At 46.5% G+C, this 70,932-nt stretch overlaps 1 protein-coding gene across 2 annotated transcripts; it reads left to right on the forward strand.

Moving 5' to 3' along the window:
- Positions 1 to 11,689: 11,689 nt before the first annotated feature.
- Arid3b (AT-rich interaction domain 3B) lies at positions 11,690 to 57,869 on the forward strand. 2 transcript variants are annotated; one of them, XM_020165640.2, is made up of 9 exons: positions 11,690 to 11,795; positions 14,355 to 14,980; positions 37,643 to 37,714; positions 37,893 to 37,965; positions 50,060 to 50,243; positions 51,426 to 51,706; positions 51,817 to 52,071; positions 53,358 to 53,456; positions 55,529 to 57,869. In XM_020165640.2, exons 2-9 carry the CDS (start codon positions 14,432 to 14,434, stop codon positions 55,693 to 55,695), a joined length of 1,680 nt encoding a protein of 559 aa, XP_020021229.1. In that variant the 5' UTR covers positions 11,690 to 11,795; positions 14,355 to 14,431; the 3' UTR covers positions 55,696 to 57,869. The 2 variants fall into 2 exon arrangements, with proteins under 2 accessions (XP_020021229.1, XP_073917576.1); XM_074061475.1 differs by having other exon boundaries at positions 11,712 to 11,795; positions 14,312 to 14,980.
- The last annotated feature ends 13,063 nt before the right edge of the window (positions 57,870 to 70,932 follow it).

The raw sequence follows: 70,932 nt of genomic DNA on the forward strand, positions 1-70,932 counted from the left end.
GCTGAGGGAAAATCAGAGTCTGGGGAGAACAATGACAGGAGAGTTTTCCCTGAGAGCAAAGTCTGGTCTAATCTAGGAACTTCCTCCACTGCTAGGAAAGGGCATCTTCATGCTATATGTCTAGCAGGACTCCATAATTGCTTTGAGCACCATGGCTGTGGTTCTCCCTTTTCCAAATAGGCATTTTTATGGCTGTTTGATGAAGAGGCAGCAACTTGGCCCTAGTTCATGAATTGCTGGGTCTTCAGGAAATTCATGCAGACCAATTAGAGAAGACTGCATTCCAGATTTTGATATGAGTGCCGTCATTGAATGTTTTTGTTTTGTTTTTGTTCTCCCTTGGAGGAAGGTTATGATACTTGGTAGGCAGAAACCAAATTACAGGCATGAACACACGCACCTTATTTGTTAAGATGGGGTCTGCTAACTTTCTGTCTAGGCTGCCCTTGAACTATGATCCTTCTGATCTCCACCTCTGTGTAGCTGGGATTCCAGGTGTAAGCCACTACACCTGGCCCTTAAAAGTATAACACTTTCTCCTTCCTTCCTTTTTTCCTTCCTCCCTTCCTTCCTTCCTCTTCCTTCCTCTCTCTCTCCTCTCCAGTTCTAGAGTTTGAACTCAGGGCCTCATGCTTGCTAGGCAGAGGCCTTACCCCTTAAGACACATCTCCAAGCCTGTGGTTGTTGTTTTTAATTCACTAGTTTATTTTTTGCGTAGGGGATTGAACCTAGGGTCGCACACATGCTAAACACACACTCTATCTCTAGCCCCTGTTTTTTCTTTTTGAATAGCTTAAATGTTATTTAACCAGTTCCCTCCTCATGAACATCGTTTGTCACTGACCTTTTGTCAGTGACCTATGTTTTGTCCTATGTTCAAGTTCTTGGTACTCTGCAAATGCAAGGGACAGGTCAGCTGGACAATGTCCAGCATTGTCCAGTTGTACTTAGAACTTCCCTTTGCAAAGCTAACGTGTACTCTTACTGTTCCCTGTCGTCCACTATTGTAAAGTATTGAAAAACAAACTCAAGTGGTGGCCAGTCAAATATTAACTCTGATAGGAAGATTCAGGCATAGTAGCCTCACAGCCATAGCGAAATATCCCTGGTTTCAAACCCCAGCCCCACCACCTAGAATGTACTTGAGCCTCAAGCAAGTTACTCAGCTCCTACAAGTATTAGTTTTCTCACTTGCAATATGGAGACTATTGTGAGTATTGAATGATAATAAAGTGCTCAGCACAGAAAAAAATTCAGCTAAGTACTGTACTATAGTTTTTCCTTAGTATATCATTTTTTTGGCAGTATTGGAATTTGAACTCAGGGCCTCATGCTTGCTAGGCAGGTGCTCTACCACTTGAGACACTCCACTAGCACTTAATATATAATTTTTTCAATTACCAAAGAAAGAAAAAAAATTAACTGTTAGTCTAAAGAAAGACCATGAAGGGCTTAGGGTCTTGGCTTAAGTGGTAGAGCACTTGTTACACAAGTGCAAAGCCCTGAGTTCAAATTCCACCACCTCCGAAAAGAAGAAAAAAGTAAGGATAGGCCATGTATCATCAGTGTCTTTATTGTTGAGATGGAAAGTTCTTTTTCAAAAGATTAAATCATCATTTTTTTCCTTTTTGAAATGATTTTATTTTACATACTTCTCTCGATCTTGCAGGTTTCTTTTTCAGTTGTGCCTCTGATAGCGTTCCATGTCAGTAGCAATATATTGAATTTATTTATTTATTTTTTATTTATTCTTGGCAGCATTCAGGTTTGAACTCACACCCAGCTTTGACTACATCCTTTTTAATGGCTATAACTAATCTTTTGATAGCCATTTATTTATTTTTTTTAAGAAGGGAATTCCTCCAACTTTGTGATCTTCATTTGAGTTTTGTCATCAAACTATTAGGTTAGATTATATCAAGGTAGATCACATAATGCAGGTTCAGGAAATTCTTTCATTGTAGATTGCCCTAATTAATGTTAAAGTAAACAACCCAGAGGTTTCATCACTTTGGGGAGGGAGGAGGGAAGGAGTTATAGAAACATGCAAAAATACAAATACCATTCTCCCAGCTCTTGGATTCCAGAAGTGAAAGTGGAGGGCTGACCTGCTCATATTAGGAAATATCATATCTGGTTGGCTGACGACCGCACTATTAAGCTGAATAATTTGCCCCCCCCCCCTTTCTTTTTACTGGGGTGGAAGGAGGAGAAGGAATTAGTCAGAATTTTTATATCTTAATAACTTCCAAAAGAATCTCAGTAAAGTCATTTGTAAGTACTATAAAATCAAACTTGGGGTGAATATGATCAGGGTATATAAAAAATAAAATAAAAATAAAAATTTTACTTTAATTAGAGAAACTGAAAATTCAGTTCAATTTTTAAAGGTGAAGTTTCTGAATCAGATTCCCAAATGAGAGCTGGGCATGGTGGTGCACACCTATAATCTCAGCACTTGGGAGGCAGAGGCAGGAGGATCACGAATTGGAGGCCAGCCTGGGCTAAACAGCAAGACCCTGCCTCAAAAAAAAAAAAAAGATTCCTAAGTGAGGTCATCAGTTATTCCCTGAAATTGCTACAGAGTTTAACATCTGGACTGAGATTCATTTAAATCAATTTCACATTCAACATATGCTCTTCCCATAAAGCCGAGAGTAAAGATGTGAAGTACAGACAGCTTTTCAATCTCTCTGGCACTGAATACATTTCACCTTAATAAAATTTCAGGAACTCTAGTTGTACTACGCACAGCTTCCTTTAGCTAAGACTCAGGAATAATGTTAGTCTTGCAACAGGAACACAGTTGTACTGTCTGTGCTATGTCTGGCAATGGAGGCCTGATGAACCAGGAGTGTATGGACCTAACAAAAGCAAGTGCTTCCCCGCCCTGTGTTTGGGAAAGTCCTTCTCCAGAATGCCTGCATCCTCTGAGCTCAGGCTTCTACAATACCTGCCTTGGGCTGGGAGAGTGGTTCAAGTGGTAGAGTATCTGTCTATCAAGTGTGAGGCCCTGAGTTCAAACCCCAGTATTGCCAAAAAAATAAATAAATAGTATTTTTAAAAATACCTGCCTGTTGTCCTCCATGGAATCTCTACACTTTTCTTCTGCTGAAATGGACAGACTTTTCTTTTGAAGCCAGGAAGGAATCTGAGCTAATCTTAACAATAGAACATGTACGTTATTGTCATTTAGTGTTGGTCCTTGAAAATACAGTGTTTTGTTTTGGGCGGTACTGGGGTTGGAAATCAGGGCTTCATGCTTACTAGGCAGGTGCTCTACAACTTGACCCATTCCGTCAACCCAAAAATATAGTGTTTTGATGGCCCCCATGCCAGGGTAGATGTTGGTGGCCATGTTTACAGCAACTGGTTGTCCTCATGACTCTCACAGTCAGTCAGCCTCAGTGCCAAGCTGACTTGTCCACCCTCTCCTCTTAGACTTACCAACACTTGATAGTGTCTGGCTTATCACAGCTTTGTTGGATCGGGGGACCAGATGGCTCCCCAAGAGCCTGACCAGAGGCACAGGCCTGTGACAGATGTCTTGTTATAGCCCAGATGGCTTGAACAGCCTCCTGCTCTCTTTTTCTCTGACAGTCTGTGGGAGTGCTGAGTGCTGGGGCCATGACAGAAATCTGGATGGTGTTGTACACAGACAGCTGTCAACTCAATATCAAGAGGAGTGAAAGAATACAGTCTTCCAAGAAGATGAGTCACTTGGCTTTTTTCGTGTCTATTCCATGATGAAAGAAACAACAATGAAGTCAAGTCATCAGAATGTTGGCACATCACCATCGCAGGCTGGGGAAGGACCACTGGTTGCAGTGAGAGCAGGTTGAAAGAGAACAGGCAAGACAGCATGGGCAAACTCCCTAGGGCATGTTGATTGACCCACACCTGAACTCATCACTTTGAGGAAGTTCTTCACAGTGAACTTGGGGCCTCAGTAATAAGGCTTGTGGAGGTTGCCTGATCACATGCCCAACTCACCAGACACCAAATACTCACTATGTAGCTCAGGCTGGCCTTGAACTCCAGGTCCCCCTACCTAGCTCTCCCAGTACTAGGATTTCAGACATGTGCCACCTAGCTCAATTGTGTGATTTAAAAACCAGTTCTGTGAAAGAAGAGATGCAGGAGGTAGCCTGATTGGACTCCCAGTAGGAAGGATGAGCTCTGGAAGCCCAATCGGGCTGCCCTCCACCCCCCACAACCACACAGGGCCCCTGAGGAATGTGTTAACTTGATACACCTCCTTTGAGGGACCCCCCCCCCAACATTCTTTCTCCACACAGGGTTGGTTACTATTTATACCATTAACTCAGCAGAGGCTTCACAATGGTAACAGAGGCTCCAAGCTATGCCTTGATCTCTGGGCAAGAAGAAACCTTCATCCCCTGGGTATGATTAAAATTTTCTGGGACCAGGAAAGTTGCAGTGACTTCAGGACAGTCCTTTCCTCCCTTATCAGTACAATTAACTCTCAAAAAAATTCTTGTAGGGACAATTTAAGTTGAAAATGTGATGATCACTATTCATTTCAAAGGCAAAACATTTTATATATTTTTTAGGTCCCCAAATTGACACCACTCATATGTTAAAATATCAAGTCTCATTAAGACAGACACTATTGGTATCCCACCCCTGGATTCCCAGCTACTAGAGAGTAGGAGATAGGGAGGATTGCAGTTCCAGGCTGGGAAAAATAACCAAAGCAAAAAAGGGCTTGGGGGGTGTGAGTGGCTCACATAGCAAATGTGAGGTCTTGAGTTCAAACCTCAGTACTGCCAAAAGAAAAGAAAAAGAAAAAAGACAGACACTATTTCATCAATAATTAATTTTGGACCCGGCTTGGTGATGCAGTTCTATAATCCTAGCATTTGGGATGCTGAGGAAGGAGGATGTGAATTTGAGGCCAGCCTGGGCTATATATAGAGACACCATTTCTAAAAAAAAAAAAAAAAAAAGCCAGGGGTGGTGGTTCACACCCGGACTCCTAGCTATTTAGGAGGCAGAGATCTGGGAGGATTGAGGCCAACCTGGGGGGAGGGTGGGGCAGAATTTGAGACACCACATCTCAGCCAATAAAAAGCTGGGTGTGCTGGCATTAGGTGGGAAGCATAAATAGTAAGACTGTGGTCCTGGCCAGTCCAGGCATAAATGAGAAATCCTTTATGAAAAACACCTAAAGCAAAAAGGGCTGGAGGCATGACTCAAGTGGAAGAGCACCTGCCTAGCAAGTGCAAGGCCCCAAGTTCAAACTCTAGCACTGAAAAACAAAACAAAACAATTAATGTTGGATGTAAAGAGGCTGAAGCAGCAGGGTTATGAGTTCCAGGCTAGCCTTAGCTACATAGCAAGAGCCTGCCTCAAAAAAAAAAAGTTGGCTATCAGAAAAACAAACCAAAGGCATTTTCCCCTAAATTACATTAGCATTCTCTTCTTTTTTCTGAAAAAAGTTTATTGATGGTGTACTTTCAAAATATTTGGAACCTTCTCTAACTTATCAAAGTACCATTTATACCCATATTGAGCCTGTAAAAAACAAAGCTATCTTAGATCTAAACATGTAAAGTTCATTTTAGTTGTCTTTAAAATAAGATCTTTAAATTGTATCTGGAAAGATGTAATGAAAAGTCTTTTTTTTTTTTTTGGCAGTACTGGGGTTTGAACTCAGGGCCTCAAGTTTGCTAGGCAGACACTCTTACCACCACTTGACCATCCCATTCGCCCTTTTTTTGTGATGGATTTTTTGAGATAGGGTCTCATGAACTATTTGTGTGAGCTGGCTTGGAACTGTGATTCTCCTGACCTCTGCCTCCTGAGTAGCTAGGATTGCAGGTGTAAGCCACTGGTGCCTGTGAAAAGTATATTTTCATGTATGGCAGGAGGAAAAGAAAATGAGCAAAATGCTTTTGTTAAACAACTGTACAATTTTTTGACAGTACTAAGGTTTGAACTCGGGGCCTCATGCTTGCAAGTGCTCTACCACTTGAGCCGCACCTCAGTCCTGAATTAAGGGTTTTTAAAATAGTGGTAGTGTCCCACACCCCTTTATTCAACTTCTGGAAACCTATTCCCAAAAGAATATAAAATGGAGAAAAAACTCTGCACCAAGACCTTCTTTTCCAAATTACTTTTTTAAAAATTTTATCATTTTTACATTTACTCACATGTGTATCCATTGTTTGGGCCACCTTCCCCTCAGACCGCCCCCAAATTACTTTAACAAATGAAAAAAAAATGGAAGTACTCTCCAGTGTAGCTGCTTACTTTCTGTTTCTCAGCTTTTATGCACTGCACATTTAAGATGAAATTATTATAAAACATACATAAAAAATGGTGCCTGGAGCTGGGTGGTGCTTGCCTAGCATGTGCATGGCCCTGGGTTCAAGTCACCCCACATCAAAAAAAAGAAGAAAATGATACCCAACATTTATACAATTGAACCTTAAAAATTTTTTAATTTATTATTGTTATTTTTATTATTATAAGTTTTTTAAGAGAAGGTCTCAATATATGTCCAGACTGGCCTCAAATTCACTATGTAGCCCAAGCTGGCCTTGAAGTCACCATTTTTCTGCCTCAGCCTCCATAGAGCTGGGATTACAGCCATGCACCATCATGGCAGTCTAATCTTTTTTAAAAGAATACAGTAGTCCCCCTTATCCACAGCAGATACATTCCAGGACCTCCAGTGCATGTCTGAAATCACAGATAGTAGCAGACTCTATATATAGTGCCATGTTTTTTCCTACACATACATACCTGTGACAAAGTTTAATTTCTACATTAAACATAGCAAGAGGTTAATCTTAATAACTAATAAAATAGAATAATTATAACAATGTACTATAATAAAGAACATATGAATATGGTCTCTCTCAAAACATTTTATTGTACTTTTGTCTTTTCACTTAAAGGAAAGCACTTTATCAATTCTCTTTGTTATATCCAAATCACTAGCATCACAACTCTTGTGTTTTGGAGTCATTATTAAGTAAAATTATGGTTATTTGAACACAAGTACTGTGATAGTGCAACAGTTGATCTGATAACTGGGATGGCTACTGCCTAATAGGGAGGCAGCATATCCGGCATGCATATGCTGCTTTAGGGGATGATGATTTGGGATGGTGCAAGATTTCATCATGCTACTCAGAAGGGCAACTTAAAACTTCAGCATTATTTCAGAAGTTTCTCATTAACTTCAGACTGACATTGACCATGAGTAACTAAAACCACAAAAATGGAAACCACAGATGAAGGGGACATCTAATAAATCAGTGAAAACCATCAAAAGATATTCTTTACTGAAGAAGTTGAGGCTATCTGAAAAATAACTAAAGCAAAAAAGGGATGGGCATGTGGCACAAGTGGTAGATCACCTGGCAAGACCTTGAGTTCAAACCCTCATACTACAAAACAACAAACAAACAAGCACCCAGTTTACTGGCTTAACTATAGAACAGTAAACACTTAATGTTTTTCATCATTCTGTGGAATTGCTGGGGAGTTCTGATCTCAGCTCAGTTGGGATTGGATGCTCTAGAATGGTCTGGTTCACATGTCTGGTGATTGGCAGGTTAGTTGGTCTAAGGGACCACACTCATACTTCTGTAAATGCTTAGATGTCAGATGGGGTAATGACAATGTGTTATCCCTCAGGTTAGTGGGGATTATCTACATGGTGGTGGAAGAGTTCCCAGTAGCAAGACAGAGTTAGCCCTAGTTACAATAAGACTCTCCTATCACATCTGCTAATGTCCCATGTTTCTGTGATGGGGAAGGGAGCACTTTTCTGTTTCAGCTGTTGACATCATCTAGTGGGGTTGCTTTCTCAGGCCCTCTACTATACCCTGATAAAATCAAACAAGTCAGCAAGGAGGTAGATCTTCCTAGGGTCCTATAGGAATATAATTCTTAATCTCAAAAGCAATGGGAAGCCATAAAGTAGTTTAGAAGGAAAAAAGATCAGATCACTTGAGCTGCAGTAAGAATAGTCAGAAGCTTTGACAAAGCAGGGTGTGGTAGTTTGTGCCTGTAATCCTAGCATTTGTAAAGTGAAGGCAAAAGGATTGAGAGTTCCAGCCTGTCTTGAAAAAAATGAAAAAATATTTTCACAGCAAGGAGAATAGTGAGATAAGGCTTTAGTCATAGATCAAGAGATAGGCCATAATTATTATTATTATTATTAAGCAAAAAATGGGTACTATGGTTTAAATGCTTCCCCTGAAATTCATGTGTTGGAAACTAATCTTTAGCGCAACAGTATTGGGAGAGGTAGGAGGTGATTAGGTCATGAAGACCCTGTTTTTATGAACGGATTGATGGTACTGCAGAAGTTGGTTACTTATCTCAAGAATAGGCCACTTTGCCCTCTTATTCTTTTGCCCTTCTGCTTTCAGCCAAGGGATGATGCAGCATGAAAGCTTGCTCCAGATGGGGCCCCTCAAGGCTGGACTTCCCAACCTCCAGAATTATAAGTAAATTACCCAGTCTCAGGAATTCTGTTATAGCAATAAAAAACAGAATAAGAAGACTAGAGAAGGGCTCAAGTGGTAGAGCAGTTGCCTAGAAAGCCCAAAGCCCTGAGATCAATGCCAAGTACCAATAAAAAAGAAAAAGAAAAAAAAAAAAGACTAAGACAATGGGTGAGTCTAGAGTTTGCGTGAATTCTAACGGAAGGATCCAATATTCTAAGAGACTAAACGGAGATTCCTGAGAACTGAGAAAGGAAACCATATGAAGGTTTCATACAGGCTAGAACACACAATCCTCCTGCCTTCACCTTTCAAATGCTGGGATTATAGGTATGTACTATCATGCCAAGTTTTCTTTTTTTTTTTGAAAGGTTTGGTTTTAAGGGCTGGGGATGTAGCTCTGGGGTACAGCACTCACCTAGCATGAAAGAAGGCTCTGGGATTGATCCCTAGCACCAAAAAAAGTTTGGCTTTTAAGAAAAAAAAACTTCATACAATAAGATTGACTTTATTTTTGTCATATATAGTTTGATGAATTTTAACATATGTATAGATCCATGTAACTACCACCATAACCAGGATTCAGAAGAGTTCTATCACCCCCAAAACTTCCTTTTCACTATACTTTTATTAGTTACCCTTCTACCTTCTCCTTGCTGCTGTCAATCACTGACTTATGCTCCATTACTGCCCTTTTAATATGTTTAAGAATGTCATTTGAGACTGACTTGTTTCACTCAGCAAAATGCCTTTATTGTTATGTTATAATGCCTAATTTTAGCAGATATCAATTCTGCATTCCTTTTTCTTGCCAAATGACATTCCATTAGGAATCAAGTTCTGATAGCATTCCCCAGGTCAGTAAGCAATACCACTACTCTACCAGTTACTTGGGTCCAAAATCTTGGCATCCTTCTTGACTCTCTCCTCCGAATGATACAACCTGCCTTTCAGCAAATGTTGGTGTCTCCACTTTCAAAATACACCTGGAATCTGATCACTTCTTATCACCTGAATGGCCATCATCTAGTTCAGGCCACCATCATCTTCTTCCAGGATTAGTACGTCTACCTTAGCCCTCTACCCTTAGAGTCTACTCTCTGTTTCACAGCTTTTACAGACTTAAATCTGGTCATGTTACTCTTCTGCTGAAAACTACCCAGTAGTTTTAGAGATAATAAGCAGAGTTGCTATGGCCTACAAGGCCCCCCGTGATTCGGCCCCTGGGTACCTCTTTAATCTCATCTCCTACCACCCTATACCCCCCAAAATTCAGTCTGTGTCAGCCATAGGGCCTCCCTGCTATTCCAGTGACGTGTCAAGCATGTTCCTTCCTCAGAGCATTTAAATTTGCTGTCTCTCTGCTGGAACACTTTCTCTAGATATCCACATGGCTCACCCACATCAAGTCAATTCCAGTTTTTGCTTAAGAGCTCCTTATCAAAGGGTTTTTCTCTAATACCTAAAAATAGCAGCTACCTGATACCACTGCTTAATCCCTACCCTGCTTTGTCCTTCATAGCCAGTATCCCTGACACATATTTGTTTCTCTGTCCTCCAAACTAGTAAAGACACTTGAGGGCAGGAAATTAATTTTGTTACCACTCAATAAGCTGAGATGAGTGCCTGGCCTGGGATATACTGGGAGTTCAATGAATATTTTTTATTACATAATTCATAGAAAAGACAGGATGGACATTCTATATTTTCTGTTACTTATATGGTATAATAATTAGGGGAAGTGGTATAGGAGGTGTAGGATTAGCAATTTGCAGAGATCATGAAGAGCAAGTTAACTCGAATATAGTGACATTTCCAGTCACAAAGTCCATTTAAAGGGTGATAACTTACTGATACCAATGTGTTCAGCAGAACAATTTTGTTGTTTTTTGTTTGAGACAGGTCTTGCTATGTAGGTCAAGCTGGCCTCAAACTCACTGTGTAGCCCAAGGTGGCCTAGAACTCTCCATCCTCCTGCCTCAGCCTCTACAGTGCTGGGATTACAGGTGTACACCTGGCAGCAGGACAATTTTCTGTGGCAAGGTACAAGCATGGAGAAGTATGTAGGTCCATCCAGGATGGGGGTCTTATTTGGGGATAAGGAAGCGTTAGGTGGGGATTGAGATTAAGAGCGGGATTGTAACGATGTACCATTGACTCTAAAATGGCTAAAGAAGGGAGCAAAGAGTGGAAGAGGTCAATGTATATGAGACAAAGTAGAGGCTTTCAGGAGATTGGAGGTTTTGATAAAGTGAAAGAACACACGCTAAAATTCTTGAGCTGTCAAGCTGAGAGGATAGCAGGCTGTGGTTGGACAGGGGGATGTTCAAATTACGAATTTATGACGGCACTTTCTGGTGACAAGGTCCAGGTTTTGACTGGGATCGGGAGGCTGATGTGTAAGCGGTACTTAAGAGATGGAGCTCGAGTGGGTTGTCAACCTGGACTGAAATAGTCAAGGAAGATGGGCAGAGGGGACAAAGTGAAGACAAGGACTTGCGTGACAAATCGACAGATGTTCAGTACGGAGGTGGTTAAACGGACCGCAAAGGTTAAGAGGAAGCGTCGGAAAGTCAATGGCTTTTACAAGGGGCGCCGGTATTCCGCACGTAGGCCTCACTTTTGGAACCTGGGAATGAAAATACCCATCCGTGTGAGGGGGTTCCAGAGGCTGCAGCATCCTCAGGACACAGCCAGGTCCCAGTCAAAGAGCCGAAGAAGCTCTGAGAAAGCTGATCTAAAAGCGGCAATGCCTGAGAAACACCGGTTTGAAGACAGGAGACTGGGGAGGGGACCGAAGCAGCAGAAAACTCTTAACACTTCTTCAGCTTATTAACCACCCCTTCTCCTCCTCCCCGCCCACTTACTACCCGAAACACCTTAACGTCTGCAGTCGGCAAACAACAGTGCATCCAGCCCCGGCTCTTTTCAACTCCCCGCGGAAGCACGCCCACCGGAACTCTTCAGGTCTGCGCTTTCTCATTGGCTGAAGTCTCCACCAGCTTCAACTCACTTCCGCTTACGACTCAGGTGGGCGGAGCCGTCCCTAGGAGTCGCTTCCGCCTCGCCCCACCTCTTGTTTCCTTTTTAGCTGCTTCCGGCTCGAGACCCCGCCCCAGCTCAGGAGCCCCGCCCCTCTCCACCCCTCCCCCGCCCCGGGCTGGCAGGCCGGCCCCGCGGCGCCGCTTCCGGTGCGGGCCCCGCCCCGGCTGTGGCCCCCGGCTGCGGAGAAGTCGGAGACGCAGCTGCTGCGCCGGGGCCTGAGCCGCCGCCTCCTCCCTTCTAGCGAACCGGGAGCGCCCCGCACAGGTAAGCTGCGCGGATCTTGGCTCCCTCAGCCCCGGCGGGAGCAGGACTGTGGCAGGTGGAGGGGACCGACATGGGGAAGGAGGCAGGTGTGCAGGGGAGAAGCGAGGGCGCGGGCCGGCGGAGCGCCGGGGCCGCGGAGGAAAAGTGAGAGTGCTGGGAGGAGCCCTGGGCGCCCGGTGCCCACAGAGGTGATTTTAGATAAAGGGATGGGGAGGCTCCGGGGCCCCTGGAAACTGAAAGGGCCAGGATAGGTGGGGTTGGGGCGATCCGAGAAAAGCCAGCGGATTGGCCGGGAGGACTTGAGGGGTAAAAGTGCGTTGGGGTGCTAATAAAGAATGGGAGGGAGTGACCCGAGAGAGGCTCCAAGGGCCCCGGGGGTCCGGCAGCGAAGGTAAGGGGAGTGGTCACCACCACCGGGTTCAGACCTGCAAGCAGTCGCTTGCTCCGGGTTGGGTGGTCCGGGAACTTCAGGGGAAATGGGGAATGATGGGGTTTAGATTTCTGAGATGTAAGTTCTCTAAATGTAGTCAGACGGTATTGTTTGGATCACTGGCTATTTAAAGACTGGGGTAAGATGGGCTTTTTGGGGGAGAATGTGTGTATTGTGAGTTGTAGAACTGAGTCATCGCAGACCTACTAAAGAGGCTGCGGGACCTCTCCCCCACTGCTGGGGGCCTCTCCCCCACTGCTGGGGACCTCTCCCCCACTGCTGGGGGCCTCTCCCCCACTGCTGGGGACCTCTCCCCCACTGCTGGGGGCCTCTCCCCCACTGCTGGGGACCTCTCCCCCACTGCTGGGGACAGCCTGCAGAGAAGATGGTGCCACAAGACAAGAAGCAGTTGTTAGGTGACTGTCAGGACTTGGTTGAAAAATTACTTCTGATTGAGATTGATCCACTGCAATAATTATAATTTTTAAATGACCACTGAATTGTTTTATTCTATTGTTTAATTTTCTTTGACCCAAATTGTTTTTCACTTTAAATGGGCACTTTTGCCAGCAGAATTTAATGTCCCTGTTTTCGTGCCTTGTTAATCTCGAAGAAGAGCTAAGGCAGAATGGAAGTGTTGCTGCAGGCATAACTCATACTTTGTAAACTGCCAAGAGAGGAAGTAAAGTCAGTAAGAGGCAAATTGGAATTTGAATCACAGAATACAAAAGGCACAACCACGGCATCTAAAATAAACACAAAATGAGAGTTTAAATCTCTACTTTGTGTGTGTGTGTATGTGTGTAGCTTTAGAAATTGTTCTTTTTTTTTTTCTTTAACAGTAACGTATAAAAAAAATCCATAAATCCAAGCCGTTTTTGTTGCTAGGGATGTGATTACTTTGCCTCAAAATTTCGAAGGAGCTAAAAACATTTTGCTTTTTTCATCTTTCAACCCAATCCTAAAATCCTGTAACAATGCAGATATCAAGTCCTGACCTGTGCAATGCAGCTTCTTCTTTCAAGTGATAACAAAATTGCACACCGTGTTGCAAGTCTTGTTCACCCCTAAATTTGCCCTTGCATAGTAATCCATTCACTTAGGGAGACTTGCTGAGAAAACATAACTCAAGTGAAGTTTGTTGGGGGGTGGGAGCCTGGAGGGGAGGGGGCAAGGGTGTGAAAGGGATATGTGTTTGGAGACTGGTTGGTAAGAATGCAGATAAACCTGCCCCCAGAATACTTTTAGCCTGAAAACCTTTTCTTTTTGTATTCTTAATAGCATAACTATCATACTAGAAGTGAATCAGAATAAAAGGGGTTGTGAGATTTTTTTTTGGTTTTTAAAAAAGAGGCATTAGCTTGTTTAGACAATGTTGATACCTGTTTCAAATTAATTAACTTTAAAATCTCCAGAGGAATTCCTCTCCCCCCCCCCCCCCCCCCCCGTTTGTTTTTGAGCAAGGATTGCAATTTGAGACTCTTGACTCCTTGCTGTTTCTTTCTTTCATGTTGTTGAAATTGGATTCTTTTTGAGACTATAATGTCCAGTTAGCCTGCTTCAGTCCACTCAACAAACAGGCTGGCAATTTGATCTGAGAAATTCAAAAAGTTTAAGCCCGAGAGTAGTTTGCTTGGTCTTGCTTTTTCTGTAAGAGAAGTCATTCAGTCTGCCTGATAGTTCTGTGTCTAGCTTGGATGGTTATCTTTCTCCAGTGGGCCTGGGAATATAAGCAATATTCTCTCTTTCACAAGCGGGCCCTTCTTTTCCTTTATTATTGTGTTTTTCACAGTTACAGTTCAGTTACTTTTGGATAATGAGCAGATTACTGTTTGATAATGTGAGAGAGAGAGAGATCAGAACACAGATATTAGCAGAATAAATATCTGGATTTGCTTCCTTAAAATCCTTCTTTAAAATCCTCAATAGTCTACCAGTACTGAGATTCACCCCCTCTTATGTCCTGTTCCTCTTCTTCCTCACTCCTCAAGCCCCACCACTCCAGGTTTAAGAGCATGTGTTTATTGTTCAGAATTCTTAGCCCTTTACTGGAGAAAAGAAAGCCTTTTATACTTATTTTATGTAGTTTTTTCCCCCCTTCTTCCTTGTGGTTTGGCTAATCTCTTAAGGTATAGACCCAGTGTGCCTGCTGGGCCGTGCCCAGGTTCAGAGCCATGCCAATCTGTGGGTGAAGCTTGAGACAATAATGGAGCCACTGCAGCAGCAGCAGCAGCAACAACAACAACAACAGAAGCAACCACATCTGGCTCCTCTGCAGATGGATGCCAGAGAGAAGCAGGGACCACAGATGAGAGAAGCCCAGTTCCTGTATTCCCAAAAGCTAGCCACACAGCCGCCTCTTCTTTCTGCCACACCTGGGAGACCTTCTGGCAGCCCTGCCCTGGGTTCCTTAGCCAGAGTTCTACCTGCCACACCAGTGACCCGAGTGTTTGAACGTAGCAACATGAACTCAGAGCCTGAGGAAGAGGAAGGATTGGAAGATGAGGATGGGGATGATGATGTTGCAGAGGTGGCTGAAAAAGAGGCCCAGGCTGCTTCTAAATATTTTCACGTTCAGAAAGCAACTCGCCAAGAGCCCAGAGCAGCACCCATGTCTAGTCTGCTTCCAGCACCAGGGCTCCCAGCACAGGTACAACAAGCTAAAGAAGACCATACCAAAGATGCTTCCAAGGCTCCACCTTCTGTCTCCTCAGCTGGGCAGTCGAGCTGGAATCTGGATGAGCAGCTTAAGCAGGTCAGTCCTTCTGCTATGGGAAGCCACTGGGTCTTCCTGAAGGCTAGCTAGAGAGGGTACTGGACAGCTGGGGCAGGGGCTGTTCCAGTCTGGACCTTTTCACCCCACTTCACTGCCACACAGCCTAGATATGAGTATAATGAATTTTTTCTTATTTGTTTACTGGAGCGGGGGATGTATGTAGCTCAGTGGTAGTATGTGTGCTTAGTATGCTCAAGACCCTGGGTTCAATCCCCAGAACAAAAAAAAGAAAGAAAGAAAAGTTTGTTTTCTTGATTAAAGCAATGAAGTATCTTAAGTTACTCTTCATGTACTTTGTTTCAAGTTTAATGTGAAAGAATGTCAGTACGATCTGGTTTTTTTTTTTTTTAAAGGAAGGATGAGGTTGCAACAATGTTATGAAGACTGCCTAAAAATGAATTGCATGACTCTTAAGAGTTTTTCTAATAGTAATGTAAAATAACAATTTTATGCAACAGTGCCTTAGTGCCAGGCTAACCCAAGATCATGCTTTTAAGGACAATTTGTTTTTTGTAGCTGAATATAACTGATGAAGTACTTGTATTGTATGTATTTCCCAACAAAGATCCTTATAGACATGATTTCATTTCACCTTTACATCATCTGCTTAGATAGACCTCAAAAAATTCTCTGTTTAGTCAAGGAATACTGAAGTGACTTTAAACATGGCTGAATATCTGTGTTGGTAAGTTTTGTTCTGGTTTTTTTTTTTTCCTGTGGTGCTAGGGATCCAACCCATGGCCTCACATATGCTAGTAGGGAGCTTTCTAAAAAGTCAGTCTGTAGCCAGGCATGGTGGTGAAAGTCTGTAATCCCATCACTGAAGAGCTAGACACAGGAGTTTGAGGCAACCCTGAACTACAGAGTGAGACCATGTCTCAAAACAAACAAAAAGGCAGACTGCAGCATGAATTATCCTGGAGAGTGGAGCTTAGGGAATTTGTTCTCCACCAAGTCTTTAACTTTCCATTTCCTTCTCTTTGTGACCTATAGTGCAATTTTTCCTCACGAGAGTGATGATAGTTGTTCCAGGATGAGTGATTTATTGGTACTTTAGGCAGGGAATTCGTGATAAAAACCCTTAGTACTCTCCATGTGGCACAGTGGTGCTGTTTAGAACTCATTTCTGAAGAGCTGTGGGCTTACAAAGGGCAACCAAGAAGTCCTTTGGAAGCTGAAAGATCCTTTGGAGCTGAAAAATCAAACATTTTTGGATCAAGGAGCCCTGTGCAGTCGACATGAGTTTTTCAACAATGGTATTTGTAGTAAGTTGTAGACTGAAAAATTGGCTCAAATCCCATCTCTTCCATGTCTTACCCTTCTGATCTTTTGATAATCTCTAAATTGCTCTGAGTCTGTGCCTCCCATGAATGTTGTGAGGATTAGGGAGCTAGCCATGTGAACATCTGTCCAGTGCCAGGCACACAGTAGCTAGTATTACCGTAGGAGCTGTCTTGTGCAAACAGTGCCCACTTCTTCTGCATCCACAGTGACATACTTCTGAAGTAGGGAAGATTACTGAGATGCACAGTGTTCCCTGCCATCACACAGGGAGGCAGAGGCAGAGGAAGAGGAAGACCAGAATCAGAATCCCAGCTTCCACGACAGCAGCTCTCTGGCCAGCAGCCCAAACCCGCCTCTTGGCTGATTACTTTGGTTTAGTGAAACATCTGTGAGTTGCCGGCAGCCCTCACAACTGCTGTGTGGTTGGCACAGTTCCACGCTGGCCGCTGAGTCAGCTCATAGTGGGATCCCGCCCTGACAGCGCTGGGAAAGTTCAGGCCTGAGGCGCCTGGGCTGCCCCCGCCTTGGCAGCTGGCCAGCCTCTGTGTGTGTGCGGTCGTTCCTAGAAAGTGCAGCCGCGTGTGAGGAACAAGTGGAGCTCCAGAGCCTGTCTGTCTTCAGGAAGTGCAGCAGGTGTTGAGGTCAAGCCATTAGAGCTTTGAAAAAAGAGACTCTTCAGAACTGGCGTGTGCATGTGCACACGTGTGTGCCGTGGCAGGGCGCCCAGTCCTGAGTCCAGGATGGCAGCAGCCCCATGGTTACATCGCTCAGTGCTCTGGGGGCTGGCTTTTGGCAACCGAAACCCTTTGAGTTCATTTAAGTTTCTGAGGCATACTTGCTAATTATAGACTGCCTTGCAGAGCATCTGCCAAAATGGTTTCATAAATGGCAGCATATCTGAGGCCTAATCTCTCACCCTAAATTTACCTTCTCCCCTGAATTTGGACATCAGGAACTAAGCCAGGGAGGCGTTGGGTAACTGACTTAAAACCCTAAATATGCTTGGGGTTTAAGTAAGTGTAGGGTTTTTTGTTGTTGTTGCTGTTTGTTTGTTTTTAAACAAGTTTTGCTTTGGAAGGAGGACTAAACTCTCTTTTGGGGAGAAGTCATGAAGACCATGAGACTAGCTCTTACTGTTCCGTGTGTTTTCTTCCTTTTTGGAGTTGCTTCTGCAGAGTGAAAAAAAGAGCAGCCCTTGCTCTAGCAACAGTTCAGAGACCTTTACAGCTGACACATGATCTTACTGCTTTGGTGTAACTGTCCATTTTGTTTTAAATAACAGGCTTGGGCAGAATCCTCTTTATGCCAGGGCTATGCTCAGAGAAATAACGTGCCTCTCCCTCAAAGAGTGCCAGGTCTAGCAGTGGTGCCTTGGGAACCTCCAGGTGGGCTGGGCTGAAGCTGGGTTGCAGTAACTTCACTCTGTCCTGAGTCTGCTGAAGCCTAGCCCCCAATCTGCACTAAGGTGTAGATGTTTTAAAATAGGGTTTTGTTTCAAACATTCACATGCCAAAGTAAAACATTATTTTCTACAGTATAGCTTAGCTTGGCCAACCAATAAGAATACTCGATAAGAATTCCCCTAGATTTGGTGCGTGTGTTGGGAGGCAGACATCTGCAAACTGAAAAGTGAAACTAGGAAGTTTAAGGGTGCCACAGATTATCCTTTGTTTTGAAATCCCTTAGAACATGTTAAGTCAAAATTATTTTATGGATTCCCTTAGAAGAAACTCTCAGAAAATATTTGCTTCCCAAGGTCTGGGTCGTTAGAGTGTAGTACTCTCTGACACCAGAATGATGGGAAGATGGATAACACCATGGAGCCCAGTATTCTAAAACCAGTCAGATTTCAGTGGGCAGAGTAAATAATTGTAAAACAAGAAAACAAAGGACTGAGTGTCCTTTTTCTCAAAGGAGATCACACAGCCTTCTTCGGGGGTGGGGGGCGGGTTTCTCGCCTTTTAGGGGTGGTCTTCTGTCACCAGTAGAGGCAATACAGGCTTTGTCTGTCCTGAGCCCATTAGTAGAGCTAGGTTTCCTTCCATAGAATAGGAAGATGAGCGATGGCTTGATAAGCATGTAGGGGTCAGAGTGTCTATGTCTGGTTTTCTGCATACTTTGGCAGTCACTTTGGTTACTGTGTATGGCTTTGCATAGCCAGCTCAGTGCAAAGCACTAGGTGTCATTGCTCAATAAACGCTACCCCTCAGCCCTTCCTCTTAGTGTGTTTTACAAGGTTTTGTTTCAGGGTTGCCTCCTAGGATGGAAGAGTCTTATTTCAGAAAACTTGGAGTTAAAAGAATTCCTAATACTTCCTAAAGTTCACCAATCACATTCATTAATGAGAACAGGGTACTTCCAATTCTGTGCACCTGGAAGCTTTTTGGAGTGCTCTCAGCTTGAAGGTTATGTGGGCTCTGCATTTGTTGATGCAGCATCTCTGCAGGATGGAAACATAGGAGGCTCTAAGGCAGACGGGAAGAATCACCAAGTTAGATGTGCACTGGGAGACAGAGGGAGCGTAACTTGTGAAGGGGAAATTTTTTTTTTTGGAAAAAAAAATTTGATTTTGCATACAATTAGTAAAATTCTTATTAACCAGGAACAAAATCAAAATTATCCTCATCTTACTGTGAGTGATTACTTCCTGCTGGTCAAATAGCCAGCAGAGAGGCTTCTGCCCTTTTCTCCTAATGCTATGACTGTCTACAGGATTTATCTCTTTAAGTGGTAGGCCCTTTGGTTAGGCCTGTTTTTCTTGGTACATGCTTCATAACTGTGGGATGTACGAGGCTTTTTGTAAAAATTGTGCAAATTACTCCCCTCCCCCAAAAAAGTTTGTAGGCTTTCCCCACTTCCTTTTTAGGGCTGTCTTCATGCCCTTGGCTTCTACAGTCACAGTGGAGTCTTGTCTAGATCAGTGGTTCTTAGTTGAAGGTGACCCTCCTCTACTTTCCCCAGGGGACATTTTGGATTATTGTGACTGGAGCAAGGAGCAGATGTGAGACTTAGCATCTAGTTGGTAGAAGCCAGGGATATTGCCAATCCTGTAATGCACAGCACAGCCCCTCCAGTAAAGAATTGTCCAGCCCAGAGTCTCAAAGTTGAAAAGCCCTGCTTTAGATGGCGTCTCTAGAAAGAGTATATGCTGTGCTTTGTGCATATGTGACTACCTTCCAAGGCTAGATACTTCCCTAGACTCTGAACTTTGTGATTTGGTCTCAGTAACTGAAGAGTTACTTCATTTTTTTTTTTAATTTATTTTGCTTTGTGTTTGTTGTTGTTGTTATTTGTTTGGCAGCACTGGGGTTTGAACTAGGGGCCTCACACTTGCTAGGCAGGTGCTCTACCATTTGAGCCACCTTGCCAGCCTTTTTTGTGTTAGGTACTTTTAAGATGGAGTCTTTTTTTTTAAATGCCCAGGCTGGCCTCTTAAATAGCAGTCCTCCTGTTCTCTGCCTCCCAAGTAGCCAGGATTACAGGCCTGAGGGGTTGGAGTGGAGGGCAGTACTGGGTATTGAACTGGCCTTGTGCTTACTAGGCAGGCGGTCTACCACTTGAGCCAGTCTGCCAGCCCTTTTTGTGTTAGTTATTTTTGAGATAGGGTCTCACTTTATTCCCAGGCTGGCCTGAACGGTGATCCTCTTATTTGTGCTTCCCCACTAGCTGGGATGATAGGCAGGTATATGCCACTGTGCCCAGCCATTGGTTGAGATGGAGTCTCACAAACTTTTTACCTAGGCTGGCCTAGAACCACCATCCTCCCAATCTCTGCCTCTTGAATAGTTAGGATTACAGGCTTGAGCCACCATGCCTGGCACAAATCTTCTTAAAGAAATTGTTTATACTCCTTACCTTCATTTTCTCACCTCCTGTGCACTCCTCTGCACACTCCAATCTGGACCCTAACCCTTAGGTTGTTCTTGGTAAAGTTTCTGATGACCACCATGTTCTGAACCCAGGCTGCCTTGACCTCCTTTGATTTCTCAGCAGGGTTGAATACAGTAGGCCACTCCTATTTGAAAAGTCTTTTCTTTCTGCTTATTTTCTTTATCTATGTAACACTTTTTCTTCTGAATGGTATCTGAAACTCCTAGTCCTCCAGTCTCGGTCCTAAACTCTCTTTTCTATACACTCTTTTTGTGCAGTCTTTACTATCCTGGCTTTAAATACCATCTACGAGCCAGTGACTCCAGTATATATTGTTTGATCCCATCTTTCACTGAGCTCAGTGCATATATTCCCAGCTACCCGGTTAGCATTTCCATTTAGATGTTTTACTCAAATGTCAGGTTCACTACATGCAAAGCTGAACTCTTGATTTCTAACTAACTCTCTCATAAGCATTACCTCCTTTATTTCCCTTCGCAGTAAATGACATTTTTATCCCTAGTCATTCATATAGAAACCTTGAAGTTGTCTTTCTTTCATCACTCCTACTCCATGGCTCCCTGTCTGGCTCCCTGTTTCTCCCATCACCGAAGTCTTATCCATCTGCATATCTGGAGTCCTGCCACCACCATCTCCCATCTCCGCCATCATCTACCTACCTAACTAATCCAAGCAACTTTCCTACTGCTGTGCTTTCAGCAAGCTTTTGTGCCCCCCCACCTCTAATCTACTTTCCACAGCAGCTAGAGTGATCTTTTAAAAAACTAAATCAGATTATGTCACTCCTGTAATGCTCTACAAATAAGATGTTAGTTGCTATAATTATAAAAATCCAAATTCTACATAATCTGAGGCCTGTGCCTACTTCTCCAGCCTTATATTTGACAAGTTCCTGACCCATCACTGTGTGCCAATCACCCTGGCCTTTGCATATACTGGTCACCCTGCCTGGAACACTGTTGACCAGGCAGACTCTTTTTCCCTAAATATTTTTAAATTAGCATATATTAATTTACAAATGGGTTTCATTGTAAGGCCAACTCTCACCCAGCTTTTAGTTCTCACCTTCGCTGTCACTTCCTCAGAGGCCTTGTCTTCACCTCATTGTAGCTCACGTTCTCCCATTATATGCTGTCATCTAACATACTTTCATGTTTGTGTTAGTTGGTTAGTCAGATATCTGAATCTCAGATTGTAAGCTTCAGGAGGACAAGGGCTGTGCTTGCTTATTAGCATACTCCAACAAGCAGTATAGTAATGGTATAATAAACACTCAATATTTTGTTTCTTCCACTTTTCTATTTTCTCTTTTTTTGGGTGGTATTGGGAGTTTTAACTCAGGGACTCATGTGTCCTAGACAGGCTCTGTACCACATGAACCATGACCCTAGCCCTTTTTTGCTTTAGTTTTTTATTTATTTATTTGGATAGTGTCATGAGTTTTTGTCCAGGGTTAGCCTCAGACTGTGATCTTCCTACCTACTCCTTCCACACAGCAGGAATTGCAGATGTGCACCACCACAGCTGGCTTATTGATAGAGATATGGGGGTCCCACTTATGTTTTGCCTGGGCTGGCCTCTAACCATGATACTGTTGATCCCTGTCTCCCAAGTATCTGGAATTTCAGGCATGGGCACTATGCAACTGTGTTCTCTGTTCCTTTTTTTCACATGGGTGGCTCCATTTCTTAATTTTTAAAAGTAGATTTCATTGTTTTTAGAGCAGTTTTAGATTTACAGCACAATTAAGCAGAAGGTGCACTGATTTCCCACATGGCCTTCCCCTCATCCCACAGTCACAACTTCCCACCGTCAAAACCCTGCAGCACTGGGTACCTTTGGATAGTCAGTGAATTGACAGTGGCCATTTATCATCACTCAGAGTGCATGGTTTACATCAGGGTTCAGTCTTACTGAACATTCTGTTGATTTCTGTGTCCATCCTTCCCTTCCTGCCAACCCCAGGCAACCACTGGTCATCTTTAGATTGCTCCCTCAGTTGTACTGAGTACTCCTCTGTTTTTCATGAATAGTATTTGTGTGTTTATCACATTTTCTGAAATCCTTGTTACATTTTTCCTGGATCTTAGCCCCCCCATCCCCTTTTTTGGTGGCACTGGGGTTTGAACTAAGAGCTTCATGCTTACAAATCAGGTGCTCTTATCACTTGAGCACTCTGCCAGCTCTGTGATGGGTATTTTCGAGATAGGGTCTTGTGAACTATTTACCCAGCTGACTTCGAACCGAGATCCCCCTGGTCTCTGTCTCCTGAGTAGCTAGGATTACAGGCAGGAGCCACCTGCGCCCAGCTGGATCTTGCTTTTTTAAAAAAAATTTTTATTAGTATATAATAATTGTACAAGGGGTTTTGTGACTTTTGTTTTTTTTGGCGCTGGACAGGAAGCTTTATTTCATAGGGTGATGACCTAGACTCCTGTCCACAGCCCCCCACCCCTCATTGTGACATTTTCATATATGCATATGGTGTACCCAAGTTTGGTTCATTTCCTCCATTATTCTCCCTCTTCCCCCTCCCCCTTCTTAAACTGACTTAAGCATGTTTCAGTGTTCCATGTTCATACTTGTATAAAAAAGCACATCAACCACATTCACCTCCTTTACCCTCCCCCTCCCACCAGTGCCCTCCCTTAACATGACCTGTTTCACATTCCTGTCCTTCATTGTTTTAAGTGTCTGTTCATTGTTCAGTGGGGTTTTGCTTTGGCGTTTTACATCTAACTATTGTCGTATTTTAATCAGTCTAACCCCCTGAATTTTACTTTTGCTGTATCCTGCAAATTTTCCTGTGTAATGCTTCATTGTTGATTATTACTAAACTTTTATAATTTCAGTTGTGATTGCTTCTTTAACCATGGGTGTGTAAAAGTGATTTTTGGTTCCCAAATAAGTGAATTTTCTCTTTTTTCCAGTATTGACTTACTTAATCTGTTAATCTGCATTGTGATTAGAGAACTGGCATGATTCTCTGTAATTTAAGATAGGATTTTTGTTGGTCTTGTGTGTGATTAGTTTCTATCCATATGCCCTTGGAAAGAATGTGTATTCTGTTAGATGCAGCATTATATATCTCTCTGTTGGATCAAGCTTATTGTGTTACTCAAATCTTCCTTAGTCTTACTAAGTTTTCTTTGTGTGATCAGTTTCAGAGAAAGGTGAATAGTCTAGGATAAGGTTGGCTTTCTTTTGATTAGTATGTTAGATTAATTTAATACATTGATATTATGGTTGATGATACATTTGGATCTATTTCTGCCCTCCTGTTTGTTTGCATGCTTTTGGTGGGACTGGAGTTTTAGCTCCCAGGACTTTGTACCTGCAAGCACTCTGCCACATGAGCCACACCTCCATTTTGCTCTGGTTATTTTAGAGATGGGGTCTGGTGAGCCATTTACCCAGGCCTGCGTTGAACTGCAATCCTCCCTATCTCAGCCTCCCAAGTAGCTAGGATTACAGGCATGAGCCACCGGTGCCTGACTTACCCTCCTGTTTTGGATTTCAATTTAACCACAGTTTTTCTTTGTTTCTTGTTTTCTTCTTTCCTACCTTTTATAGATTTGATTAAGTTCTCTATTCAGCCATTACCTTGTCTACTGGTTTGAAAGTTACACTGTTTGTTTCTATCCTTTTATTAATTACTTTTTGGATTTTTGTTTTGTTTTTTGAGATGGGGTGTTGCTATGTTGTCCAGATTGGTCTCTCAACTGAGGACTGCCTTAGCAATCCTCTGCCTCAGCCTCTGAAGTATCTGGAACTACAGGTGCTTATTGGTTACTTTTAGATTATAATTTGCATTCTTTTTACACTACTTTCAAACATTAGTATCTTAGAAATCCTAGTTTTAACTTCTCCCTCTCCAGTCTCATCTTTTAGTTTAGAGTGGCCAGTATTTTAGCTCAAATTTGTTTTCACCTGTCACCAAGTTAGTTTTTTCCACCTAGCAGTCATATATTTAGACTTACCAAGCTTACCTATTTCTCTTTTCTCCATTATTTGTATCCTACTCCTTCTCTACCCTCATTTTCCTTTCTTTTTCATTACTAGCAAAGATTTGTGTGTAAATCTTAACTTTTCATATCTGTCTTTATTTGCTCTTACCTTTGTATCTTTGTTTAGAGCTTTGGATTCTAGATGGACCAGTATTTTCCTCACCCTTTATGAGAGGATTTCATAGTCTCAGTGACTATTTTTCCCATTGAAAAGTCTTATCAATCTAATTGTTAACCTTTGTGAATCTTTTTTATGTTTTAGTTTTTAAGATTTTTCGTATTGACTCTGATGTTTTGTACTTTCAGTACAATATTCTGGATTTGGACTTTCTTTCGTTTATCCCATTAGGCCTTCATCTGCTTCTTCACCCTCATTGTCTTCCCTCCCTCCTACCCACCACGCACCACTATTTTTCTTAATCAATGTTCTAATAAGCGTATTCGAACCTTCTTATTCGATTTTCTTGGTATCTTTTTTTATATCCTTATTTTTGTCACTCTGCATTCAATTTTCCAACTTCTAATTCTCTCTTCAGCTCTATCTGTTCTACTTTGAAGTTGTTTGTCTTAATCATTGTATTCTAAATTTTTGGCATTTAAAATTTTGCTTGTTCTTATTCTATGGCTTCTAGTCCTTTTAGCTCTTTGGACATATTTAACTTTTTTAAGCTTTCTATTGTAGAATTCACTAAAATTCAAACATACAAAAGAAGAGAAAATGTTAATGAGCTATTATTGTCCTTACCCAGGACTATGATATTTCTTTAATGAATCATACACATTTGAGCACTCTTTTCAAACATGCTTATTTGAAAGATGCTTTTAGGTTAGGGTGCCATTCACCCTTTGTCCTGTCACTCTGCAGGTTTGTTTCCTCTTACCCTGGTTTGTTTTTGTTTTTCTGTGTAAGCTCATTTTGAGTGGGGATTTGTTTCTGGAAGCACTCACTCCTAAAGAGAGTTTTATTTTCCCTTCTGCTGGGGCTCCACATGGTTAGCTAGTAGTGTGAATTTGGAGTTAACATCTGTGCCTAGTGAGAGCCTGAGTTTCTATGGACACTTACCATGGGGCCCCTGGCAGATGGCAAGGTTCTTGCTGCTTTTCCAGGCTGGTGGGCAGTTTTTACAGGCCACCAGTAACAGTAATAGATGTAGTCTTTCAAGGCTTCTGGCTTTAATGCAGTTCTTTCAGTTCTAGTTCCCACCACGCAGGGGACCTGCAACCTGGACTCCTCTCCTGAGGCATGAGGGAGGTGATTAAATCCCTGTCCTCAGCCCTGAGCTGTTAAGAACTATGACTGGGTCCCTTTTTCCCTTGAGCCCTTCAGCTTTGGCCCTTGTTCACTGCTTACTGATTTGTTCTTTTTGTTCCCGGCACTATGAGCCTTGCTTTCTTTCTCGATTTCGTGCTTAGCTTTATGTGTAGGAGGTGCAGAGTGTTCAATTTTATCTAGCATGTCTACGTGAGGTTTTCTGGGGGCAGGGGCAAGGCGGTAGAATGCCTCCACATAAGGCTGTCCTTACTCATGGTTTTGTTTGCGTCTTTGTTTTCTTCTTTTTGTTTTTTTAACAGCTAAGACTTTTTGACCTCTTCTGTGGCAAATGCTAGCTTTATTTCATTGAGCTGTGTGAGGCAGGCCCTAATATCATCCCCCTTTTGTGTTTTTTATTGACAAATGAGAAAGAGAGAAGTGGGTGCTTGTGGTCTCCCAGTCAGGCATAGGCAGTGACCTCAGGCAGGCTCTGCTCCCTCCTGCTTCATTCCAGACAGCAGGGGAGAGCTCATCTCTCAGTGGTTTCATTATTCTAAAAGTAACTTCTGTTTATTTTTTTCTGATTGCCAAAGTCAGAAAGCATGGAAAATCAAAAAATTTGTAAAGAAGAAAATACTATTACCAGAACCACATAACTTAGATATAACTGTAAACATCTGTGGTATTTCCTTTGTGTTTTGAAGGAAAATGCCTATTATAGGTATTTTTATTTTATGTACAATTTTGTATTCAACTTCTATTACCTAACAAACCAGGAGAATTTTTTTCCCCAGTGCCTTTCTGGAAGTTTTTATCATTAAAATTTATCCTATCCAAGTTCAATTCCCAGTACTGCCAAAAAAAATTAGGCTAAAGTTTTGTTTTGGTTTATTTTTTTTTTAATATAATACAATTTTTTTTTTTTGGAAACCAAGATCTTGCTATGTATATGGCCTAGGCTGGCCTTGAACTCGTGATCTTCCTGCTTCAGCTTACCAAGTGCTGGAATTATAAGTATGCCACCATGCCTCACAAAAGTATTTTAAAATATTTTAGTTTTTAAAATATATTACAGAACTAATCACTTAAGTAATTTTAGAAATAATGGAAGCGTGTAAAGTAAAAATGAGCCAGACTCTTCAGGAGTGACTGTCGTTAACAATTTAGTTTACATCTTTTCAGATTTTTTTTTCTCATCACAAATATGTTTTCTTTGTGGGTGTGGAATATTTGTCATAAATAAAGAGTAAGAAGCCAAAAAAAAAAAAAAACCAAACACAAATATGTTTGTTTAAGACAACAAAATACATTTTGTACTCCAACTTGCTCTTACTCTCAGTACTACAGCTGCCCCCTTTGAATGTTCATAATGATAATCATCTCAAGACTAGGTAAATAATAGGAATATGCACTCATGAAAAATTAAAAATGTAGCAAGATTCAAAGTACACATTTATAATTTAAAGAAATAAACTGTCTGGTATGGTGATGCCTGCCTGTAACCCCAGCTACTTGGTAGGCAGAGGTAGGAAGATCTGATCAGGAGGTCTCAAAACAAAATAGAAAAAGGATTGGGATGTGGCTCAACTGGTAGAGTGCTTGCCTAGCATTCATGAAATCCTGGGCTCAATATTCAGTACCCCCTCCCAAAAAAAAAAAACCCACAAACAGGCATGGTGGTACATACCTATAATCCCAACTATGGATTGGAAGTCAACCTAGGCTACATAGCAAAACCCTATCTCAAAAATAGGTAGCTGGCAGAGTGGCTCAAGCCACTGCCTAGCAAGAGCGTGCCTGTCTAGTAAGTGGGAGACCCTCAGTTTAAACCCTAGTGTTGCCAAAAAAAGAAAGAAAAAATAAATAATCTGGGCCCCAGTGGCTCACGAAGCCAGCCCAGGCAAATAGTTCACAAAGACCCTATCTTGAAAAAACCTCTCTCTCTCTCTCTCTCTCTCTCTCACTCACACACACACACACACACACACACACACACACACACACACACAATTAAATAAATAAATAAAATAAATAGGGGCTTGGATGTGAGGCTCAAGTGGTAGAGAACCTGCTTAACAAGTGCGAGTTCCTGAGTTCAAACCCCAGTACCACAAAAAACAAACAAAAACATACACACGTGTGTGTGTGCGTGTGCGTGTGTGTGTGTGTGTTCTATTGCCTATACATTGTCCTCCCACCCCACCCATTTCCAGAGGTGACCACAGTTAGGATTGAATCAGCTCCTAGGGCTGGTCCTATGTTCCAGTGCAAGTATGTATGAACTTGAGTATGCTTGTGCTGTGTGTGTGTTTAGCCTAAGTACAAATTGTATATGCTGTGTAATCCTATGCTGTGTAGGTATTTTTGTGGTAGGATAGGTTATTATAGGAGTTGAATTGGGTGTACCTGGGTATTGTGCATGTAGGTACTTTTCAGTATGTACTGCTAGATCACCCTTGAAATATATTAATTATTTTATTTATATTAATTTATTTTGCTTCCTTTATTGTCATGGGTTTGCCTTTTGCATCTTTTCTGTAATTGCTTTCTTGTAGCCTTTACCCCTTTCTTACTCTGCTTATCTTTTTGTCGGGTGGTACTGGGTTTGAACTCAGGGCCTCCTGCTCACGAGGCAGGAGCTTTACCACTTGAGCCATGCCCCCAGCCCTCTGTTTATCTTTTTTATTGCTCTGTAGTAGCTCTTTGCATAACTTTTCATAACTTTTGCGTAACTTTTTGTGTGTTATGAATATTTTCCATAATTTGTGTTTCAATTTCATTTGTGGTTCTTTCTCATTAAGAGTTTTAAATTTGGATGTAGCTAAATTTTGTCATCTTTCTCCTTATGGTTTATAGTTACATTTAAGAAGGCCCTTCCCTCTCCAGGATTTTAAAAAATATTCTTCTCTGATTTTACAGTTGTACTTTTATGTGCATCCTTAGTGAAAGAATATGAAGTATAGAAACCAATGGGTTTGGTTTTTTTCTTGGGGCTGGGAGTGGGGTTTGAACTCAGTGCTTCATGCTTACAAAGCAGGTGCTCTCTACTGCTTGAAAAAGTAATATTTTTAATGGCTTTATGACATTCTTTAGGTTGTTTCTAATTCTTTGCTGTTATGAATAAAATTACATTTTTCATTTGTTTTTTGTTTTTGTGGTATTGGGGATTACCTTGCAGATGATGTCCCCATCCCTTGCTTTTTTGGGCTAGGGTCTCACTAGTAACAATAGCTTAGGGTGGCCTGGAACTTGCTATGTAGTCCAGACTGGCTTCGAACTCACCATCCTCCTACCTCCACCTCCTGATTGCTAGTGTGCGTCACCACACCTAGCTCCTATACTGTATTTTTACTTATTTTCTTAGGATAGATTACAAGCAGAGTTACAAGATGAGGAGACTGAGACAGTTAGACAGTTACAACCAGGGACTTATGATGTACTATCTGTGTCTGATTCTGACTCCACCATTTGGTCACTTGTTACCTGCAAGTTAGTGAACTTCCTTTTTCCTTATTTTTCTCATCTGAAAAGTGGGGATGATAATAATAGTACTCACCTCGGAACATTGTACTGAAGATTCAGTGTTTCATACACAGAAATCACTGATTAGTTCCTGCGTGTACTAAGTACTCCATTATTATTAGTTGTTGCTGTAGTTTATTTCAATGGGCATTTCAAGACAAGTGACTTGATGGATAAGTCATGCCATTTTTTATTCCAGGATGGGGATATGGGAGATTCCTATGCCAGTCTGTTATCACTATTACCACCCCTTTTTATTTTGGCGGCACTGAGGTTTGAACTCAGGATCTCATGCTTGCTGGGCAGGTGCTCTACTGCTTGAGCCACTCTGTGTTTTTTTTGTGTTTGGTTTTTTTTTTTTTTTTTTTTTTTTTGAGTTCGAGGCTGGCTTTGAACTGAGGTTCACCTGATCTCTCCCTCCTGAGTAGTTAGAATTACAGGTGTGAGCCCCCACACCAGCCACTATTTTTTTTTTTGGAAGTTTTATTAATTTTACATATGAATGATGAACTTTTTTTTTTTAATGCATACTCTTATGTTCAACTCTTGGGCCTTAAAATTAAGCTGCAATCTTTAGGAAATGGTTTATATTGCCTTTTAAGTCCCTTTTGCAGGGTTGTAATTTAGGACTTGCAGTTCACCAAGTATGTTCTGATTCCCCACCCCAACTCCTACTTAGCTTGTATTAATTCCCCTAAATTTATTCTTGTTGGCACGTTCTTCAGGTTTCAACATTCATTTGTGGCTCTCCCCACCCCCCATTTTCCAGGCCTGTGCTTGATACACAAACCTCACAGAGGTGTCAATTACTGTCCCTGTGTGAGAAACTCACAGCCTGGTAGGGGTGGCAGCAGCACAAGGGCAGTTCGCCGTCAGAGTAGTATCCTGCACGCCTTTGTGCCACTAGGGATCAGGTGTGGGCTTGGGAGGAGCCTGAGGGCAAACTTTTAAACACAAAGTGTGACTGTGTTCTGCCTGACCAAACCTGCTCCATGGAATCCCAAACTTGAAAATAAAGGAGGGATTTTTTTTTTAATTATAAACTAATTCATGATAGCATTTAAAAATTTTTTTGTTTTCTTCCTATACACTTAAATTGTGCAGCCTGACAAAAAGTTTTATGAGACTGACAGAGCAGTGACTTTGGGCTAATTTCCTAACCTCTTCTGTCACATCAGGTGAGGTGCCCTCCTAGGCTGTCCAACTCTGACTGACTCTTGCAGCTCTGAGGAGTGCTTTGTGGAGTGAACACACACTGGCAGCTACAGTGCAAGTGCGGGAATCACTGGGTTCCACAGTGAACAGGAGCCGGGGCTTTCCTCTGTAGCTCTAAGACTTGGACTTGGCTATCCGTTTCACTTCTTGTCCTCATCACCACGTTGCATTTTAGTTTTTCCTCCCTGCTTTTGTAGGATACCCCATTTCTGACCAGTCGTCTTGACTGCATCGAGTAATTCTATACCTAGAAGGGAAAAGCCCTCTTTTCCTTGCCCCTTTCTGCTGCTTAATCACAAAAGTGTCCCTTAGTTCTTTTTCCAAACCACCGAGTTTGAATTGATCTCTGTTGCTAGTAGGAGGTGGGCAGGCTCCTTCTGGTTCCTGCTAAAGTTACCTGACAGCGGAAGGTGTGCATCTGATAATTATAACTCCAGTGCTTCCAAGGCCTGAGTGATGTAGTTAAGAGCAGTAATCCTGATCTTATCAGGAGGGTTTTGTAGTCCAACAGTGTTGCTTATAACAGTATCTGTTTTACTTCCTGAGGCTCCCCTCTCCCCTTCAGATTCTCCTGTAATCCTGGCCATTACCTCCTTGTGCATGTCTCATTACTTCCTGAAATCAGTTAAAACTGGGGTTGGAGGGGGGCGAGAATGTTTTTCCTCTATACCCAGATCTGGGAATTGAGCTTTAACATTACAACACCACAGCCAGGTCAGCAGCAGAGCAGTCACACACATGGTACATAAAGCATTAAGAGGTAGGTTATGTGTTGCTCATTACGGGGGCGAAAAAAATACTAAGACCAACAGCCATATTCAGGCCAAGTACTTTAGTAAGGGTCCATATTTCAAAGCAGTCAGTTGGTGTCCAGGAACTGGGGTCAGCCCCTTTGAAGCCTAGTGATTTGCCTAATGTCTACTTTGAGTTCAGATCCTAGGAATTTGCCTAGGTCCTTGCCCTTGGGGGCTCATGTATTAGAGTATAGGAAGCAGACAAAGGGAAACTACTATTCTGTCTTCGGAGAACACTCTTGAGTCTCCCTAAGAATTGTGAGTTTGCACAGTGGCATTTAAGGACAGGACAGTTTCTTACAGGTGTCAGAGTGCAGGGAACCCAAGTGGTAGTTGGCAGTTTAACCCAGGTACTTAACCCCGAGGAAAGGGTTAAATTTTGCCTTGGGGAGGAGTGAGGAATGGGAACTAAAATTGCTTTGGACATCTGAGCTGTGCTTTAATAAGATATTCCAGGTGGTCAAGGAGTAATCCTAAAATAGCCTAGATACTTAATTGCTTTTAAAGTCAGGCTGGTCTCTTGGGAGGTACAGCCCTAAGGAATGCAGTGCTGGCTTCTAAGCTCTTAGGGGCGTGGTCTGGTTGGGTTGCTTCTTCATGGATCCCCATGTCCCAGTAAAAAGAAAGGCCTAAGGTAACCTTCTTGGACCAGGAGACATTTGCAGAATTTTGCCTTTCTCCACATTGAAAGGTTGGCAATAAGCTGCAGTAACCTAGCTGTCTTTCTCCCTTACTATGGGTTTGATTTTGTCACCCATCCCCTAGACAGTGGTCTGTTTTCATTAGTGCTCAAAGTTTTCCTGCTTGATCCCCTGCCTGGCTTCTCTGTGTGCACAGGAGCATATTTTCTCACTGTAGGAATTCATAGTCATCCCCGGTTTCATCCCCTCAGTCTACATCCAACTGATTTAGTTCTCTGATTGGGCTGCCTATTACGACAGTCGTTTCTCCCTGGTTCTGCTCCTCCAAACCCAGGTTTTTAGCATGAGCTACCACACAGTCCTCCAGTCCAGTAATGTTTACATAAGCAATGTAGCTACTTGTAAATCACCAGTGGGGGGCATTAAAAAGATATTTTATTAAATGAAGTGTTAGATTACTCTCTTACTTGAAAGACTAAATATTGCGAAAGGGTCTCCTTAGTGATAAATTATTCTGTCCTTTTCAGTGCAATCCAAATGCAAATTTTTGGGGGGGGATAGAGAGCAAGCATTGAGTCCTGACACGATTTCAAAGTTATTCTAGAAAGAATAGTGAAGTTTAAAATTTTTTAAAAAATTAACGTAATTGAGTTTTTTGTTGTTTTCTTTTCCCCCCACAGTACTGGCTTTTGAACCTAGAGCTTAATGTGCTCTACCACTGTGTGACATCCCCAGCCCTAATTGGTTTTCTAATTGTGTCTAACTGCCTGCATTAGACTGTAAGCTCCATGAAGTCAAAGGCTCTAATTGTCTTGTTCTTTTCCATCAGAAACTTTCGCAGTATCTAATAATATCCTAGATCAGTATTTGCAAATGAATGAATATAATGAAAAAATCTAAGCAGTAAAAGCCACCCATGATCTCAGCCCCATTAGGCATCTATGTACATTTGTATATTATACTTCTTCCCAACAAAAACAAGTTGTGAAAATCATCTAGAACATTGATTTAATCATTTGCCTTTCTGTTCAGAAAACACTGCCTCACCACTGTTCACAGTTCAGGGTTTAAATTTCCTTTTGGTATTTAAGGCATTTCACAGCCTGTTTCCACCTTAACTATTCAGACTTGCTATCCTTACATTCTCCCTGCCAAAACATGCCTTGTTTGTCCCCTGCTCTGTTCATTTAAACTCTAAATCTCCCCTCAGCCCATTCTTCAAGGCCAGCTTAACCTCCACCTCTGAGCACCCAGCCTTTTCATCTACCTCCCAGGCATTTTCAATGTGTTTTCCAACTCTGAGGGAAAACTCTCAGTGGTGAGACCCACAGTGTTTTGCAGTTGCCCAATGCTCTACCTCCGGTGGGTCCGCAGGATATTTGTGTTGAATGACTTTGTCATCAGATCTTTTCTTCTCAGGGAGAAAAAGGGCCCCTAGAGGCCATGTTGTTCAACCCTGTCTCATTTTGTAGTCCCCATCCCAAACAGATGGTCATTCAGAGACAGGAAGCTGCCCACCTCCTGAGAAGGCTCACTCCATTAGTAGACAGTGTTAAGACTGAAGTCTTCCTACTGGCCAGTTTTCTCCAGCCACCCTAGTTTTGCCCAGTGAAGCTTTAGAGAACAGGTGGGTGGGGAGCCTGGCTCCTTTTCCACAGGCAGCCTTATAGGTTTCAAATGTAGTGAATCTGTTCATTTCCCCTCTGCTTTGTTGATCTAGGGTTGAGATGTTGGAAAAGCACTATTTTCATTTTGGGTAACAGGCATGTTAGTTAGAATTTGATTTTTTGTTGTTGTTAGGACTTTAAATGTACATGTCACAGTGCGAGGTGCCATATTCCTCTGGTCCCTCCCTCCCCTTCTCCCTCTCCTGATCCTCCATCACCTAGGGGAAGACAGAGGCTCATCCTAGAATGTGTGGAGGTAGGAATTAAGTTTACCCTTTTCGGTACCTCCAGATAACTCTTCCAGGAGAAGTATTGTTTGAGGGATGGTTTTTGTTTGACTGAATTACCCAGATGAAGCAGCCAATGAGACAAATTGAGGAATGAAAAAGTCTCCCATTAAGGAGAGCCACCCAGGGCCATGACTTGGGCATTCTGTGTTTTTCTCCCTCTCTCCTTTCCACTGTTTCACCCATGAGGCACCATGGTATCCTAAGCCAGACAGACCTGGGTTTGACTTCTGGTGCTGCCACTTAGAAGCTCTGAAAGCGTGGGCAGGTTGCTTGAGTTTTTTGTGGTTGTTTGTTTTTTATTGTTGTTTTTGTGGTGCTGGGGTTTGAACTCGGGGCCTCACACTTGCCAGGCAGGCGCTGTACCACTTTGAGCCACCCATCAGCCGGCTTGAGTTCTTTGAGCCATTATTTCCTCAAATCTAAAATAGCCACCTCTACCTTGTAGAATTAAGTGGGAAAATGCTTCTAAGGCTCTTGACCCAGTCCTTGACACTTAACAGGCCAACGCTGGCTTCCTCCTCACCTTTCTCCTCCCCTGTCCTCTTCACTGTGGCTTCCCTGGGGAAAATGAGCTGAATGTGGGGATAGTAGCCAGAGCTAGTCTTGAGTGGGTATGTGGGAACAAACTGTCACTTTCCTGTGAGCTCCTGGTGAGATCAAAGATGTCAAAAGAGAATTCTGAAGTAGGGGTGGCTGAGGAGGCTATAAATGGCAGTAAGTGACCATACTGCTGACTTCCCACACACACATCTCGTTTTTTTTAATACTGCTGCCTTGTGCCTGGCACTATAGTAGGTGACTGTCGGACATTTTTGTATGTATAAATAAACAAAAATATATGCTAGAAAAAAAGATTACCACTGCAGATGGGGTAACAAACCTCTTCCCAGCACCTCTTCAGCTGAAATGCTTTCCTATGAACCCCTCTTGATTAGGAAAATACTGAGCTATCTCTTTTTGCATATTTGCCCATATCCCATCTGCCTCCTCCATTCCTTGTTTTCTTCCACCACTGCAGCCTCTTGTCAGTCACACCCAGAATCCATGAAAAATTATTTTGGAGCTGCTAACTTTCTGGTTAGTCATACTCACACCCAGTTAATAGGCTAAGAAACCTCCTGCTCATAAACTTAAATTGTGTAAATGAGCCACGTTGACTAGAGTTGAGAACCAAGAAAATAAATGCTTAATCCTGCAGCCCTTACAGTGAAAAGGAGACCTTCCCTGTCTCTCAACAGGTGTGTGTTGGAGCTGGGGGCTGGGGATGTAGGGACACAAGTAACAAGAACATGAAGTGACAGAGCCCATATGAGAAAAAGGCTGAATCTGCCTGGTGGGCAGAGCCAGGAGGCCTCATGGAGGGGAGGTGCTGGCCCAGCTGGACTGTGAAGGGCGGGCAGGGTTCAGGAATTACTCTCACCTCAGCCAGAAAACCCTGCAAAGCAGGATCAAAGTTTAACTGCCTCAAACAAAGAAAGCAGTGCATTTTAGACATTTCTCCATCAGCCCCAACTGAGTATTTTGAATTAAGTAATGGACCATCCTTGCCCTGGAACTGGACAAAAGAAGATATCTCCGCCCTGGGCTAACTACTTCCCCTACATTTTGTTTAAACTGATAGTTATTTTCTGTGGAATGACTGCTTTCTGTGGATTGCAGTATCTTATTTTTGTCTTCTTCTGGCCAGAGACCGTGGCCTCTGTGGGTAACCAAGTTAGAGATGTTTCCAGTTAAAATCCTGTCATCAAGCAGATTTTTGTTTCTTTTTTGGCAACACTTGGGTCTGAACTTAAAGTCTCATGTTTGCTAGTCAGGCACTGGCTTTGAACCCTGATCCTCCTGATCTCTACTTCCTGGGTAGCTAGGATTGCAGGTATGAGCCACTGGTGTCCAGCATCAAGCAGATTTTTAAGTGAGTGCTTCCCACTTCATGGCTATAGCAGTGTTCAGAATTCCTTGCAGTTTGGGAAGAGTTAGAGAGAGGAGGCCTGTTGGGCCCCAGCCTTTTCCCCTTCCCCAGGCATTCTTCTCTCTGACCCTGGAGCTGAGCTCACACTTGGGTGTTTATTTTCACACATAGCCCCATCGTGGTCACACTGGTGTGCTTGTTCTCACACTCCTCCCCTGTTGTGGAAAGCTCTGGCCAGTTCTAAGTTGTGGATTCAGACCTCTCCACCCCACTGAGTGTTGAGTAATTTCTGAGTGAACCTTCAGAATGCTTGCAAGCTACTGTAATTAGCCAAAACCCATGTGTTTTCATCTCCCTGTGACTGGTGACCAGTGAAAGATAAAGAACCCTCTTGTGAACAGCATCAGCCTCGGATCTCTGGCTGTAGAGTTGGAAATGAGCTGCCACAGTAAACAGCTGACATAACACAAGCAGCAACGTCCCCACATTATATGTCTTTCAGCCCATAGGGGCTCCCAGGGTAATTGACTTTCCAGCAGGAATTACTGGCTCAAACAAAATCAGTGGGCATTAGGGAAGCTACTGCAGCCTTTGAAAGGGGGAATGTAACTCTGTCTGGTTTTGCTGACCTGACAGGCATAATTCATCTTGATTATTCATTGTGCTAGTTGCCACCAGATGACACTAGATTTCTGGTGACTGTAATTACATTGTGAGGTTGAGTTTAACAAAAAAACTACACTGTTCCTCCTTCTTGGCTATTGGCTTACCTGAGCCAAAGGTGCTGTAGGAAGGGTGCTAACAGTGTTTGCCTTGGACCTGATGCATGCATCATCAGAAAGCCTTTACCAAGCACTTCCTTACACACACCTTTTACTAGATAAGCAGGGAAACCATTCAGTGTAGCTGTTTTATTTCAGCTGACAGGATGTCACTTCTCCTCTGTTAGCCCTACCTCACTATGCTGCATTGCTGCCGATGAGAAGTGGATTTGCATCTCAGAGCCCACTTTCAGTAGGGGAAGTGAAATATGGCCCCAGACATATAGCAGAATAATGTTCCTGCTTTCAGGCAGGGGAAAGGTGGGACAAGTGGAATTCAGCCAGGCTCTCATTTTATTTTTTCATTTTATTTTATTTTTGTGGTATTCGGGTTTTGAACTCCAGTACCTGGACCATGCGCTTGCTGGGGCAAGCACTTGAGCCGTCTCCCCAAGGCTCTCATTTTATTTGGCATGGTTTTAGAACAAGATCCCTACACAGTCCAAAGAATGTTCTCCCAAGAAATCTCTGCTCCCAGCCCCACATGCTCCTGTTCCACCACTTACACGCCCGAGCTAGTTGGGTGATGTGTGTGCATGTACCTTTGGTTCAAGGGGAGAAAGGAGAATAGGTGACAGGTGCAGGGAGTCATTGCATCCACTGGGCCATGGCTCAGAGGTGAGTGGCAGAGTTACACTGAGAGATTTCATACTCCTCACTGGCACAGAGAGTTTGACTCTCCCATGTGGTATGTGCGTTTTGTGTTGTTTTCAAAGAGGTTTTTAGTTGGTTCAAATAGCCAATTAATTATATGCCAGGCAGTGTGGTGTGTGCTGGGGATACAAAGACAAATAAGATACCTTTGCTCTTAAAGAGCTTTCTTCTGGTGGGGACGACATAATTCCCAAGGGGCATGTTAAATTCTGAGCCAGCAATTGCTCCTGGAGTTCTCCGTGCACACAGAGTAAGGGGCAGGACCACTGCATCAAGATCTTGGTCCTTCTCCCTTTGGCTTTTACCCCCTCAGTGTTGTGTGGGAGCCAGGTTGAGGTTTTTATACCGAGTGTATCTCAGAGTGGTGGTTTTGGGAAGGTCAGCTAGGAAGAGGGGTCTTGGAGCAGCAGGCCTCTGTGTTCTCCTTCTGCAGCATTATCAAAGCATGTGCGACACCCGCCTTCTCTAACAAATGAGCTTGTTTTATGCTGACCCCGTTTTGTTTTGAAACCATAGTTGACGGGAAAAAAAGTCCCTGGAAGAGCAGTAGAGGTGGTCATTGAGTAGTCTTTCCTGTGTGAGCCAGGATGGCTCAGATGCCAAGGGACATCGTCTCCCCTTGCGCCATTGCCTTGCCCTCTTCCCTCACTCTCTTCCTATTCCCCTGTCAATCTTGTGTTTTGTTTCCCTTCAGAATGGTGGTTCGGTCTGGAGTGATGATGCCGATGGAGGCCGAGGAAGAGAGATCTCTCGAGATTTTGCCAAGGTCTGTAACATCTTTCGTGACAAAGATAAGGGAAGTTCTGCAATGGGTTGTGTCTGACCTCCAAGGATAAGGCCACGAGTGGCCATTGACTTGCATTTGTAGTTATCTGGATGTTTGGAGACTTTCTACAGTGAGATGGAATTTTCATTGTGCTTTTTTCTTGGGGCTGGGATTGCAGCTATATGAACTGGACAGTGATCCCGAAAGAAAAGCGTTCCTGGATGACCTCTTCATCTTTATGCAGAAGAGGGGTGAGTGCATTCTCATCGTTCCAATTCAGTGCTTATTTATTGAGTGCCTACTGTGTGCTAGTCACTGTTATCCATCCTCTCCCACCTGTCATTGTCCAGGGGAATGAGAGACATTTACCGCTGATTGGTTCAGGATTTATCCGAATAATTGACAACTAGATTGAAGAGGTCAGAGGGGAATTTGGCAAAACATGGCTTTGGCCCTACCTTATTTTTGTCTCTCCTAATTAACTGGTCTCTGGAGTCATTTTAAATTTAAATATGCTTCACTTAAGTTAGCGTGTGGAGCTTCTTGTTGGTATATCTAGGCTCATAAAGAACAGGTAAGTGAACAAATAGAGGCCCCTCAGTTGGTTTTAGAAAGTCTGAAATGATATGTGAAAAGGAAGAGCCAACTTTTTCTTCTTATTCATTAGTTGTTTGATTTTTGCATTCACTGGATTGGTTGGAACGTTCCTGCAATTTTAACTGTAGAGTACATGGCCATCTGCTTTGTAGTGCACCCTCCTAAATCTCTGTCCTCTCCTCACAGCCCCCATCCTACCCCAGTAGCCATCTCCTCTGTGGAACATGGCACTGCTGAGTCTTGAGCCTAGTGATTCAACTTCCTGGCTTTATATCTTGTTAGAGCAATGGGTTCACCAGCCAGGTCACCACTGCGGAAGCTTGACCAGGTCCTCAGCCTCTGTGTGGGTCCACCTTTATCACTACCATATGAGAAAGCTGTTCCCACCAGCTTTTTACCTAGGACCTTGCTGATATCTTATCATACATCCCTTGAGGTCTGTGTCAGCAACTTTATTGAACCTGGGAATGAAATTCTCTTTATCCTAGAGTGACCTACAATGGCAGCTCCCAGCAGCTAAATATTCCTAAGTATTCTTTCTCTCCTTCTCAGTCCCCCCTCCCTCCCTCCCCCTTCCTCTCCTTCTCAGTCCCCCCTCCCTCCCCCTTCCTCTCCTTCTCAGTCCCCCCTCCCTGCCTCCCCCTTTCTCTCCTTCTTAGTCCCCCCCCCTCCCTCCCCCTTCCTCTCCTTCTCAGTCCCCCCTCCCTCCCCCTTCCTCCATCCCTCCCTCCTCCTCCCACTCTCTTCCCCTTTCCTTCCTCCTCCCTCCTTTACCTTCCAAAGCCTTATTGCCTTCTTGATAGCAGGGCTGTTACTGCTGGTTTGCTTAAAAAGGCAATCGAAAGTTTTGAGTCTCATTCCCCCTCAATCTCCAAGCCTATCAAAGCAGTTTAGGCAGCCCTAATTAGTTTACTCCTCTGACCGTTATCTGAAGCTGCATGTGTTAGTAAAAAAACAAGAATATAATCCTGAAAGATAATGTGACTGGCAGCAATGAAACTCCCTGGTTGCCCTGAGAAAGAGAAATCCACTTAATACTTTGGTCTCCCCTTCCAATTACCTTTTAATTATTTACAAGCTCCACAAGCCCAGCTGGTGCAAACCCAGGCGCTGATCCCGTCTCAAAGGGGCTGCCATAGCAATATAGATTTTAATCAGCAGCGGAGCTCCACTGCTTTATTTTCTACTTTATTGTTTTTCTCCCTTCCCAGAAGGATTTTAAAAGGAAAATGGAGGTTAGATCAGCCTAGCCAAGAGTGAAGATTAGTCATTGTTTACTATTGCATGTCCCCCTAGAACAGCCAGTTTGTCATACCTCTGTCCCCAGTGCTCATGCAGGGCCAGGCCAGGAGGTACTCTGGGTTTGTCTGCTGTTTGAGCAGTCTGGTTGGTTTTCCTGACTTGGCTTACCATTCAGGGTAGCCAAGCTACCTTAAGCTTTGAGTGCATCTGCCTCCTTTTAACAGCTGCCTTGTGGTCAGAAGTTAGCAGTTGGAGAATGATCTTTGCAGCCTATCCTGCTATCTTGGGAATGCCAGATTGCCACCTAGCATATTTTTGAGTGAACCCAAAGCAGGAGTAAGTGACTGCCTTTGGTAATGTCAACTTGTGGCTGTTGGGGTCCTGAATAAACCCTTTGTCTTATCTTTAGCAGGCATGTCAGATATTTTACTGTTTGTTGGCATCACCAATAGGAGGTAAAGAAGTCATTCTGCCACTTACTATTCTAATACAAGGTTTCTTGTTCTCAACACTGTTGATTTGGGAAACTGGATTATTCTTTTTTGTTGGGGGCAGTCCTATGCACTGTAGGATGTTGGCAGTATTGTTTGGCTTTTCCCACTATCTGTCAAAAGGATTATCCAGTCATAACTGTCTGTAGATATTGTAAGTGGTCCCTGGGGGCAAGTTTCGTTTTGGTGAGAGCAACTGCCATAGAAATATGGAAAAGAACATAAAATTATAAGATTTCCTGTGCAGAAGAAAATCATTTTACCTCTTTGCAGGGTGGGCATTTGTTGGGTGGTATCTTGAGATTCCCCCATTGTGACTGAGTGCCAGAGGAGTGGGTGCTGGGAGCTCACCCTGGGCTGGAATGCAGATGAGGCCTCTGAGAGGGGCTATGGCTCCAGTATGTCAGAGGCCCAGAATCTCCTGCCTAAAACACTCTTATCTGCAAGTCTAAATTAGAATTGTGGTTCAAGGGAGTGAGAAGCAGATTGTACTTTTAATCCTGTGAAGTTTAATGTCTTTGTTCTTCACAGAATGGTGAGGCCCAGTGTCCCTAGACATGTGTAACTTAACTTGTCACTCGTGTAGTGTCTGGGGCACGGGGCACTCAAGGCAGATCTTAATAGGTGGGACCAAGAAAAAGCCTCATAGACCTTGGCAGCCGGTTGGCAACTGGCCTCCAAAGTAATATGACAGATTAGCAGTAGTTTCACATCCACTACCACATACAGTCTCAGATTGAAAGACCTGGTGACGCCCACAGGTGGACTCTGTGTGAGCAGGGCTGGGCCGTTCTGACACAGCAGGCCACCTATAGAGGAAGAGAGAGGCAGCACACAGCAGGCTGCCCCAAATGACTGCAGCTGCAGGTGATAAAACTTGCTGGGCACAGGCTGTAACTGCCTGCATTGTGCTGTGTCTCTCGCCTGTTAACACTTTGGAGGGAATTGACTGCAGCAGATGGCCTTTTCAGCCTTTGGCCCTTGATTTCTAGGCCACACTGGGAGATCCCTCCCTGCTCAGCAAAGCAGCCTTCCAGTAGAAGAGCCTGCAAAGAGCAGAGTGGGCTGAGGTGGTGCCCTCTTCCACTCACTGTCTCCTCGGCCCTGGAGGCACTGCTATAGAACCAATTAGGAGGTGGAACAAGCTCTGGACTGGTGGGTGCAAGGCCAGAGCAAGCATTGCCACCAACCCCCTCCCCCTGCCATCCCCTTCCGTGGTCTTGAGCAAATCCTTCCCCTCTGGTGGCCACACTTATGTTTAAAATGAGAAGGTATGGACTGGTGGAGTGGCTCAAGTGGTAGAGAGCCTATCAAGTGTAAGACCCTGCGTTCAAACCTCAGTATCATAATGAGCTACCCTTGAGGAACAAAAAAACCAAAGAAGGAAAGCTCCTTTAGCAGTGTTCTATCAAAATAACTGAAAATACCCCAATTCTCTTAACACCAACTGTTTCTTTCCTTGCTAAATAATACATTTCCTCTTTTGCTGACTGAAACCAAATTGAATTATATACATTGCTCTCTATTTGCTTTTCTCCCCAGAATATTGCCCTGGAAATGACTGGTTAGATTTCAGAGTTCTGATGTCCCCTTGTGCTCACCTTTTGATGCACTCTGTATTCTTTTGCCAAAAATAAAGCCAAACAGTTCTAAATAAAATTGGTCAATTTAACTAAATAATTGGTCAATTTAACTAACTGTGGGTGGTTTCTAAGGTATCATTCCCTCATAGGTCTTTCCATTTAGTTTTCCAGTGCCCAAGGGGAGGGACTAATTTGTAAGTCTAATAAGCAAAGGCTATGTATAAACAGTTGCATTTTTCCTTCATCATTAAGGAACCAAAGCATGTTCCTCACTCTCTAGGAGGCAGAACAGAAGTGTGGTCTCTTTAGAGTCCTGATGGTAATGGTGGTGATTTTGCAGTTATTTTTATTATTAACCCATACACTACCCTTTCTATCTATTATCTGATGCTGCCCACAGCTCCAGTTCTGTGAGTTAGAGCAAAGGTTATCACTGTAGCCATAAGAATCAACCCTGAGGTTAAGGAATTTACCTAAGGCCAGAGAGCAAACTTAACACTTAGCCTCCTTACTCCCAGGCTGGTGTTCTTTCCTTCTTCTTGCACTGCTTTTAAGAACCCTGTTTCCTAGCATCAACAGACCCCATTGGAGTTGCTTCTATTGGAGCAAGAGACAAGATTTGCCCCTTCTACAACATTCTGAGCCCACAGAGGGTACTGGCCACCTTCACTAGCCATTGTCTGGCAAAGGATTTGACAGCATCTAGCTGATTATCACAGGGTAGAACTCTGCATATAAGAGGAGTCTTCATCTCAAGGTCAGGCCTGACTCTTGGAAGGGCAGATGTAACAACTTACAGTGGCAAGGAGGCCACCATCTGTCAAGGCAGGGTGGGGTAAGGGGGACTGGCGACACTCCCAGAATACCCATAAACAAGGCTGTCCTTTCCTGTCCCTGCCCCTCATGGACCCACCAGGGTAAGGAACTGCCTGGTCATGTGGAAGACAAGTCTTGTCAGGACTGCACTCATACAGCTACCTTCCTGTCCCCACTAGTTCTGGTCAAGGCTGCAAACTGACCTTGGATTTCCCCAATGGATTGTTGGATCTGTTTTTGATGTATATATACAAAGACTTTACTGTGGGAAAGGGGCTTGGTCTGCCTCAAAGTACAGTTTGAATGTTTTTCCTTCTGTTGTGTGCTTATCTATCCATCTCAGGCAAGGAAATGTTGGTGACATATATTGCTTTGCCTTTTGGTGGAGGCACTTTCTTCTATGTTCTTTGTATTTTGTAGTAAAAGGCCTAAGTTCTGGACACCCTTCCTGGTAGACCAAAATATGTTGTCTTTGTCAGATGAAATAAGTTTGAGGGCTTTACTTTCTAACTATATCCACAAATAAAAATCTAAACTGCAAATCTGAAAGTCTTAGGAGTAGCCCTCGGTCTGAGGCAGATCTTTTCTCTCTTCACGGATCTAACTGCTACTGATAAATACACTATTTTTCTTCTTTGCATCTTTAACACTCATTTAATGCCTTATAAGTATCCAGTTATCCATGATAATAGAAAGGGAACCAGCCTGGCTTTTGAAAGGTACAATTAATTTGAATGACCCACTTCAGCTTTTTCCCCTTCAAAATCTTGTATTGGTACTCCAAGCTCATGGAAAGTTTAAGTTCCAGTGTGAGCCAGTATTCAGTAAATTGTCCAAGGACTGGACTAAGGAAGGGTTGAAGTAAGGGGTTTGGCTCACTTATGCCTTAAGGATACTGTGAGATACGAGTCTAATAGCACAGATGTCAGTGAACACTCAGCTCAGAAGGCACCCCAGTGTGTCCCTCACAGCCAGGTTGCCATCCCTGTCCTGAAGATGCCAGCAGGGTGTGGTGATCAGCAGCAGGCAGAGCAGAGAGGCTCTAACAGCCCACTTCCTTCCAAATTCTCTGAACACAGCGTATGTTTTGTTTTGTTTTTGGTACAGGGGAGTGAACCCAGGATTTCATGCATACGAAGCAAGGGCCCTATCATTGAATCATACCCTCTGAACACAGTTTTTAAGGCAAGGGATGGCATGTCATAACTATGACTTTACTATTAGTCATAGCAGAATACAACATTATGCATACTATTGAACTTCGCCTAAAGTAAGCCCAAACTGGAATATCAAAAAAGGTGATTAATATAAAACTAGCCCCCCTGGCTATGGAGCGCCAGAATGCCTATGCACTGCTTACGGGAGTATGAATGCGACTAATAAATTGTGGCTCAGTCATGTAGTACAATCCCACATAGCAGTAAAAAGAAGGAACTGCTGCTGGGCACACCCAGGACAACTCTCACAGGCCTAATGTTGAGCAAAGACTAGGCACAAAAGATTATATTCTATATGATTCCTTTTATATCAAAATGCAAGAAAATGCATGTCAGAATAGAGGTTACCTCCAGGGCCGGTGGGGTGAGAGGGTGGATATTGATGGGTAAGGACCATGAGAGAGTTTCTGGGACACTGGACATGGTCTTTATTGTGACCTAAGGGTGTTGGTATGTGGGTGCGTGTGGAAGTACAGACCCATTGTGTACTTAGGTTAGCACACTGCACCATGTGTAAATTAGACCCAGGCAGTGGACAATTAGAAGCCGAGGGCATAAACATACCTTCAGTCCAGTAATGGGACATGGCGTGTTCTTGCTTCTGCCCTGCTTTGTGGAACAGTGCAGCTACAGACTGTGCTGCAGACTGCTGGACAGTAACCGCCCAGTGTCCCAGTGGGAGGTATTTTCTATATAAACAAGTCAGGGGGAAATCACCAGTCATTTCCCTTCTTGTTCCTGGGGAGCAGGACTAGAGCAGGGCAAGAATTAATCTACAGAGGAGTGGTCAGAATGCCTGCCTGCCTGTGTGTATTCCCTGCCTAACATGTGTCTTGACTCAGGCAACCTGGTTGGCTGTCTTTTGACAGTCTGGCTATGGAAATGATTAATGACCTTTCTCGAAGCCAGGAAAAAGCAGCAAGGGTCCCTGGCAGGGCCACGCCCTAGGTCCTGGGCCCTTGCCCCTGACCAGGCAGGAAGGCAGCCATGTGAGTGTTTGTAGCACTGGCCTGATTGCTGCTGTTCTTTACTAGAATAGGCCATTCTCTGCAATAGAGAGGAAAATGCCCTTCCTTTCAGCAGTCTCACCATTTTGTCTCTAGAGCCTTCGCCCCCTACCCTAGCTGCATCTGTATCATCTGAGCAGTAGCAGCTTTGGTTTAGCCATATATGCAGTGGAAGTCCCTGGTGACAGCTCTGGCCTGCAAGTGCCAGGGCTCAGCATGATTGCCACCAATAAGGTTAAAGCCCAGGAGTCCCTCAGGCTTCACTGGGTCCCTGGCCCTAATAAAAGCCTTTTACATCCGTCCCTGGGGCTGCTTCAGGCTCCCTGGCTGAAATCTGATAAGGGGCCTCTTTGTTGCAACTGTCAGTCTCCTTTATTGAAGAGGGAACTGGAGACCAGTGGCATTTCTTGGGGTACAGATAAGACCCTGGATTCCTGTCAGAGAGAGCATGATTAATTACCCTCAGCCCTAGCCCCTGCTTTGATAGCAGTGACTGACAGTCTGCAGGCTTTCCTATCAGGTGCTCCCACACACACACACACCAGGCATGTGTAGGACCATCACATGTAGGACCAACACCAATGACCCACAGAGAACTCTCTTCAATGGGTGTTTGCCTTCTTCCCAGTGCTCTGCAGGTTGCTTTTGCATTTATTGTGGACAGAAGCCTGCCTTAGGAAGCATGAAGTCCTGAGTTCAAGCCCCACTGCCACCAAAAACAAAAAAAGCCTATTGTGGACAGAGGTTTGCCCCTCTCAGAGGAAGGTATTAAGAAGGCCTAGAGAGCAGCCAGAGACTCTTGCTACAATCCTCCTCCAAAAGGCTAGGAAAGTAGCCATTGTTTAGACTTGAATACCACAGACCTGGGGGAGGAGGGGTGTCCTTCACAGGAGAAGATCCCAAGACATCCATTTCAAAGGCATTTGGCAACATTACTCCCTAATTCAGGCAAGTTCCTAAGACCAAGTCACCACACTTGGGTAATAATCACAACTGTCAGTTTTTACTTTAATTTTTTTTTTAACTCACATACTTTCATAGGACTTCAGAATTCAAAGTCATCTAGTCCAAATTCCTCATTTCACAAATGGCGAAACTGAGGCCTGGATCTTTTATCTCCCCTGTCCATTCCCCCCAGTAGTAGTAGTGGCAAAAGGCCTCTGCTTTGGATGAGGGAAGTGGTTACCAGGTCTCCTCAGTGGAAAACACATTGCTGAGTCAGACCAACTTGGGACTCCAGTTGTCTTTTAGCTATCGGAAGAATCAAAGACAGGGAAAGTTTTTGGGTCTGGATTATCTGGATAATGGCAGAAAACCACAACCTTCATCTACAACTATTCACAGGATTGCCTCAGCTTTGTTTCTGACAATGCCAAAGGGCCAGCCACAGAGCGGACAGTGCCAGTCCCCTTGTCACCGTAATCTCTGGAACCAGTATGCCTGACCAGCCTGAGTTCATGTGAAGAGAGGGCACTGTGGGGTGCAGGAAAACCAGATCCAAGGCACCCAGGTTTCCGTACCCTTTGGCTGCAGCCTTTCTGGTATAAGGCGGTGTTGCCAGGTGCATCTGCTCTCCCTCGGGAGGAGCTGGGGAAAGGCCCCCTTCTGTGACTTCAGTACCACTTTCCCTTCCCTAGGCCTTTTGCAGTCTCTATAGTTGGCTATAGAAAAGGCAACTTCTAGTGATATTTCTCTGTTCATAAGTGTTCCCCTCCAGAGATGCCACATCTCAGTTAGACATTTAGCTGAGTGACTACTCAGGGTGAATGTGGAATTCCTGTCCAGGGATCTGCCTTCAGAGGCAGTGTGAGCAACATTAGAGAGTCTGCCATGGCTATGTCCACACTCATCTTCAGTCAAAATCAGTATAAACAGCCCGGTCTCTTTATCCTGTTCCACCTGGCTTGCCTCCTAATGGATGTTAATTAACCATTTCTATAAGTATAATACATTATCTTCATTTGAAGATTATACCATTGAAGCAATCCAGAAGAAAATAGTCCAAAGGCTGAAAGGTGTTCGTACATGGAGTTCCAAAATGTGGTATCTGGCTCTCCAAGGTGACCTGAAAGACAGTACTTCATCAGCTGGGCAAGGCCTGCTGTGCTGGTTAATGCCCAGTCATAGCTGTTCGGTGTTCTCTAGACCTGACCACTCTCCATACTCTTTAACACTGCTTTCCCTTCATGGTTTCATGGAAGGAATGGAGTCATGGTTTCTTTACCTTCTCAGAATCCCAACCTCTCCATCCATTCTTCTCCCGTTACTGGTTCATGCGACCTTGAAGCAATGAGCTTGAGCACTCTGGGCCTCAGTTCAATAATGGTCATGATCCTGGTGACCCATATTAGAACCCGAGAGGGGACAGTGCCTTCTGTTCAGGGCTATCAGCATATAAGACACTCAAAGCTAGTGATGGGTCTCAGCAAACCCAGTGCAAGCATGAGTGCATGTGTATACGTTCCCATTTGAGTTACCATGGAGCTGAGTGCTTTGACTTTGAGAAGCATTTTTTTTTTAAATCAACACTATAATATTTGTGTCATGGTGAAGGAAAAACAGTCTCTGCCTTCATAGAGCTTACAGTCCTTCTGGACAGTCAGGGACATACCACATGGACAGACATGAAACAATTAGAGAGTGGTTGTTTGCCAAATGTGTAGGGCTTTCACAGAAGTTCTGAGAGGAAAGAAGTCCACATGAACTGAGGTAGTTAGGAATCTCCCTGCAGGGAGTGGACAGTAAAGGGCAATGTGGGGGTTTGAGTGGAGGCAGATCATTTCAAGCTGGAGGAGGGGCAGTGAGCTTGGCTTGGGGGTGATCGTGAGGAGATCCAAGTGACTTGGAGTGAGAGCAGTTGGGATCTGCTTGAAATATGTCATTTGTCATCTCGTAAGGGAGTATTGGCAAACATGGGTCACACAATAGACATGGGATGGGGTAGGTAAGCAGCAGGGACTTGGAGGTTTTTAAACAAGCAAGTGAGGAATATGGTGAAAGCAAGCCCCATGCATAGATAGAGGCTCTGCAGGCATCTAGTGGTGAGCCAGTGAGGGCCTGGCTCAGGCTGGTGACTGCAGGCCAGAAAGGAAGATACCTATGAGAGGTACCTCAAACGGAGACTCATTGGAGCCTCTTAACAACCTATAGGTGATGAGGATAGAAGAGGCATGAGGCTCTTCTATCAGACTCCTGCTTAACCTCCAAGAACTTTTTTTTTTTTTTTTTTTGTAGTACTGGTGTTTGAGTTCAGGGTCTATACCTTGAGCCACTCCACCAGCCCTTTTTTTGTGATGGGTTTTTTTCAAGATAGGGTCTTGTGAACTATTTGCCTGGGCTGACTGCGATCCTTCTGACCTCTGTCTCCTGAGTAGCTAGGATTATAGGTGTGAGCCACCAGCACCCAACAAACCCCAAGAACTTGATGGAAAAAGGAAGCTAGTTTAGGGTCAGCATATATGTTCTGACTTGAGAGTTAACAGGTCATAGATGTGAAGATGCCCAGGAAGCTTCTGGAAATGAGAGTCTAGGATCCCTTGGTGAAGGGATCTTGGGAGGAGCCCTCCCAGATTCTCCAGGCTGTGCCTAGAAGGTGTGGACTCACTATAGTTGAGTGTGCTCAGACAGGCCTCCAGAAGGAAGTAATGTTAGCTCTATCCTAGGGACAATGCTGCTGCTTCAGGCTTTTGTCATCTTTCTTTTTTTTCAGCACTGGGGTTTGAAATCTGGGCCTCATGCTTGCTAGGCAGGTACTGTACTACTCGAGCCATTCCTCCAGCTCCATGTTTTTGTTTGTTTGTCTATAAGGCAGGGTCTTGCTATGTAGCCCAGGCTGGCCTCAAACTCAAATCCCTCCTGCCTCATTCTCCTGAGTACTGGGATTGCAGGTATATGTGCCATGCCCATATTACTTATCTGTACATTTTGAAATCAAAGTAAAATCTAAATTAAAATTTTGAAATCTAATATGACCTTTGTCCTTGATCCTCCGAAGACCAACCAACTGATGAAAACAAAGTTCTCTGAGATTGGTAGTTCCCTCCCTACTCTTAGAGAAAAGGTGTGCTCCTGCCATAGCAGTCCCACACATCCATGCTCACAGTGCTTCTTGAGAAATATGGGACCCTTTGCTCCATTCCCTGGCTTGAATTATCCTGTAAAAGTGTTGGTGAGCTGGGGAGAGTGGTGTATGCCTGTGATCCCAGCACTCAGAGGCTTAGGCAAGAAGAGTGCAAGTTTGAGTCCAGCCTGGGCTACACAGTGACTGTGTCTCAAAACACACACACATAAAGAGCTGATGAAGCTGATGTCTAGCTGATCGGTAAACTGACGTCCCTTTGTGGGAGAGAAGCAGGAGGAGCCAAAAAGAAGAGTCCTCTGCCCGAACTGGCCTAAGTCCATCAGGCAGCCCAGTGAGCCTTCACTGAGATGGGGTCAGGGGAGGAGGCATGACAGGGGAGCAGCCTGTGTACAGTAAGAGTTTGCCATCAAAAGGCAACAAGTCTCATAGCTTGCCCTGGATGGTGACCCTTCCCTGCGGAATTCTCCCCTCTGACCTCCAGAACATTAATCCCGAGGCTGCCAAATGACCGTCATCCATCACGCCTCCTGACGAGCATCCCAGCCCCACCCTCCCCGCCATCCCCTGGTGCTCATTAGCAGCCCTTCCTGCCGGTGCCAGGTTTCCTAATCAAGTCCCTGGCTCCTCTCACTTCCCCTCGGGGTCAGTGGGCGGAAGCTGCTCTGACCCTCCCTCTTTTAAAGGCCAGGGAGGGGGTGGAGTGATTAGTGGAGAGAGAATTGTTGAGTGGCTTTTCATTCCCCTGGAGACCTGTGTGTCCAGCAGCTCCTTTGACGTGTCCAGGTACGTGGAAGGGAAAGAAACCATGTCTCCATCTTGCAGCAGGCAGTATGTGAAGGAGGACACTGCTAACAAACTGCAGTGATTGCTGCCAGCAAGAACAGGGAGCAGGCCAGGGTGTCAGGGAAAGTCTTCTCAGAGGAAGGGGTCACTGAATGGAGTCCAAAGGCTCCAGAGGAGTAAAAGTTGCCAAATTAGTGGGAAATAATCTGGGATTGCACTGCTAGCAAAAACCAAACAAAATACACTTTGAATTCATCTAGGCCAGACCTCTTACCTATGGATTGAAAAACAGATTCAGAGAGGCTAAGTGTCATGCCTAAGGCACACAGCCTGGGAGTTGTGCCTGTCCTGTTTATTTCAGAGAACTGACAGTCTGCTAGCTTCCAGGTTTGAGGAGTTTGAGTCAAACCACACTCCTAAGCAGAAGCATAAATGTTTTTTCTGACTTCACAAAAGATGAACGTATACAGATGCCTTCTTTCCCAGAGTGATGACCACACAGCCCTCTCTCTTGTTGGACAATCACAGGAACCCCCATCAACCGGATCCCCATCATGGCCAAGCAGATCCTGGACCTATACATGCTGTATAAACTGGTGACGGAGAAGGGGGGCTTGGTGGAGATCATCAACAAGAAGATCTGGAGGGAGATCACCAAAGGCCTGAACCTGCCCACGTCCATCACCAGCGCTGCCTTCACCCTCAGGACCCAGTGAGTGGTGGGCAGGGGGAAGGAAGCCGAGGTGGAGAACCGGGATGTTTTAGCCCAGAGGCGAGGAAGGAAGGAAGGAAGTTCCATTGTATAGTTAGCAAGAGGAATGGAGTTCCTGAAACAGGGGAGCCTTGGAGATGAACCTCGGAGACCAGGTAATGGTGGGTTCCAGCCTTGCTGTAGGTCTCCTGTGTGCTGGTACTTGACCATTCTGTTTCATTTCAACCTCACAGTTAATTCTGGGAAGCAGATAGTCCCCAGTTTTCCACAGTACAAAAACTAAGTCTCTGATGTTAAATAATGTGGCCAGTGCCATACCGGCCAGTAAGTGGAATAGCTGAGAATCAAACCTGTCTCTGAAATCTGCTCTTTCTAGGATATCACCTCCCAAACAGCACTACTGCCCAAGTGGTCCCTCTTGCCTGACAGTCACCTCCCAGTCAGGCCCTGTTGGACTGCTGACCTGTTTTGCCACCATTTGAGTTAATGACAGGGTGATAGAAGAAGTAAAACCCAGAGTACCCATGGAGAACAAGGGCCAGTGGGGATCTAGTCTTTTGAATTCTTTAAAAGTTGCTCTGTGAAGACTAGGGAATGAACAGCTGGGATGTCAGTCAGGTTGTGTGTCCTGGCCATTTTGAAAAGTTGCTGAAGGGTTTTATCTATTGGAAATATTCAGGAAGAAGTTGGGGACAGAGCTATAACCAGAATGGCAAGGTTCTTGAGAGAATTGCTTCTTGGAACAGATAGCAGACACCAGAGAAGGGTAGCACATCTAGGACCCATGCACAATGGAGAGCATTGCTCCTTCTGACCAGCCTAACGGAATGATGAGATCAAGGAGCCAGCATGACATTGCAAAACATGGGCCTCATTTATCTTAAGAGCACTAAAAAGGCACCAAAACAAACATGAAGCCATTAGCTGTTGGCGAAAATGTTACTTGGTTTCCTTAATGAACAATGCTTCTAGTTTGAGCAGTGTTCAGGATTGAGCAGCAGTTAGAGGAGCCTAAAGGCAGTGTGTCCAGTGATCCCAGACTTTTCTCTTCTGCCAGGTGCAGAAAGCATCCACCCTAGCACTTAACCTGACAGGCTGTTTCTAGAGACTCTTCAATTTAACCTGGGCAGTCTGTGGTGCTGTGTTTTGGATTATTCTCCTTGCTCCCTTCCTTCCCTGCAGGTACATGAAGTATCTATATGCCTATGAGTGTGAGAAGAAAGCCTTGAGCTCCCCGGCTGAGCTCCAGGCAGCCATTGATGGCAACCGGCGGGAGGGCCGGCGGCCCAGCTACAGCTCCTCCCTCTTTGGCTACTCACCTGCTGCTGCTACTGCTGCTGCTGCCGGGGCCCCTGCCCTTCTCTCACCACCCAAGATCCGCTTCCCCATCCTTGGGCTTGGCTCCAGCAGTGGCTCCAGTGCCAGTAGCCCTCGGATGTCCCCAGCAACCACTCTCAGGAAAGGTGAGCAGGGCCCTTGGAAGAAGGAGAAAGCCCATTTTCCCTGTGTCTCAGATGGGGTTTTTGGATGGAAGGGGTGACTATGGATTGGTCCAGCTCTGGTTCCTTTGCAGGTGATGGAGTCCCAGTGACAACAGTGTCGGTGCCAAATCGCCTGGCTGTGCCTGTGACTATGGCAGGCCAGCAGGCAGGTACCCGGACTGCCATGCTGGAGCAGCTACGGGAGCGGCTGGAGTCAGGAGAGCCTCCGGAAAAGAAGGTGTCAAGGCTGTCGGAGGAGGAGCAGCGCCTGGTGCAGCAGGCCTTCCAGCGCAACTTCTTCAGCATGGCGCGGCAGCTCCCCATGAAGATCAGGATCAACGGCAGGGGTGAGGGCCAGCTCGCAACTCCGAACTCCCAACCTTTTCTGACCTAGAAGGGGCCCCTCTACATGGCCTTCCTGGCCCCAGAAGGGCCTAGAGGCCAGAAGAAAGCCACGTGGGGTTTTTGTGACCACTGAGATCTCATTTTACTACCTGGAGGTTTACTAAGGGACTAGAAGTTGCCTTGGGCAGTGCCTTGTTCTCTAGCAAGAAGGAAAAACAGTTATTCAAGAAGGAGGAGCCAAGGGTAGCTGGCTGTGCTTCTCCCCCCACCAGCCTTTTGATCTGTGTAAATTACAGGGCAGAGCTCACCTACACCCGAATACCTCACCGGATATAGGCCAGAAGCGGGGCACTATGGTCAGATCTGGGAGAGAGACACCCCATCATTCCTGAAACTCAGCAGGGAGCCAGAGAAATAGCAGGGTTGCCAGTGGCCCTCAGAAATAAAAAGTAGGAAGTACAGTGTGGCAGAATAATTGCCATCTTTTCCCTTCCTCTCCATTTTTTCTAGCGCCCCACTTCTCTTCCCAAACCACACACTCCATTTCCCTACTTCGCCCTTTCCCCTCACACAGCTTTTCTAGGTCATTGTTGCCATGACTCTTGCTCCAAGCAAACACAAATGAGTGTGTCCTGGAAAGGGAGTCAGGTGTGAAGGGAGCTGGTGCAGGTTCCCCCCTCTTTGCCCCACTTTCCCCAGGTGAAGAGCAGAAGAAAGTTCAGGGAACAGCCCTTCCAGGGCCAGGTGCTCTGACCCTACACAAAGCCAGAGGCTAATAGAAAAGGTAGTTCACCTGGGAGAATGCTTGGCTGTCCTTGTGGTGAGAGGACAAAATCTTAACCAGGCCAGTCTGAGACCCTCTGTGCCAGCTGCCCAGCTGGACTCCTCTTCTTAAGGCACTCACAGTTAAGGGGTGGAGGGGGCAGGGTGAGTCCTCGGAGTCGGGGCTGGGTCTTGTTCTTCTGATTTCCTGGGCCTGACATACAGTAGGTGCAGTTAGGGTTTGCTAAATCACATCGAAGTGTCTGTAAACAGCTGACAAACTGGGCCAGGTGGCTCACTGACTGTAGTCCCTTCTCTCTGAGAGCAGGTTGAGAAATAACTGCCTCTTGGAGGAAGCTGGCAAGCCTGGTCCTCCTGCTAGACTGAATGTCAAGAGGTGGTTACACAGATGCTCTCTGAGAGAGTGACTCCTCAGCCTCACACTGGAGAGGCCAGGCAGGGCCACAGAGAATGGCAGGCGGCTGCAGGAGGCATGACCAGGCCTGCTTTCTGTTGTCCTTTGCAGAAGACAGAGCAGAGGCCTCGGGTGCAGCACTGAACCTGAGCACAAGCAGCATTGGGAGCATTAACATGTCTGTGGACATTGACGGCACCACCTACACAGGTAGGCCCCTGGAGCACTGGGGTAGACCCACACAGTGGCCACCAGCCTCATCGCAACTCCCTAGCTGGTCCTGCCTGCCCCCGCTAGGGCCCAAACACATCCCAGAGCCGTTTCCTTCCACATCATCTCAGTGCTCCAAAAGTAAAGGGATCCTTTTGGGACTGTAAATGTTTTGTTTTGTTTTGTTTTTTAGGTACTGAGATTTGAACTCAGGGCCTTGCACTTCCCAGACAAGTGTTCTACCATTTGAACACACCCTCAGCCCTTTTTATTTTAGGTGTTCCTCAAATAGCATCGTATGTTTGTGCCTGGGTGGCCTGGGCCAATATTCCTGTATATGCTGAGTAGCTAGGATGGCAGGCATGTGTCATCACATCCAGCTTTTTTATTGGTTGAGGTGAGGTCTCGCTAACTTTTTGCCGGGACTGACCTCAAAGCTTGATCCTCCCAGTCTCCACCTCCCAAGTAACTAGGATTACAGGCTTGAACCACCACGCCAGGCCTATATATTCTATTAACAGGATGATGGGTCCCCTTCCATATTGACAGAAAGCTTTCCTCTAGCCCTTTGGTCATTTAATGTGAAGATTTACAATCAGTGCCAACTCCATGCCCTTAAACACCCTGTTTATTATGAGTTAGGTTGGTGCCCACCACACACACAGAACTTCCTTCTCTGACTATAAAACACACTCATATTACAGTACATATCTATCGCTCCCTGTCTTTAAAATAGACCAAGGACTAAGACACCAAAAAAGTGCAGCAGAATCAGCCTCAATTCTTGTGGGCTGCCACCTGCCATCTTTTCAGTTGTTTCTCCCTAAACCTAATTTGCCGACCGTTCTGGGGGATTGGGTGGGTTAGCACCTTTAATCAACAAGTCTTTTCGAAAGTGTTCAACTTGGAATTTATACAGATCCTTTCCCACTACCATCTTACTGGTTTGGGATGCCTTGGGAACAAGCCCAGCTCAGTCTTATTAAACACCACTTGCTGAGTAAGGGAGTCATCGCCTGTTTTATGAGGACACGGAGCGTGGCAGCAGCCAGGCAAGCATCCACACAGGCAGTGAAAAGCCCTGCAGCTATACTTCCCTTCCAAATGGGATGTCTCTCCAGGCCTGCTCCTGGCAGCCGAAATGCCCCACAGGAAGTCCTGCTGCTTGCAGCATCAGCCTGCTGGCCTCATGCCTGCCCTCATGCTCTGGACCTCTGCTGGGCCACCTGCCACAGGCATCAAGGTGGGGCCAAAGGAAGGGACAGGGCTCATAGAAGCAACCTGCAGAGAAGCAGCACTGCCAGGTCAGCTTGCCAGTACCTGCATCACCCTGCTGCATCTGCAGGCCACATTCCCAAAGCTGAGGGCCTTGTACCTTATACCTGTGGTGGTGCTATGGCTTGGGAGCTTTTGTCCTGGAGAGAACAGGAAGTAGGATTTCAGGGCTGGATCTTGGTATCAGCCAGTCATGCTGCACCTGCCTTAACCCTGTTCACTCCAGACTCTTTGTCAGTGGGGATGCTGGTGTCCAGGCCAGAAGCCTAGAGGTCGTCATTCTGAGAGTTCCCTGCCCATCGATGCCTTCCCAGAAACTCCTTCCTCACCCTGCTCCTCTCACCCCTAGAGAGCATCCTAAAACCTGGAGCTCATGGTGTCCCTCTTGGGCTCACAACTCTTAAGGACCTCCATAGTCCTGCCTGCCCACCTTGGCAGCCTCCAGGTTTGTGTCTCTCATTGCCATGTCTGTCCACCCTCTTCTTTACTTGGCCACTTTTACTTCTTTCAGCAGCCCAAGCACTCTTCCACTGGAGCTTTTCTTGAGCCACTCTCCCTGCCCCTCCAGGGCCCTCCTGTGTTTCTACAACACCATGGTTACACAGGTCTCAGCATTTATGACTTTCTAGTAGTTAAGGGTTATCCGTCCCCTCAGAACCTGTGAGACATGAAGGCAGAAGTGTCTGGGCATCCATCGGCATCTAGTGGAGAGTAGAGAGTGGGGCGCACGGGGTTAAGCAAGCAGTCAGGCCCCGCTGAAATGACCTGCAGCCCACACTGCTTCTCTCCCCACTCAGGTGTGCTGTTTGCCCAGAAACCCATGGTCCACCTCATCACGGGTTCTGCTCCCCAAAGCATTGGCAGCAGCGCCAGCAGCAGCAGCAGCAGCTCTCACTGCTCACCGAGTCCTACCTCATCCCGGGGCACTCCCAGCGCGGAGCCCTCCACCAGCTGGTCCCTCTGATGGGCAGTACCCAGCACCTACTCCCTCCTTTCCTGCAGAGAGTAAAGGGAGGTGATGCACCGAAGTTACCTCATCTCACGGAGCCATGTCAATGACCGTCTGGCCAGATGTTTGGAGTTTGGACGTGTCCGTCTGGCCAGGCTCCATTCAGGTCCTGCTGTACTCTAGGGGCAGGGAGAGGCTGGAGGGGCAGGGCAGAGCAGCGTTGTCCAATCAGGGATTGCCCTGGAAAACTGGGCAGGGGTCTGGGTGTCCAACTTCCTCCCATCCCAGGGCAGTGAATTGACAATCTGTAAGCCGACACAGGGCTGGAGGCCCTCCATTTCCTTTCCCTTTAATTTATTTCCCTTCTCCACCTTCTGCCATCACCCCATGATCACCAGTCTCTCTGCCCAGTCCCCCAGTTTTCAAATCCAAAGTGGGGCTGCTAGGAGCTGAGAGTGTTTTCATGGCTTCACATTGCTGAGTGTGGGAGGAAACCCGCCCAGCCCTTCTTGCCTGCTGTTTGATTCCTGGGGCATGAGTCCCTCAAATCCACATCTTGAATCATCCTCAAAGTTCTAGGAAACAGCACTCGAGGGCAGGCTTCTGGTCCAAGGCCTCCGAGCTTCTGAGAGAGAGGCAAGCACATAGGCTGCCTGGGCCCTGGCACCTGCCTTGCAGGACCCTCTTCTGACTCCCCCCCAAACCTCAGGCTCCCCATTTCATTTTGCCCTTGTTGGCCAGCTCTCCCAAGACAGCCACTTGTCCCTGGCCCCTGTCACTGTCTCTTGGGGCCATCTAAGCCCCACCAGCCCCTGACCTGCTGATGTCAGGCTCACTGAAATACCTCAGATTTGTAATTGTTGATGTTTGAGTCTTCAGGAAATATTTGCATCTCTGAAATCTTTTTTATATGTGTTTTGCTGACTTTTGTTTTTTTGTTTTAAAATCTTTATTGTTGCTGTTGTAGCACCAAAGAAATAAGAACAGATCGCGGTTCATAGCTAGCCCCTCCAGCCTGCCCAGGCCCCAGCCAGCAGGTGGGGCGACTCAGGGATCACCATGGTGGGAGGGCGGGATGGAGAGACCCCTGCTTGCCGGTGGGTCCTGAAACCAACACCATTTCTGCTGTCCCTGCCCCAGTTGACAGGGTAGGGCAGGAAGCTCCTCTAGGTCAGCATTCCCACCTCAGGACACTGGGCCCTAGGTTCTGCACTGTTGGGAGGTTGGGCTACCTGGGGACAAGGAGATGCTGAGAGCTCTGACTCTCTTGGCCCTGGAGTTGGAGCAGGCCACTCCAATGTGGCAGAGAGAGGATTGCACAAGACTCGCTTCTCAACCAAGTGTGCTCTGCACCGTTTTATAGGACAGCACCTGCGGTGACTCCACAGATTGTGGTGGTGTCCCCAGCATGACTCATTCAATCCTGTCTAGGACAAGAAAGGGAAACCAAAAGCTTGCACACAGACATACCTCAGCCTGGTAAGCAGCAGCTCTGCTGACTCTGCCTGCCTTCCCTGCCCCGGCCTCCACCAGCACGTGAGCATGCATACGCACACGTTCTCACACACATAGCCTGTCCATGGGGTTGACTCTCTTCTGGCCTTGGAAGCCTTACCCACCAGGCAGGCAAGTGCAGGGTGTGGATGGAGAAGGGCATCTGGAATCTGGTGCCAGGGAGGAGCCCAGGTGGCTGGCTCTGGGCCTGCTTGAGTGTCTCACACATTTGGCCAGTGTCTTTCTCAGGGTTTGGTCAAGAAAGGATGGGCTTTTCCCACCCAGAGGATGCAGAAACAGTATACTGGGTCTTTCTGGTCAATGGTCCTCCCCCTTTCTCCTGGCAGCTTGCTGATCTCTCCCTCTGAATGCCCCTCACTGCCCTCAAGGCCAGAAGCAGTCTCAGCCAGAAAGCAGTGGCGCTATGGTCCTGGCCTAACCAGAGCTTTCCCTGTAGGTGCAGACCATGTGATGGGCAGTTGACCAGGGCACCTCTGTCCCCTCTCCTCTTTCCATTTTGTATGTATTCTAACCAAGAAAAATGTGATAGCACATGGTAGCCTAGGCAGTGAATAAATACCTCAGATGTTCTCTTGCAGCAAGTGTCTTATGTGTTGTGGTTATTTTCTATCGTACATGTTCTCGAATGTTTGTATTTCAATAAACCTCTACCTCTTCACACAAGCAGGTCTCCCGGTTGCTTTGAGTGACTCTTCCACTGGGTAAGGTCCTTCAGAGTAAAAGGGACTGCATGAGCTACTCCTGTGGACACTTTCTTCTCCTGAACCTTCTCCCCTTCACTGCTTGCCCATCCTCCCCAAAGTGCTCACCCTCTGCTTACCTGCTGTGTTGGCATGGTTCTCTGGCATTGCCTGGTCACCAAAACTGTCTCCATGGGTCATATTAATGTCCTGCAGGCACAGGACCAGAGCATTGGTCGCTGTATTTAGCAAGCCTATGCTGCACTCCCACTGGGGCAGACGCTAGGGGAGGAAACACGCCACCTAGACAAAGACCTTTCCTAGGACATGGCATAACCAGGACTCTACACCCAGCGTGCCCACCCCCCACCCCACCCCGGAGGTGGTAACATAGAAGCTAGAAGAGCCAGCTGGAGGCAGAAAGGAAGAGCCTTCCCAGCAGAGGGATTGGTCCATGTGGAAATGCTGTGGCATCAGAAGACCTGATGTTGGCGAACTCTGTCCAGCACCTGGAGGAGGTGCATTCGGCCAGGACAGACCCCAAATTAAGAGATTTGGGTGTCATCCCCTGCACATTAGGAATGGGTTTTAACGCAGACAGGCTTTTTTAGAAGGGGGACCTGGAGCCAGGTGCTGTGGTGGGTGTGCACCCCCAGGAACACTGCCAGTGGATCTCTGACCAGACCTAGTACGCTCAGCTGTTCTCTGCCAGGCTGCCCACTCCTGTGACATGGCCAGAGGAAGTGTGCAGGACTGAGGCGTGCATGGGCTGGTCAATGCCTCCTCCCTCCAGGGCAACAGGTACTGTGCCTGTGTCTGCAGCCCTCTGAGATAGACTACGAGAGACTCCTTTCCCTGCCGTGTAGAGGGGTTAGAAATGAGTGTGGCATTGGAACAGTCTTGAACCACTTCTCACTGATCTTTAAAATCTTCTGAAAGTCAGGATGATTGACACTTTGGTACATTAGCCACTGGTCAGCTGTCATGGCTATCACATGAAGATTAAGTGGGCCTGCCTTAGAGCTGAGAGGTGAAGAGCAGCACCAGATCTAGAGGTTGTGACAGCACAGGGTGGGGGAGAAATGACAGCTGAGCCAGGTTACTGATCGGGACACAGGATCTTAGGAGAACACTGAAGTTCCCTTCAATTCAAAGTACCAATGGAGATGGTAAAAGAGAATATGGTGACCTTGAGAAAAGGGAAAACTCAACTAGACCCCTTCAAAAATTCATCAGACGATATCATGAAGTAAAATGACTTAACAGAAAAGATAGTCTGCAACTCATGACTAACAAAGCAGTAACCGGAGGTATCTTTGAATAATTTTGAAGACAAAAAGCAAAAAGAAGGGCTGGGGAAAGCAGACAGAGTCCCAAAGGAGTGTTTTGCAAAAGAGTGTGTGGCCTCATTAGTAATCCAGGAAAATGCACAAGAAACCATGCATATGGACAGACACGAACTTTAAAGTCATCCAGCAAGTACCAAGGCCTGGTAAGAAGGGGGAGCAGTGGGAACTCCCTGCTGCAGGAGTGGGAATTGCTCAGAGCAATTTGGAAACCAGTTGGCTGTTATCTAGTAAAGGTGAAATTTGCTCCTGGGTTCATGCCTTGGAGATGGACTGGAAGGAGTATGCAGCGCTGACAGCAGTAACCACCAATCATTGAACCTGGTGTGGGCCAGGGGCTGATTCCAGGCCTTTTCATGAATTCTGTCATTTCACCTTGTACCTATTTATAAGGTGGGACATCTTACAGATGAGGAGACAGGCTCAGAGAGGTTGAGCAACTGGCCTAGGCCTCCTCAGCTTAGTGAGCAGAGGAGCCAGGAGTCTGTGCCATGACCACAGTGCACATTTAGTACAGGCTATGAGGCCGTCATTGCTCATTTTATAGATGAAGGAATTCATGAACAGAAATAGGCTTGAGGTCATATACCTAGTGAACTGTGGGACTGGAATTGGGCTCTGAAGCAGCCTCCCTTGAGAAGGAGAAAAGGCTGGCCAGAGAGAAGCAGAAGGTTTTTGTCACCAGGTCTCTGCTATGTCATGTACCACCACCCAGCCAGGAGTCACCAGGTGGCCCTTAGCAGCTTCAAGGAAAGACTCCCCAGCTGCCTGGCAGACGCAGATCACCCCTCCTCTCCTCTTCCCAGGCTGTCTGGGATTGGGCCACGTGCCCTCCACAGAGCCAATGGTAGGTGAAGGGGTGGGGGATGCTTCAAAACGCCTTAGCCCAATTCCCCAGTGCAGAAAGGAAAAGACCCCCAGATGGGCAGCAGCCCACGGGGAAGGAGGGTCAAAGATTTCAGGAAGTGGTACCCAAGGGACTTAGGAAAGAGAAGGTTTGAAGTCACCACTGAAGGAAGGGGAGAAGGAGCCAAGCAGGGGCAGTCAGACGAGGAAGGGCAGGTTGGCTGCTGAGCTTGGGGACTGAGGCACAAAACCAGGCAGCTGCTAGGATACAGGGATAAACATGAAAGCCAAAGGGAGCCAGGGATGGTGGGGCGTGCCTATAGTCCCAGCTACTCAGAAGGCTGAGGCTGGAGGATTATTTGAGCCCTGGAGCTCTAGACCAGCCTGGGCAACATAAGGAGACCCTGAGTCAAAAAAACAGGTAGACGGGGGCCTCTGTGTGTCAGGGGAGACAGAGACGGAAGCTGGAGCTCCTGCAGGGCAGGTGATTGAGGGAGCAGGAAGAGTCTGGGTGTGAGGTGGGACCATCTGGGAGCAGCATGGGAGGATCTGTACCTGTAGTGGTCTTTGTTAGCAAGTAACCAAAACCACTCTGTCAGTGGTCACTTGAGAGGAGGGGGTTTATTCTTGGGCCCCAGGGTGTGTGGAGGAGCCCAGGGCAGCTGGCTCACACTGGCCTCTGGAAGGGCCTGCAACTGGGAAGCTTTGCCCACAGAAGGTGTTCCTCTCCTTCTGAAGACCACCCCAAAGGTGGACCATGCAGGAGACCTCCTGGGATGAACCAAACTCTCTCCATCCCAGGTCCGTTTTCTGGGGAATGTCTACTTCATTTGCTCTGGACTGAAATGCAGCTACTTCCACATGATAAAAAACAGAGCAGCCCACTGTTTCCAAGTCTGATGTGTCTGCTCTCGAGGCTGGAGGGACTTCTCCACATCCAGCGATCCAGAAAGGGGCCCAGCGGTTCAGTTCATCTCAGCACACAGCCCTGAAGCAGTCACAGGAGCTGGGGTAGTCTGCAAGCTCAGCGAAGAAGCCTGCTGGCCTCCTCTGAGGCCTCAGGAGTGGATAGAGGGAGGCCTCTGGGAACACAGCCTGGCTCACAGAGCTCGTGGGAAGGAAGCATATGGCAGGGTGGGAAGGGGAGTTCAGGAAAAGAATGGCCAGGTGACTTGCCCTACCCAAGACTCTTGAGGATGGTCACACTTGCTATCAAGCTCAGAACAGGCAGTGGGACATGAGAAACCACCTTGCTGGAACAGGTTAGATGATCAGGTAAACAATCAGGGCCTCAGTCTCTGTTTGGCTATTTGACCTACGGCAAATTGCCACCCTTCTCTAGTCAGGCTTCCTGTCTGTGAAATGGGGATTGTACTGTGATCAGAAGCACATGTGAATGAGAACTCACTTTGAAATGTCGAGGACCAGGCACCTTTAATACTAGCTACTTGAGAGACTAAGATGAGGAGGATCGAAGTTTGAGGGCAGCCTGGGCAAATAGTTCTCAAGACCCCATCTCCACTGGCGGAGTGGCTCAAAGTGTAAAGCATTTGCCTAGCCAACATGAAGCCCTTAGTTCAAACCCCAATAATGCCCAAAAAAAGAAGCAAGTCAAGACCCCATCTCCAAAATAATCAGAGCAAAATGGACTGGAAGTACAGTTCAAGTGGTAGAGTGCCTGCTTTGTAACCCCTAAGTTCAAGCCCCACTCCCACCAAAAAAAAAAAAAAAAGTGTTTATAGTTCAGCACCCAAGGCCTTCACCAGAAAGATGGGATGCTCGTTGACCCTCTGGTGGCACCTGGCACATGAAACTCTACAAGGACCCTGGCCACTCCCTACCCAGCTCTACTATCCACAGGGTCCCCTAGGAAATCAGCAGGTGGGTCTCATCCACCAAATCAGGAATCTTAACAACTGTATCAACTCTACGGCAGACAGGAATCCTTGCCCATCTAGGGGCCCCTGAGCCCTTTCCATTCAACCCTGTGCCAGGACTGCCCACTCCCTGGGATGGGCAAGGGACTGACCGCTGTTTCTCAAGTTGCAAAGCAAGGCTGTGAATTTGTCCCCAGTGATCTGGGTCACAGACTCACACTGCCTGGGCACATCTCCTTGCTCCCAGCTGTGCTCAGGTGTTCCTCTCCTGGGATTCAGAGCTGGAGCTGGGACCTGAAGCAGTTGAGCAGAGGCTACTCGGAGGACTGAGAGATACGCTGGTGCCCAGGCATGAGCAGCCCCGGCTCTGTCTGGCGGGGAGACCAGCTAAGAAGTCCGCTGAGAATCTGCAGAGGCCCTGCTGGAAGGACCCTTTGAGCTTTCTGTTTCTCCCTCCAACTTGCTTGCAGGGAGACCAAGGCACAGAGAAGACCTAGGTCCGAGTCCCACAGGGAGGCTAGGTCACGTCTCCCACCCCTTGAGCGGGGCCCCAGATGCTACCTTCAGGAGCTTTAAGGTTGCCAGAGGCTCCTGTCCCCTCAGCACAGGAGCCCTTGAAGTTAGGAGCTGCCGAGGCCCCTCCCTGCTCTTTGTGGTCACAGTTGGCCTGAGGATCAAAACTCAGAGTCTCCCAGGTCCCTTTGGAGGCTCTAATCCCTTTCCTCAGGTCCCCCAAGAGTAGCTGAGGCAAAGAACAGGAGCCCCACCCGAGGAACTCCACCACACAGGGTCTCAAAGATGAGGACTTCAGTCCAGGTGAGTGTGTCCACGCACTACAGCCAGCAGAGCGGGCGTGCCATGTTGGCCATTCCTGGTGGCTGCTCGTTACTTCGTGCTGTTTCTCCGATCAGTAAGAAGCACAAGGAAACCTTATCCATTGGACATAGAATAAAGCAGACTGGTGACAGGCCCACATGCTGCTGGAGCCAGGCACCTGTGCATAATTTCACAGCATCACGTCCAACTCAGCCTAACTGGACCCCAGAAACAGGAAGCTAATGGGACCAGAAAACATGTCTGTACCAGGCACAGACACACACGTCGTTCCGTGCAATCCTCACATTGTCCCCATTTTACTGATGAGGAAACAGGCTTGGGGGACGCAAGCCTGGCCTCTGCTCACCCAGCAGTCGGTGCAGAGTAGAGCACAGGACTTTAGGTCCTGAAGGTCGCACTCCTCCCATCCATCACCCGGGCCCAGGAACTCAGACATCCTGACACCCTGTATCCCAGAGCCCACCCAGCCCTGCTCCTCCTGCTTCTCCCCTCAGATTCTCTGGCCAGAGAGAAAGAAGGCCAACCAGGAGAGACATCAGAGCTGGGTGCCAGTGGCTCACGCCTGTAATCCTAGCTACTTGGGAGGCAGAGATCAGGAGGACTGCAGTTTGAAGCCAGCAGGGCAAATAGTTTGCGAGACCCTATCTTGAAAAAACCCTTTACAGAAAGGGCTAGTGGAGTGGCTCAAGGTGTAGGCCCTGAGTTCAAGCCCCAGTATCGCCAAAAAAAAAAAAAAAATCCCAAAAAAGACTGGCAGAGTGGTTCAAACGGTAAGAGTGCCTACCTAGCGAGCATGAGGCTCTGAGTTCAAACCCCAGTGCTGCCAAAAAAAAAAAAAGACAAGAGGCCCAGGGCTGCTGGTGGTACCCCCAACCCCAGCCACTGCCCAGGTCCATACAGTCCTCCTAAGAGCTGAGAGTGCCCATGTCCCTGATCCTGGGGGCAAGCGGAGGGGTATGGGAGGGACCGTGGGGTCCTAACACCACTGCCCCCACATCTCACCCGTGTCCTCGCTTTCCTACTTTCTCCTGCTCCAGAGTCCACACATGCCTCTGCAGCCATGGTGGCTGAGCAAGGCTGTCTGCTGGATGTGAGGAAAGGCCATGAGCGAGCTCCAGCCTGAGCTTCCCAGGGGCAGCAAGGGCTCGGTAGGGCCTTGACTGACCCAGTGTGGGGAAGGGAAGGTGGATGGCCAGCTGGGCACCGGCATTGAGCCTGGGGCAGCCTGTGGAGAACTGCAGGCCTGAAAGAGACCAAACTGGGGAGCAACTGGTCCCGCGCAGCCCCCAGGGCCCACTGCTGAGCCGCCAGCTTGGAATTTGGGATGGCCAGGGTGTCCCAAACCATCTGGAGCTCAGCTAGCATCTGGGCCAGCTGCAAGCCCACCTCCTGCAGGGAAGACTGGGACAGGGGGCAGGGTTGGTTCTTGCCTTCATTTTGTCCTTCCCCTGGATTCAGAGCTCCATTCTCACAGGGGTCCTCCTTAGACTTCTGTCTCCCTGCAAAGAAGGGGTCATAATAGGGTATGGGGTGAGGGTTGATGGAATGGTCCTGGAGGATAGAGCAAACGGCTCATCCTTTCCTCTAAACTGTACAGGTGGCTGAAAACCCAGGACGTCTGCCCTGAATCCATGCTCCACTTTCCTCTTTTCACCTGAGGCCCCAAATACCCATGGTGGCAGTCTTTCAATGACCCCTGTAGGCCTAGTGCTGTCCAGAGTCCCATGAGGGGCTCCCAGGTCTCTAGATGGCCCTCCCTCTCTGCACCCTTCCTGACTCCCTGCACAGGGTCCTTGTGCATCAGAGAACCTTGGTCCCCAGTGCTCAGAAGAAAGTTCCTGGCTACCCCTGAAAAAGTGTGAAAGCAGGACAGCCTGGAGCCCATCACTGGAAATGCCACTTCCCTAAGTCACCAGGTTCTAGCCAGGCACCCTGCCCCATGCCCTTGCTTTTGGGCTCAGGTCTACCTTCATTTCCCTGATGGCCTCGGGCTCAGCCCATCCAGTTCTGATGGCCTCGGGCTCAGCCCATCCAGTTCCTAGAAACAAGGGCCCCAGCCAGAGGACAAAGGGACCAGAAATGCACCTCTGCCTGGGAAGTCCCACCCCAGTCCCTGGCCCCTGCTTGGTGGTTGGGAGGGCGTCCAGAGCTGCTCAGATCAGCTCTCACCCCTAGAGGGGGCTGCAGCAGCCACTCCCCAGGCCTGCGCCATCCCTATGAGCCTTGTCTGCCACAGCCCCCTTGGATGCTGGGAAGCAGAGGCTGGGGGGGGGGGCAGCAGGAACAGCAGGATCTGTACCCTTGTTGCACTGCATTCTGAGCTTCATTAGCCCGAACAAGGTCAGCGGGCCACTCTGCTAGGACCGGACTCTGCAGCCCAGTTCTTTTCTCCCTCCTCTCCCCTACTGGGTTTAAACTCTGAGCCTCACGCTTGCTAGGCAGGCGCTCCACCACTTAAGCCAAACCCTGAGCCTGATGCAGGCCCAGTTTTAGGAGCAAGGGAGACCACAGGGTCTCTGAGTGTCTGGACTCCTGAGTCCCTTCTGCACTGCTCCCAACATGCCCGTAGATAGGAACCTGCGCCCTGGAGACTGTAAGGCACTTGGCCGTGCCACTGGGCCAGGAGGTGGCAAAGTTGGGCAGAAGGAGGCTTCCATAGCAGCCACCCACAGGTGAGGGAGTGGGGCTCAGCTGTGCTATTACCGGGGATGGGGTAGGGGGAGCCACCTTCTGCTCGTAGACTCCAGGGGCCACCTCTGCAGTTGTCCATCCGTGTGGGAAGAGAGCAGGTGGCATGGACTCAGGAGACTCTGGGTTGCTAGGGGTTGCAGCCTTCATTTCTACTTGGCTGGATTATTCAAGTTCTCATATCCTTGTCCCTCCAGTGTGTCGTTAATACCTGACCCCCAACCCTAGCAGCTGACACCAGGTTCTTTCTGGTGCTAGCAGCAGCTGAAGTCTTGCCCCTGCCTGCAGATCTGGCTCTGCCTGGGGTCCACTGATAGATGGGCTACTGCATCCCCACAGCCCCACACTCTGGGCCTGTACCCCAGGTACTACAGGGTAGGGAGTTTGGGATCCATTATACAGGCAGGAAAGCTGAGGCCCCACAAGAAGAAGCTGGTGACTGACAGAACCTTTTTGGCACTGGGCCCTGGATGGAGGAGGTTACTGGGTCCTCAGAAAAGGCTCCATGTAGGTCTTACCCCTGCCCGAGGAAACCCTGACTCTTCCCCACCGTCCTCGCCACTGTCTGGTCCTTTTCCTTCTCCAGAGCCTGCGTCCTGCTCCTGTCACTGGCCAGGGAGGGGCTGTGAGGGGCAGACTGCATCCTCATCTGAGATGACCACTATCCTCTCAAGTCTACACCCGCACAAGCTCCTGAGTTTGGACAAGGTATAGCCACAGACAGAGATGGCTCTGCAGCCCCACCCACCCTGTCCTCCCCTCATCCAGAATGTGGAGGAGGTGCTGGGCCACTGAGCAGCGCCTGGCCTACTCACTGCATGCCGTTCTGCAGCCATGTGAGTGTCCTGGGGTCACCTTAGGAGGAAAACAAGACAGGGAGCAGCTGGGCCCGGAGATCCCTAGTCACGCCCAAGCCATCCAACAGTAAGGAAGCAGAAAGGAGCTGTGGAGTGCCATAAGTTTGTATCCCCCTAAAAGAGATAAAATCTCTGGAACCTATAGGGTTTTTTTGGTTTTGTTTTGTTTTTTTGTATTATAGGATTTGAACTCAGGCTCAGTGTAGGGAAGTGCTCTATCACTTGAATCACACCTCCAGAAAACAGAGTCTTTACACAGGTGACCTGGTTAAAATGAGACCCTTAGACTAGGCCTAAATATAAGTGACTGGGGTCCTTATAAAACAAAGAAATGGGAACACAGATGCACACACAGGACAGCACCACTCAGAGGAACCACCAGATCCAGAGATCTGAGAGAGAGCCTCCCTTGGGGATTCTGAGGGAACCAACCCTGCTGTGTGACACCTTGATCTGCCTTCCAGAACTAAGACAGCAGTGTCTGCCGTGTCTACCACCCAGGATGAGGTACTTTGCTATAGGATAAATGTGGCCAACCCCATGTGGCACCTCACAGACCCCCCAAAGAACCCTGATTGTGACCAGAGCTTTCCCTGGGAAGTGTGTAATAACAGTGGCTGACATTTTAGGACTGCATCCCATGTATCTAGCACAGCACTGAGCCTTTCCCTTGCCTGTCACACACAACCCTCAGGGTCTTATAAAGGGCAGGAGAACCCTTGTTCTCTTTCTCTCTCTTTTTTTGGTGGCACTCAATATCACCTGAGCCACTCTGCCAGCCCTGCTGTTCTCATTTTTACAGATGAGGCCCAGAGAGGTAGAGGAAGTTGCCTAAGGTGACACAGTTGACACAGCTAGTATGGAACCAGGATTTAAACCTAGCATTCCTGCTCCTGAACCCACAATCTTTTTTTTTTTAAAGAAGTACTGGGGTTTGAATTCAAGGCCTCACACTTGCTAGGCAGATGCTCTACCACTTGAGCCACTCTGCCAGCCCTTTTTTTGTGATGGTGTTTTTTGAGATAGGGTCTTGAGAACTATTTGCCTGGGCTGGCTTTGAACCTCAATCCTCCTGATCTCTGCTTCCTGAGTAGCTAGGATTACAGGCATGAGCCACCAGTGCCTGGATTAAATCCACAATCTTAATCACTAATTTGGGGACAGTGACAACCACTGAGTCCTGGAATCAAAGATAGCTTGAGGTAGAGACACAGAGAGGGTTGGAGTAGAAGGAGCTTGGGGCCAGGGATGGGACGGTGGGACTGAAGGTGGCGCTTGCTGGAGGCCCTGCAACAGGTGTTGCAGTATGGGCTACATTAGGACCCTAGTCAGCTGCTGTCCCGTCTCCCCGAGAGCCTCCGCCCTGCTGGAAGAGCACTGCTGTGAGTTTGGTCCATCGGTGGCTTACAAAAGGACCTCTGCTTATGATTTAGGCCACCCTTCCTGGACAGACTCAAGGTCAGCATACTGTGAGTCCTGCGCCCGTCTCCCAGGGGACTGGGGAGAGAAGAAAAAAGGTCAGAGCAGTCCCTGGGTGGCTAGAAGTCCTTAGAGTTGGGGCCCAAATTGGCATAGGTTTCATTGTCATTTGCACATTGCCAGCCTAGTACCACTCCCTGCCAGAAGCCTGTTCTGTGTACAAAGGACCAACCCTTAGTCACCTTGTGCCCTGTCTTCTCACTGGTACTGTTTTTTGCAGGTCCTCCAACTCTACCAAAGAATAAAGTTCCTTAGTCTCAAGCATTCATCCCTGACCCCAAGTTTCTGGTTTGAGAAATAGACAAACCAAACAATTTATTCTGCACAGATATATAATGGCAGATTGCCACTGCAAACCAAAGAACTACCAGCTCCCCTGGAGTGCAGCTGTGGGCCCCAGTTTGTGAAACACTTAGACCAGCTTTTGTTTTGGTGGTTCCGGGGCTTGAACTCAGGGCCTACACTTGAGCCACTCCAGCAGCCCTTTTCTGTGATGGGTTTTTTTGAGATAGGGAATTGAGAACTATTTGCCTGGGCTGGCTTTGAACCATGATCCTCCTGATCTCTGCCTCCTGAGTAGCTGAAATTACAGACGGCCATCAGTGCCCGGCCAGCTCAGCCTTTTATGAGATCCAAGACAAGTTAAGTCTGCCACACCTCTCCCCCATACCTTCAGGCTGGATCAGATCTGCTTCAGCATGGCCTGTGGCAGAGCCAAGACCCTGTTCTGCTCCTTACAGCACCATACTGCCTGGTGTCACATCACCTTGACACTATCTGTCTTGCTCGGTGTGTGCACATCTGGGAGTGTGTACATGTGTCCAATGTGTATCTAGGTGTGTTGCATGTCCACATGAATGTGAACCGGTGCATGTGTTTGTGTCTACTGTGCACATGTGCATTTGCCCAGGAGACTCAGGGAGGAGGGTGCCAGGAGGAGGAGGTCACCAGCCAGGGTTGGAGTTAGGAAGATGCGGCCTGGGAGACCAAGACCCTTGGTCTGGCCCATCTTACCTCTCCTGGTATCCCCAGCTCCCATCAATTCCACTTCTCACTTGGGTCAGGAATTATTTACAACAGCTCACCTCCCAATCTCTTTCCTCTCTGGGCCTTTGTACACGCTGCTTACTCTTCCCAAAGTGCACTTTATTCCCTCTCTCCTGGAATATGCCTGCTCACCCCTCTTTGGGGAGGACTTGCTTAGTCATTTCCCGCCCTCCTTCAAGCTCCCATAAAGCCTCTTCCCTCATCTGGATCATTAAATTATAATTGCCTGCTCTCTGACTGTGTTTCCCCAAACCATAAGCTTTTGGGGACAAGGCACTGTCTTTTTTTTTTGAAGTGAATTTTGGAAGGGAAAGAGAAAAATAAATACCTTTGCTCAGTCTGCTATTTTGATCCTTCCTAAGACATATTTTTGTCCTCTTCTCCTCCTTTTCCTTCTCCTCCAAACAAAAGATTACTGGGAAAATAATTTTTTTATGGACCTCTGTTGTCTCTTTTGTAAGATGGGGGTAATAACAGTATTAATCTCAATGATAGAGAACATCAGACAAGGAGCAGTCTGATTTCACTTTTGTTCTCCTGCACACAGAAGAGGTCCAGGTATGTAGTAGATGCTTAACAAGTGCTTGCTGAATGAATGAATGAGCGAGTGACTGAATGAATGAGCGAGTGACTGAATGAATGAATGGGGAAAGATGGACCATGATGAAGGGAGGGAGAGAAAGGGGAGAAAGTATAGAATAAATCTAGGGGGGCCTCCTAAGAAGGGGAACTAGTTGACTTGCTGTAAGAAAGACAGAGGCTTGGAGAAGAGAATGGGGTGGAGTGGTGTGGAGAAGAGGAAGGAAGTGAACGGAAAGCACCCACCTGGGAAGGCCAGGCCCCACTCTGCCTCTGGATTCTCTATAGTTCCTCCTCCTTAAACTTCAGGGCAACTGCCACCTGGTGTCAGCGTCCCTTCTAGTACTCAGAGACCTCCTCATGAAATCTGGGGCGTGATTCCTCCTCTTCCAGTTCTCTCCTGAGGGGCACTGGTATGTCCTGGACCTGGGGTGTGCTGGTAGAAAAGGGACAGTCTAGACCCAGCATGGACCCCAAATCAACCCACTGTACTGCAGATTTCTTTCCAAGTTAGGTGTCCTCACTATGTCTTTTTAGCTGGGAAGGTGGATCAGGCAGAGAGGCCTCTTTCATGGCTCGCACCTATGACCCCTCTGTCCTAGCACTTCTGTTTCCAAACATCTTGACTGCTGCCCAGCAGCTGAGGTCCTCTCACTCAGCCTCCTCCCCTGCCCCTGGGCCAGGAGTGTGTGTTTGTGGCCATGTGTAGAGAAGGGACTTCGTAAAGCTAAATTTCCCACATATCTCATAAAAGAGCCTGAATGTGACAACCAGTAGTGCTGATACACAGGGAATGTGACAACCAGTAGTGCTGATACACAGGGAATGGAGCTCTGGGCCATTCCCCCTTACCCAGCTGTGATAGCCTGGTCCAGATCCTGCCTACAGGGCCTTGCACCCCAGTGGGCAGGGCACCCCTCTAAACCTAACTTGGGCACTATGAGGGGTTGGCCCGAGCTGCCACCTATTAGGCCTCTTGGCCTGAGACCACCCCCAGCCCTGCCAGCAGCATCAACTTTTCCCCAGCAGCAGGGTGCGCTCTGCCTCCAGGGCCTGTGCACAGTGCTCCAGCACTGTCTGCTCTCTCTGCAACTGCCACAGCTGCTCCAAGCAGGTCCCAGGTTGCTGGTGGCTCTGGCCCAAGCTCTTCTGAGAGTCTCAGCCTTGTCATCCTCTTTCCCACTGTGTCCCTAGCACCCCTTCATCTAACCTTTGAACCACCCAGAAATAGGGCCAGGTTCCTGTGCCTCTCTGCCACTGGACACCGGTGGGCTCAGTCAGTGCCCAGGGTTCTGTGGGGGCAGGGCTGACCCTGCCAGGGGTCTTGACCCATTCCAGATGAGCACTGGCAGCTGCTCCTGCAGCAAGGCCATGTCTTGATCCTGGCAGGGGTCTCAGCTGCCCCCAGCACCTGGGCCATGTATCCAGCCGTTTTCCTCCAGGATTGGCAGGCAGGGCCCCAGCCTCCTCCCATGCTCCAGGTCACACTGGGCTGGACATG

The sequence above is a fragment of the Castor canadensis genome, chromosome 19 (genome assembly GCF_047511655.1).
Source record: "Castor canadensis chromosome 19, mCasCan1.hap1v2, whole genome shotgun sequence".
Taxonomy (NCBI): Eukaryota; Metazoa; Chordata; class Mammalia; order Rodentia; family Castoridae; genus Castor; species Castor canadensis.

What these genes read in the sequence shown, in the direction of transcription:
- Arid3b (XM_020165640.2), top strand. Translation starts at nt 14,432, where the DNA reads ATGGAGCCACTGCAGCAGCAGCAGCAGCAACAACAACAACAACAGAAG. An exon ending in TGGATGAGCAGCTTAAGCAG is followed by an intron (nt 14,981 to 37,642) that starts GTCAGTCCTTCT and finishes GTTTCCCTTCAG; the next exon opens with AATGGTGGTTCGGTCTGGAG. An exon ending in AGCAACCACTCTCAGGAAAG is followed by an intron (nt 51,707 to 51,816) that starts GTGAGCAGGGCC and finishes GTTCCTTTGCAG; the next exon opens with GTGATGGAGTCCCAGTGACA.